The 72,089-nt window shown below is 39.0% G+C and overlaps 2 protein-coding genes across 2 annotated transcripts in view; both read left to right on the forward strand.

The window, feature by feature from the left end:
- The first annotated feature begins 2,819 nt into the window (after positions 1-2,819).
- On the forward strand, positions 2,820-39,925 carry scinlb (scinderin like b). Its single transcript, XM_036555902.1, has 17 exons — positions 2,820-2,926; positions 5,041-5,226; positions 12,336-12,490; positions 18,607-18,768; positions 19,655-19,804; positions 23,231-23,320; positions 25,266-25,398; positions 26,296-26,384; positions 28,936-29,151; positions 30,034-30,167; positions 32,104-32,194; positions 33,598-33,768; positions 34,851-35,025; positions 36,406-36,521; positions 37,204-37,281; positions 37,396-37,456; positions 38,354-39,925. The coding sequence occupies exons 2-17, from the start codon at positions 5,046-5,048 to the stop codon at positions 38,512-38,514; spliced, it is 2,163 nt and encodes a 720-aa protein (XP_036411795.1). The 5' UTR covers positions 2,820-2,926; positions 5,041-5,045; the 3' UTR covers positions 38,515-39,925.
- Positions 39,926-56,241: 16,316 nt separating this feature from the next.
- LOC118797359 overlaps positions 56,242-72,089 on the forward strand; it is a 19,277-nt gene continuing 3,429 nt past the window's right edge. The window contains exons 1-4 of the mRNA XM_036556690.1: positions 56,242-56,437; positions 62,796-63,032; positions 65,738-65,830; positions 67,741-67,752. Coding sequence (XP_036412583.1) covers positions 56,368-56,437; positions 62,796-63,032; positions 65,738-65,830; positions 67,741-67,752 — 412 coding nt within the window. The 5' untranslated portion in view covers positions 56,242-56,367. The remainder of the gene's footprint in view (positions 56,438-62,795; positions 63,033-65,737; positions 65,831-67,740; positions 67,753-72,089) is intronic.

Below are 72,089 nucleotides of genomic sequence, written 5' to 3' on the forward strand. Positions count from 1 at the left end.
AGAATAGTCCACCACTCAAAAATATCCAGCCAACAGCGTCCTGTGGGCAGCGCCCTGTGACCACTGATGAAGGACTAGAGGATGACCAACACAAACTGTGCAGCAGCAGATGAGCTATCGTCTTTGACTTTACATCTACAAGGTGAACTGACAAGGTGGGAGTGTCTAATAGAGTAGACAGTGAGTGGACACAGTGTTTAAAAACTCCAGTAGCACTGCTGTGTCTGATCCACTCGTACCAGCACAACACACACTAACACACCACCACCACGTCAGTGTTACGGCAATGCAGAGAATGATCCACCACCCAAATAGTACCTACTCTGTGATGGTCCATGGGGGTCCTGACCACTGAAGAACAGGGTAAAAGGGGGCTAACAAAGTATGCAGAGAAACAGATGGACTACAGTCTGTAACTGTAGAACTACAAAGTGCACCTATATAGTAAGTGGAGCTGATAAAATGGACAATGAGTGTAGAAACATGGAGGTGGTCATGATGTTGTGCCTGATCGGTGTACGTACGGAATAAACCTAAATCAAGTTCTGCATATTAATTCTGCATAAAAAAACACAAATAAAAAATGTTCTCATGCAAATTGCACCTGGACGTTGCAATTGGTTGGGATGATTTCACACAACAAGTAGTGAACATGGTGAAGGTGAAGGAGCTTCCTAAAGTTCCCATCAACAACATAATTATACAGCACTCGAATAGAAGAAGTTACAGAGCCAGTGCAACTGGTTCAATAATATGCAGTTGGAAAGTTCACGCTACCATAATTAATCATACTTAAACGGGCAAGGTTTCTCTCAGACTTATGATAAGGAATGCAAGAGAGAAGCCAGCAGTCGCTCGAAAAGAGTTGCAGGACAATACAAAGTTACTCAGAGAATAATAAGCACCGCAATCATGTCCGTTACTACACCCCATGCAAAACTCCTCTCCCAAAAACAAAGCACATGCGCGTCTGAAATTTGCACACAGGCATTTAGGCAAATCTGGAACAATGTACTCTAGTCAGACAAAACAAAAATAGACTATAATTCAGCTCGTCGTTTGGAGAAAGGATTACGTGTATGAGCCCAAGAACGCTCACAGTGAAGCATGAAGGTGGCAGCATCATAATATGGAGCTGCTTCCCTGCAAATGGTACTGAAGCATTACATCCCTCTGAAGGAAACATGAATGGAGGGATGTGCCAGGAGATATTAGAGGAGAATTTAATCTCAGTGGGCAAGAAACTGAATCTGAGGAGATGATGGAGGTTTCAGCAAGACAACTCCCCCAAACATACATCCAAAATAACTCAGGACTGGTTTCTAAAGAAGGTGAAGGTGCATGCAGGGCCTAGCTAAGCTCCTGACTTGAGTCCTATTGACAATTTATGGAGGACTTTGAAACTGCGAGTCCATCAGAGGGAGAAATGAGGATTGTTTGTAGAGGAGAATGGCTTTGCAACAAAGTACACTGTTACTGTGGTGTTTGAATAGTTTCCCTGTCAGTTAGGATTTTTTGTTAAACCTGTCTTTGCAGTTATGAATACTTCCCTATTTGTTCATATTTGTAAGGATGAAGCCAAAAGCCATTATGTATGTGCATTTGAACTAAATACATGCACTGGAAGTATATTAAATAGCAAAAACAGAAGTGGCTAAATTTCCTCTCTCTGTATGTTAACGTGAGTGCTAAGTCCAGTTCATATTCTCTGCTCATTGCTACCATTTATTTACAGCAACACCTCTACAGACTGAGACCAGAGAACCAGCACTATTCTTAGTTCTCTTAAAAATCCCCTCTACTGTTACAGGATGTGTTGTTTAACCTGTGAGAACGTAAGAGAGTGAGGAGCCCTGTGTGGTTTGTTTGCCTATGGGTGGGTGAAAGGGTGGGACGACATCATCTGAGTGCCATGCATACTGGAGCAAGATTAACTATCCCTGTGCACCAGCTACCTGCTTGTCAGCTTCAATTAACATAGACTCAGTCTAGCCAGCCGAATATTTGTGTTAGATGTGGCCTAGTATTGCATGTTAGCCTGCTTTTTTTTTATATACGTCCACATTTTGTATGTAATGCGTTGATTTTACTTGATTAAAATGTGCACATCATTTCCACATGAATTAAATAAATAGCATGAATATACCACAGTTATAATTAAGTGGTGGTGATAGGAACCAGACGTCCACCTCTAAAAGCTCCCTCACAGAAAATGTATTATATGAAATGGTCATGAATTCACTGCCTGATGTCTGAGGCATTGTTTTATGACAACTTTGAGAAGGTTTTGGCTTTAATTGTTGTTCAGTTTTCTTAAAGAGTCCATATCGTCCATTTTTCATGTATTGTGTTTTTCCCCTGATGAGCCCTTGTAACATTTGTGTGGGGTTACACATCAAAAATAATTCATTTTTACATGACCGACCTCTTTAAGTCCCTTGGAATTAAACAGTTGCTGTGCCTTTAAGACTGACATATATAAATGACCACTAGTCAGATTGGCTGCCCCTTATTCAAAAAGCAGTCCAGGCTGAAACACTGTTTATAACTTCAGCATGAATGGGCGGGGCTAAACTTCAAGTAAATGACTGTATGGGCCTGTCAGTGGTGATGTCCTCATCTGATAATCCTGTAGTGCATCTAGGCTTAACCACATCAGTGAAACAATGTATGAAGCCTGCAGTGAATCCAAATGAACATCTGATTGTGATCATTTTCAATTGTTTATCCAGTTATGACACTGTAAATGCACCAAAGCTCAGTAGAGGCCTCTACACACACACACCACTGACACAGCCCTGCCAAAGCTAACAGACCCAGCCCCCTCCATCTGTGTCTGTGTGCAGGAGAAACTCCACCAACACTCTGCCAGCAGCTTTGCTTGGAGAACTGCTCTACTACTCTCTGCAACCTTCTCAACATCCAAGTAAGGCTTTGCTTTTGTTTTATTGCGTCATTCTTGTCCAGTATAAACTGGATTTGATTTGGGTTTTGGTTTTGCATTGACTTTGCATTGGTTTTTATGTCGCTGGGCACAAAGAAATGAATGGGAAGACTGTTCCAGCCCGTCTGGAGTAATAATCCAGTTTATGTTTACATGCTATTAAAGGGAAAAGTAGGTTAAATGCACTTTCCTGCCAGGAATGCTGGCATTTGCCAGCTAGGTGCTATTCAAAGTCCAAGTTTCTTGCCGTCCAGATGTGAATGTGAAAGCAGACGTCGTGTTCTGGTCACTAGCTGGGATATAAAAGTGTTTTTCCACACTTTTTTTCGCTGTTAAGAAGCTAAAGTTGCAGCGTCTTGTTCGAATTTTCCGCTCCACCTTAAATGGTGCAGCAGTTCCATTGGGGCGCCTCAGGCGCCCCAATGGAACTGCTGCACCATTTAAGGTGGAACGGAGAATTCGAAAATTTAGCCTCGCTTTGCAGTTTACGCTGGTGGAAATGGTTTAAATCAGCTTCCAAACTAATTTATCTTTGGTTAAAAGCTTAAAATGTTTTATTCGCCCCTGTTTTTGCCATAAAAAAACTCGCATATTACTGATTTATGAGAGCTGTAACTGTAATCCAGCTCCTTTATCCTAATGCTGATGTTTGGTGCATGTAGGGAAACACTGAAGAGGACATTAAACCTTTTCATATGGTGACTGAAACCAAGAAGTGGTTATTAGCAGGAAGCTGACAGTCATGCAATACACGTCAAGCTGAATCTGTAGCATATTTAAACTTATAAATAGAACAAATGTGTACATCAATACAGAGACAACTGAGAAAGCAAGCTGCAGCATCAACAGCCAAGATTATAGCTTCTCATAAGTGCCTCAGACTCTGATCTCATTTAAAAGACTGGTGGTTGATTTAAAGGGCCCGTATGCTACATTTGCCCTGTGTTTTTTGCATTTATGATGTTTGTGTGGGTTCATGTAAGTCATAATTCATATTTATATGAACATTTTCCATCGTTACCTCCCCTTAGGCTGTTTTTGGTACTGTGCCTTTAAGACTAATGCATGTAAACGAGCTCTGTTCTGATTGGCTGCCCCGTATTTTAGAAAGGTTCCTCATTCAAAAGGCAGCAGAAGGAAAGATTGCTTATAACTTCAACGTGAACATGAATGGGAGGGGCTAAGCTGCTGTAGGCCAAATGGGTGGACATCACCAAACAGTTAATTCCAGATGGGATGTTTTTGGAGTTTAGTTTTCTAAATATGAACTGAGAATTGATCAATGTTTGCCGACAATATCAAAGTCTTTTTAAAAAAAACAAACAAACAAAAATCCAGTGTTCCAAGATATGGGCCCTTTAATGAACTTCCTTCACCACTTCCTTCACCACTTCAAAGCAGTTTCTTACAGGTGTGCGATTATATTATATGAGGTTATTAATCAGGTCTTCCTAAATTCTCTGAGCAACATTTCCCTCTGTCCAGAGCATTACATCATCAGATGCATTAAGGCTGCCTGATGGGCATAGCTGGATTGTAAATGCCCCCAAGGCCTTCTTCGCCTTATGCATGAGTCCATGTTAAAGCTGCAGGCTCATTTTCACTAATAGCATGAATACAACCCTGATCAACATGCTGTTATTGCTGTAGTCCTCTATGGATGATATCTCTTACTTTTATTGCACATTGTTTATTACATATTTTCGTGTAAAATGCTCTAGGAGTCCATTTAGTTTATGATGGCTGCTCAGAGGATCATATTCAATATTACAGTACAAGCAGAGACAGAAAAATCCTCCAGAATGCTCTTAAGTCTTCACCAGATGGTTCATTAAGTTTATTGTTACTTTCCTGTAACCTCTTATAATCCCAGGTTTATTACATACTAAAGCTTATTATTCAGTAACTACAGGGACTTCAATGCAAACTGAGCTATTCTTAGGTTATAGAAGTGTGTAATAAAACAAAATATAGCTCAAAAATATAAAAATGCAATATAGCTTCACATGGAAATCATATTGAATCGTGGGGTGCCTGGAAAATTATATTCCTAGTCATGCACTGAAACGTTGAACCCTTTCCTGTCTGTGATCCAGTCATCATGGTGACCCATAAGGAGTTTGAGGCAGCAGGGAAGGAGCCTGGTCTGATGATCTGGCGCATCGAGAACCTGGACCTCAAGCCTGTTCCCAAGAACCTCTACGGCAACTTCTACACCGGAGACGCCTACCTGCTGCTGTACACCACCCGAGCCCCCTCCTACTGCATCCACATGTGGCTGGGTGAGTCACGCAGCTCTGCTCATTGTTTTCAGCTTTGCTTCTAGGTCGTTGGTTTGGCTTGACCAGAGTTAAAGAGTAAATGAACTGCAGCCTTATTATTCAGTTGCTGATATTGCTGTTTATATTAATTACATTTATTATTCAGTAACTACTATTAATTATTTAAAGTATTCTGTGTATTATTCATTAAATCTGAAGAATTATTCAATATCTACTACGAATTATTCAGTAATTATTATTAATTAACTACTTTGAAATATTCAGTATCTACACTGAATTATTTCGAAACTGCTCTGACATTCAGTGTCTGCAGTGAATTGTTCAGTAACTGCAAATAATTATTCAGTAACTGCAAATAATGATTTAGTTAGTACTATAAATGTTCAATAACTGCTATAAATGATCTATTTAGCTATGAATTATTAGCAGTTACTGTTAAACTAATGTGTAAGTGCTTTTGAAGAGGTCTTGAAGTGTAAACAACAACAGTTGGTAAAGGTGCGGCAGTTTCAATGTAATATCGAAAAATCTGAAAGAATAAATTGTAATTCAAATTTAAAACAGTATTGCAGACAAGTCCCTCGCCGTCTTCCAAAGGTCCCACGTTTGCCACCTTTTTTTGAGGACAAATATATCGCTGCTGTCTGAACAAAACCTTGTATCTCCATTTTTGTTGTTTTTCAGTTTTTGACATAATTTGAAAATGGTTGTTGTCCTTTACATTGTGTGTAAATTTCATGATGAAACAACCAAAAGAAACAGCTCAAAAATACTTGAAAAAATGTCTGGTTCCATTGACTTACTTTAAAAGTAAAGTATGTTTTTTGCTTCTCCTGTAAAGTTATTATTTTGGAGATACGAGGTTTTGTTCTGACAGCAGCGATATGTTTGTATTGTTAATAGCTCAATTCCACTGTTTTATAAGATCATTATTTTGGAAGGATGTGCTACTTTGCAGGCAGTTTTAAAATAAATTGTCTTTTTTCACAGGCCAAGCCAATCTGTATAGTACATAATTACGACGGAGACATTTTTAACAAATGAAATGTAAAAGATAGGATTGAATCTTGGCCTCAGAATTGAAAATTGCATTGAACCTAAAAATATGTACAAAAAAAAATAAATATATGCATTTACACCTCTGACAAGTGCCAGGGTAGTTTTCAGTGGTGCAAGCACAACTCCACACCCTCCGTTTTTTAAATACATTAGGTGTTTATAGTGCTTTCAGTAAATTCATAGCTGGTCCTGCTGCAGTTGAGATGCTTGTGTAGTTCCTCTTTAACATTTTAACAGATGATGGACTGTCCTGCCTTTTTTGTGTTACCTCAGTTCGATGAGGAAGGATGTGGTTTTCTCTGTACAGAATGTTCAGATATCAGACATACTCAGTGTTGTCATTCTTCAGCTAAAGACAGCTGATGTGTTCTGAAGTGCTTCAGTGTTAATACTGTGTTTATACTCACAGCTGGAGCTGAGGGATGTATCTTAGTAGGGCTGTCATTATCGACTGTATCATTAATCAATTGATTTATTACTTATTTGGAAGGTTAATTGAGCAGCCAGACTCTGTTAAACAAAATAGAATGTGCAATTTAATAGATTTTCTTTTTAATTGCGTTGACTTCTAAAAATAAACAAGGGCATAGAGCCCCTAAAGTGCCATTGTGTGTGTCTACAAAGTGCCATTGTGTGTTTATATCTATCTATATGTCTATATCTATATCTATCTATCTATCTATCTATATATATATATATGGAGTTCGTCCCCCTTTGCATCCACTCTTCTGAGAAGATTTCTAAAGTATTTTGGAGAGTTTCTGTGGAAATTTTTGCCTGTTTATCCAGAAGAGCATTTGTGAGGTCAGACACTGATGTTGGACGAGAGGGCCTGGCTCACAATCTCCATTCTAGTTCATCCCAAAGGGGTTGAGGTCAGGGCTCTGTGAGGGCCAGTCAAGTTCTTCCACACCAAACTCACCCAGTCAGGCCTTTGTGGAGCTGCTCTGTGCACTGGGGCTCAGTCATGCTGGAACAGGAAAGGTTCTTCCCCAAACTGTTCCCACAAAGTTGGAAGTGTACAATTGTCCAAAATGTCTTGTTCTGCTGAAGCATTAAGATTTCCCTTCACTGGAACTGAGGCTTCTAGACCAACCCCTGAAAAACAGCCCCATATCATCATCCCTCCTCTACCAAACTTTACAGCTGGCCCAGTGCAGTCAGGCAGGTAACGTTCTACTCGCCAAACCCAACATTGCATTGCATGTTTGCATTTCCTTGTAATAGTTTTGTGTTACAAGGGAATGCAAAATAATTGCGAGGCTTTGCAAAATCATTGTGAGGGAGCGTAATTGTATGTACACGCTTTTTTAACCATGGCCCCTTAGGGGATCCGTAAAAGATAGTGATGCTATAGGAGAACCATTTTTGGTTCCCTAAACAACCTTTCTGTGTATGTTTCTTTGCAGAACCATGTTTGTTAATGACGTGCGAGTATGAAGAACATTTTTAAAGTTTAATGAACCTCTAAGTAATACAAATGTTCTGTACCAATAAAAGGTTTTATGTTCTTACAGCCATACATCCAGGCCAGGAACAATTTAGGGTCTTTTATTTTTGAGAAGGTATTCGTGACAGGCCTGTATCTTACGCTGTTTTCTCATGCTTGTTAACATTTATAGCACATAGTTTTGGTCAGCTTATGCTTAAGCAGCGTTTCTCCACTCTGGTCCTGCACTTTCTACTGTTTTCCCTGCTCTCAACACACCTGATTAACGAATCAGCTCATTAACAGCCCATTATAGAGATAAAGAGGCCGTGTTAAAGCAGGAAAAGCACAAAAAAGTATGCTAACCTGCGGGTTTGTGCAACTGCTGCTCAGTGACACACCCTCAGAGCATGACCCTAATCAACTGAAGAGTAATTTTCCTTTTTTTGTCTAGTACCGAACTCCTTCCCATGAGATGAGCTGTCTTTCTTTTGATGCGCTTAACATACCAATCATAACAGCCACCACTAGACCTCATCCAGATGGTCTCGTTCAGCAGCTTAGTCATTACAGCTCTGCAGAGCAGAAAGCAGAATTTCTTCTGGAGTTGTGTTCATGCGGTTTAGTGTTTGATGATGTTCCAAGAGATTCCAAGAGATGAACTTTATGATTTATGGTTTATGATTAATGCTTTATGGTTTATGATTAATGCCCCACCCCCCAAATTAAAGAGGAATTTAATCAGTGTTTTCAAAAAAAATCTCTAAAATGAAATGGTTTTGATGTAAACAGTCATTCAGAGCGGTTTGGTGTGAGCAGTTTGGTGTTTCTAGAGAAACTTACCGAGTCGGAATTGTTCACAGTGGTGGTGAACCAGACGTCCACCTCTGAAAGCTCCCTCACAAAAAAAAATTACATGAAATGGTTATGAATATGCTGCCTGACGTCTGAGACATTGTGAGACATTGAGAGGGCTTGTAAGGCAAAATAGTCCAGAAAAAATCCATAGCTATTTTTGTGTTGTAGACATTGCGACTTCTGGTTCCACCACTGTAAAGGAATCTGAGTCTATAAGTTTCTCTGCACTGAACCGTTTCACATTAAACCACTGAATTCTGCAAAAAGTTTTTTGAAAAATTTCCGATCCCCTTTAACCCCACTGCTTTAACCTATAGGGAGATTACCACGTTAATACAGAGCAATCCTGCAAAAAGGTGGGGAATTTGATGATGCTATTATTATTGTGAGCGATTACATCAAGAGATGCATTTATATAATGAGAGTGTATATTATATGAGTACAACCCCATTTCCAAAAAAGTTGGGACGCTGTGCAAATTGTAAATAAAAACAAAATGCAATGATGTGCAAATCATTTAAACTCTATATTTCATTGAAAATAGTACAAAGACAACATATCAAATGTTAAACTGAGAAATTTTATTGTTTTTTGAAACAATATTTGTCCATTTTGAGTTTGATGCCAACAACGCATTCCAAAACAGTTGGGATGGGGGCAGCAAAAGGCTGGTAAAGTTGTGTAATGCTAAAAAAAAACACCTGGCGGTTAATTGGTAACAGGTCAGTAACATCACTGGGTATAAAAGAGCTTCCCAGAGAGGCTGAGTCTTTCAGAAGTAAAGATGAGGAGGGGTTCACCAAATAGTGCAACAATTAAAGAATAACGTTTCTCAACACAAAATAGCAAAGAACTTTTGCTTTTCATCATCTACAGTACATAATAACATTAAAAGATGCAGAGAATCTGGAGAAATCTCTGTATGTAAGGGACAAGGCTGACAACAAGTACTTGCTGGCCATGATCTTTGGGCCCTCAGATGGCACTGCATTAAAAACAGACATGATTCTGTAGTGTAAATCACTGCATGGGCTCAGGAACACTTCTGAAAAACACTGTCTGTGAACTTAGTTCATCACTGCATCCACAAATGCTAATTAAAACTCTAAAATGCAAAGTAAGAAATCATTTATAAACAGGATCCAGGAATGCTGCCACCTTCTCTGGGCCTGAGTTCATTTAAAATGGACTGAGGGGAAGTGGAAAAGTGTCCTGTGGTCCAACGAATCAACATTTGAAATTCTTTTTGGAAATCATGGACACTGTGTTCTCCGGGCTAAAGACCATTCAGCTTTTTATCAGTGCACAGTTCAAAAGCCAGTATTCATGATGCTATATGGGTGCATTAGTGCACATCGTATAGGTGACTGGCACATCTGTGAAGGCACCATTAATGCTGAATGATATGTACAGGTTTTGCCAACATGTGCCGCCATCCAGACATCTTTTTCAGGAAAGGCCTTGATTATTTCAGCAAGACAATGTCAAACCACATTCCGCATGTTTTACAACAGCATTGCTCCATAGTAAAAGAGTCTGGATGCTAAACTGGCCTGCCTGCAGTCCAGACCTGTCACCACTGATAACATTTGGTGCATTATGAAATGAAAAATACAACAAATGAGCCCCTGAACTGTTGAGCAGCTGAAATCCTGTATCAAACAAGAACAGGAAAACATTTCACTTTCAAAACTACAGCAGTGCCTCCTCAGTTCCCAAACACTTACAGAGTTTGTTAAAAGAAGGGGTGATGAAACACAGAGGTAAACATGCCTCTGTCCCAACGTTTTTGGAATGTGTTGTTGGCATCAAATTCAAAATGGGCATATATTTTTCAAAAAACTATAAAATTTCTCAGTTTCAACATTTTAATATGTTGTCTTTGTAGTATTTTCCTTTAAAAATATGGTTTACATGATTTGCACATCATTGCATTCTATTTTTATTTACATTCTGCACAGCGTCCCAACATTTTTAGAAATGGGGTTGTATATGATTGGTATGATAAGCACTTCCAGAACACTGAACACCTGCATGGATCATAAAAAGACTGATTTAGACCAATTACAGGCAGCATGTAACAACAACAACAACAACAACCAGTGAACAGTAACTGCATCCACTGCATAGTAGCTGATTGGGCAGCAGCCCATTAACCACTGTATTATATCTTTTCTTTAAGTTCTGCTTGATTCCTCCTTTTAAATTACAAGTCGAAAATGGACGTGGCTTAAGCCAGAACTGAGTGTGAGGTGCTGGAAGTTGGTGCATTTACTGACCACAATGGATTGCAGCTCTTTAGGAAGTGCTGACGTCAATAAAGTGCGTACAGAATGTAATCTAGACACGCAATCAGCGCACTTGTTGGCTCACCGAGTGGCTTCTTAGGGACTGAGGTTTCATGAGTTACATGTAATGAGTACTCAGTGGTATTGAAGCAATTATTGGCTACCTTAACAGTTTTCAGTTATTCAGTTAAATCCAGAAAAACATGGGGTTACTAGAGTTCCTGGAGTGGAAAGACTCCTAACTCGCTCTGTGTAGTTTCTCAGGGTTTCCATTTGGTTCTTAAAGCTCTATAAACAGATCCAGGCAGGGGGTCTCGGGGGAGTGTGCTGGCAGGTCTCCTTATGTCTCTGATGCTTTATTGTTGCCAGTAAGTTGGAGGCCAGTTCTGTGCAGTTCTGTGAAACTCCTTCAATGTGCTTCAAAAGTCTACTAAGACATTTTCAACACAGCGTTTTAAGACTTATTATCCATTAAAAACTATGATTTATTCTGTAACTACTATGAATTATTCAGTATCTACTACTAATTACTCAGTAACTAGTGCAAATTATTTCTGTAACTGCAATAAATTACTCAGTAACTACTATGAATTATTCAGTATCTACTATGAATTATTCAGTATCTGCTATAAATTACTCAGTAATTACTATGAATTTTTCAGTATCTACTATAAATTACTCAGTAACTACTGCAAATAATTTCTGTAAATGCAATAAATTATTCAGTAACTACTATAAATTATCCAGTAACTATTATGAATGATTCATAAACTACACATTATTCAGTAACAACTATGAATTATTTAGTATTGAGTATAAATTACTTAGTAACTACAACTATGAATTATTCAGTAACTATTATAAATTACTCAGTAAACACTATAAATTCTTCATTAATCTCTATAAATGATTCAGTAACTGCTATACATTATATAATAACTACTATAAACCATTTTATTAATACTTTGAATTATTCTGTAACTACTGTACAATATTCAGTAATTCTTAAGAATTGTTCTGTATATTTATTATCTGCTATGAAACTGAAGTTCACTAGTTTTGGGCCAAGGCAGGATTATTTATACAGCACCTTTCATACACTCCTGTCATTCAAAGTGCTTTACAAATGAGAAAATAGAGTTTTAAAAAAAAAAATAAAAATGAGAATAGAAATCAAACACATGGTTAAAACAGTGTTAACAGTGTTTTAAACTGAGCCAAAAGCTGCTCAGACAGGAGCGTTTTGTCCAGTGTTGGGGCTCTTCTAATGCTCTCGGTCAGCTGGTTGGGGGTGAGGATTTGAGCAGTGTACCAACAAAGAGAGCTCAGGAGGTTAAATCACAAAAACAGATGTTAAGACTGTTGTTTTCCTTTTTTCTGTAAAGTTACCGTTTCAGAGATGTAAGAGTGCACTAACAAATGTGTGTACTGAATGTAGTAATTCGCCTCTGTTTTCTGCTAATTTTCAATGTTAGGGGAGGAATGTTCTCAGGATGAAAGTGGAGCAGCTGCCATCTTTTCCACCCAGCTGGACGACTACTTCGGTGGGAAACCAGTGCAGTACCGTGAGGTCCAGAATTACGAGTCCCTCACTTTCCAGGGCTACTTTAAATCAGGGATCAAGTATAAGGTGGGAATCAAATGGCTCTTTCACAGAGTATCATTCCGTACAAATTGCAGGACTTAATAGTATATATATATATATATATATATATATATATATATATATATATATATATATATGTACGTACATATATATATATATATATATAACTTTATGCAGTGTCAACCAGTTTCGTTCACTTTTATCTGTATAGCAAATTTTCTCGGAGGACATTGGTGCAAAGCAGACTTCTACAAATCCAAATCCAGTTAGATGGTTGTACTTTATCTAATACTGAACCCAAAGCAATTATGTTCACAGTTTAATAGAATTGGAGCCACTTCCAAACCTCAAAATCCAGCAAAGCCAGATTCATTTCTCTTTACTTTTATGTTCTTTTACATTTTTTTTTTTTTCTGTGGTAAAAACCTCAAGCCTAACTCTATTTACAGTAACGTCTCCTCTCAAAAGTGATATAGTGAAGTTACATATGTGGTCTTGGGTAAAAGTTTGGGTGTCCCTGGTCAAATTGTATTTTTGGTTGGTTTTTTAAATGATAATAAACTAAAACATTCTCTGCAAGGAACACAGTTCTGACATTTTTAGTGCACAATTCCAAAAAAATAAAACACAAAAACATAAAAAAAAATTAATTGTGCCCTAAAATTTGCAAAAATATTGCATATTTAAGTGTGTTCTCAGTAGAGGATGTGTTAACTTATTGTCACTTAGAAAATCAACAACACACATGTACTTTGACCAGGGTGCCAAAACTTTTGCGGACGTCTGTAGTTCTGTAGTAATATAATTGAATTGTGCACAGTTATACAACGGATCATTCCGGTCCTAAAATCTGATTGGCTGAGATGCTTTCAAGCTGTTGTAAAATTCATGATATACCCTTCCTATGACCACCTCACAACAACTACACCATGGCACAAAAAAACCCTTGTGCTGTTAATAAAATCATATTTGACTCTAATGCTGCTCGCATGGAGGACTGAGTGCACTGACGAAGTAAGAACCTGTTTTTTGTTTAAACTTTTGACTTATGTTCTTAACTAGAACTCGGCTGGTCAGATATCTAACAGTCTAAAAGAGCCAACAGCCTAAACACCTTCATCATTAATATTACAGGTTTGAATTAAAGCACTTATAGTATGATTTACTGTAAAACAGCAGTATAAAAGTCTGAAAATGTCACTTGAATGACTTACACACTTCAAATGTCCGTATTTTAGTCAGAAGTAGCGTCAAACCCAGGCTGAATCCCAAACGGCTCTGTACTCCCTAAATAGTGTGCTTGATATGAAAGTTTAGTAATTCTAGCCTCTACAGACAAACAGTGCATCATTTATCGAGTGTGGATGTGTCTGAGTCCCAAATGACTGTTTCTTAGCTGTATTTTGCTCTGTTGGGCTGCAGGATCCAGTAGTTAAACTCCTACGTAGTGCACTATGTAGGGAGCAGGGAGCTGTTTGAGATTCAGCCCCAGCGTGAGAAGAGGGCGCCGCTGGATTGGTGCTAAATGAGACTCGCGGTGGTAATTTGGTGACCAAAAAGTACTTATAAAGCGAAGGTTTTGCATTAAACAATGCTGTGTTATTATATGTTCATGGTTATACAACAAAAAAGTTTTAAAAAATCATGAAATTACTGGAATATACAGCGATGGGCGACTGAACGTTCTCTTCATTCAGCGGTCCATAGTTGCTTGGCAACAATGCCATACTCGAAGGGAGCTACATTTCTTGGCGGAATTCTTGTTGATGTCGATTATTATTAATAATAACTTCAATTATTTTCTAAAAAATTGTGTATTTTACAATATTTTATGTATTATGTAGATTCATCTTGGCGTCGTGCCTAAGAACACCCTTTCCGTGATAAAATCACAGTAATGCGTTATTATAAAGCTGCATTGTGAGGTAACACATTAGTTAGTATACATAGGTAATATAGTAAGTTATATAGTAATATAATAAATTTCTGTATAGTTATACAGTAGAATTCTGAAGTTCTATAACAAGTGCGAGGCAGTAAGGACAGTGAAGGTGGGATTGGATAAGGAAGCTCGCTGTATCGTCATGTAGCCTGGAAAACCTGGAATAATGTAAATCCAGTGTAGAAAATGAAAAGAGGCTGAGGCTAAAACACTTTCTGCTTTTCTGTAAAATGTGCTTCAGCACTGAAGGGAGTGCCAGCTACAACCAGAAAGACAGGTACAGTGCTTGTGTGTTCTCTGCACGTTTTAGTCTTGGTTCCTGTTCCGCAGATCCGGACCAGCCATCAGAGTCTGATTAGCTTGACTTTTACTAGCATGATTAAAACCAGGAAAAGGAACAACTATACACTCTTAAAAAAGTGGTTGTACCAGAGTTTTTAGTACAGAGAATTTTTGTTTAGAACCGTGGGTTCTATATAGGACCACTTGCATGCTTAAATGGTTCTTTGCATGGTGAAATGGTTCTTCGGATTCATGAAGAATGTGTTTTATATAAAAGCTTTTTTCTACTGTTATAAGATTGACATCGTGACAATAGAAAAACCCTTTTTTAGTACAAGATAGAACCATTTTCAAAAAGGTTCTGTATAGAAACATATACAACACATTCTACATCAATCTGAAGAACCATTTCACCATGCAAAGAACCCTTTAAGCATGCAAATGATTCTATATCGAACTCATGGTTTTATATAGAGCCATTCTTTTTAGTGTAAAACCCTGGAAGAGCCGTCTTTTTAAGAGTGTAGGGCATTCATTACTTCAGTTATGCAACATTCTTTCCACCACAAACATGCCGGTCCCGTTACCGCAGCAACTCCAAGACAAAGAAATGCAGAAAGTGGGCCTGTTTTTAATTCACCGCTTTGTACCAGCAGTTTCTTCAGTGCGAAAAAGGCAAGCTGAAACATGGGTTTTAAAAAAGTGCAACATATCATCGCTGTCCAAAGAAAAACAAGTACCTCCAAAATAGTAACTTTACAGAAGAAGGCAAAACCACTCTTACCTTTCAGTGTAAGTCACTGTAAAGAGATTTTATTCCAAGTGATTTTAGAGCATTTCCATTGGTCCATTTATCATGAAATGTTCACACAGCGTAAAGGACAGCTGGTGTGTTGAAATGATGTAGAAAAATAAAAATCGATGAAAATGGAGATACATGGTTTTCTTTGGACACGACGATATAGTTCGGAAATAAAATGAACAAACAGAAATATGTTTGAAAATGTGAATCCATATATTTTTGTTTTTTCATCAATTGCCTTAACAATAGTGCAGTGTAGTTTTACCAACTGGGACGGCTTATAAAACACTAAAACACTATTGTTTTGTAAATGTTATACGTTTAAAATGATAGACAGACCACCAGACTCAATGGAGCATATGGCAAAAACACATGACTAAACAGCTGGACAGCACATATCAACATCAAGCACATCAACTCAGAGATAAACAGCTCAAAACCAGATTCAGCCCGTTCAAAAACACAGCATTCAGCAAATACCACTGAATATTTAAAATCTCCAAAAATAAGATAATAGAAGTCTAGCAAAATGACACACCAGTAGTCACTGGTCAGGCATAACATTATGACCACCTCCTTGTTTCTATGCTCATTGTCCATTTTATCAGCTCCACTTACTATATAGGTGCACTTTGTAGTTCTACAGTTACAGACTGTAGTCCATCTGTTTCTCTGCATACTTTGTTAGCCCCCTTTTACCCTGTTCTTCAGTGGTCAGGACCCCCATGGACCCTCACAGAGCAGGTACTATTTGGGTGGTGGATCATTCTCAGCACTGCAGTAACACTGATGTGGTGGTGCTGTGTTAGTGTGTGTTGTGCTGGTCTGAGTGGATCAGACACAACAGTGCTGCTGGAGTTTTTAAACACCTCAGTGTCGCTGCTGGACCACAGTAATTGTAGAACTACACAGTGCACCTATATAGTAAGTGGAGCTGATAAAATGCACAATCAGCGTAGAAACAAGGAGGTGGTCGTAATGTTATGCCTGATCGGAGTATTCAGACCTGTAGCCTCAGCGCTGAAAGATCATAACAACCAGAATAATCATAATACTATGTGATACAGCAGACTATAAACCATACTGGTAAGTTTAAAATGAGATAGCATACAATTATAAAACCACTTTGGGGATCCTCACCAAAACTTTGTTATATATAAATATAATAATAATAATAATAATAATAATAAATTATGTCTATTTAACATTTCATTTTTCAACATAAGTTCTCTCAAGTGGGTTCAAAGTTAGTGCCTCAGCTGTATTAGCTGGTATGTTACATTAGCCGTGTTTAGTACACCTGATTCAAGAAGCATTAATAAGTATATAATTAAGTTGTCGCCACTTATTTTAAACGATATGTCAATTTTGTCTAGCCGCTAGTGATGGGAGTCGATTCCAAAAGAATCAATTCAGAAGGATTTTTTGAAAACAGTGTTTTGAGCCTTTTTAGTCACTTTTGCTAGACGGTAAACATCATTAACTCTCATTTCTGGTAACTCCTCTGAGCACAGTGTTAAAAAAAAATACATGACTAATCTGTTAATCAGGCTGTTGTTGGCACTACACTAACTAGGCTGTCTAACATTGCTTTCAAAATAAAATTGGACAATCGAAGTGACTAAAAATGGTTTGCACGCTATATTCAAAAAGCAAAAACACTGAAAATATAGAAAAAATGTAAGATAGCAGTGTGGAAAAGGAATATATGTCGTGCTAGATTGTACGGCTTGTCCAGTTGTGGGCGGAGCGACATCAATACACATTTCCATTATGCGAAATAGGCTGATGGTAAGGCATTAATCAGCTATAACCATTTGTTGGGCGACCTGATATTTAAGCAATAGAACACGAGAGGGAGTGTGTTATCACGAAATAACATCACAGCTGTGATTTGGTTGCAGTAGATCATCACAGCCGTGATGTTATTGGCGATAACACACTCCTCGAGTGTTCTATTGCTTTTATACAACAGTTTAAAAAATAAAGTAATAAATTAATAAACTGGGCCGTGAACGCGGCGTTTAATATGCTTTAATGTTCGCAGTTCCTTCACCAAATTATAGTTCCTTAACGAGCAGCTTGTTGCTACGTCAGAGTAACGAACTCCGCCCACTCGCTGCTCAGCAGGCAGTTTATTCTCCAGCTCCTTACACTAAGGGCGTTCAGTCGCCCATCGAGCAGCTTCTCAGTCGGCAGCTGTGACAGAAGAACAGCTAAACAACCTGGAATCAGCCAGAAATGAACCCAACACCATTCGCCAAACTAAACGGGCTGTAAGATGCTTTACAGACTGGCTGGAACAAAACAACAATAATACTGATCTGGCAAAAACTGACAAAACTGAGCTAAACTTGATATTGTGGCAGTTTTATGGATCAGTCCGATTTGGTCAGACTCTGAAGATCAGACTACACGTTTGGCGAATGGTGTTGGGTTCATTTCTGGCTGATTCCAGGTTGTTCTTCTGTCACAGCTGCCGACTGAAAAGCTGCTCAGTGGTGATGACAGTTTGGGAATTTAGTGTCGTCTCATCTTCAGAGTCTGACCAAATCGGCTGTCGGTCAAATGTGATCTTAGAAGTGTCCATTTTCTGCTTGTGGCAAAGTAAGAAGTAAAAACGTTCAAATGGCTTGAGCGTCTCCTACAGCTGTCAAAGTCATTGCTTAGCAACGGCATCTCAGCGGAGTGATGGAGTGTTTGTGAAAAAACTTCTAGAACGCTTCTCAACCAATCAGCTTGCGTGGCCGGAACTAACTGTTGTATAATACTTGGTATAATCTAGGAATTTTCATCACTATAATGTGTAGCTACTTGGAATTTGAGTAAACTCTGTTAAGGACAGTTTATGTTTTCAGCAGGTGCTGCTGTCTGTTTGATACTTAGACTTTGGCCATAGATGTAAAATGAATGTTGCCATTTTTTTACGTTTTGTATTAAAATTGCATTGCACTGTGGTGCAAGAACCACAACAGATATCACGAAATTTCTATATTGTTACATCCCTAGTGTTGCTGTGTTTTTAAGCCTCATACGCCTTTTTTCAAAGAAGTAAAATGTATATTATATAATCACACGCCTTTAATTCACTTTTTCTCCTGTTTCTCATTCCAGAAAGGTGGTGTTGCATCGGGGTTCCATCATGTGGTCACCAATGAGGCGAATGTGAAGCGTTTGTTGCACGTTAAGGGCAGAAGGGTCATCAGAGCCACTGAAGTGGACTTTTCCTGGGCCAGCTTCAACAAGGGAGACTGCTTCATCGTAGATCTGGGCAAGGTACAGTTTTCTGAGTCTAACAGTTGAACATCTATAGCAGAAAATGACCTGCACTTAGCAGGTGGTGTTAGCCTGGTTTCTGTGTACATTGTGATAAGAAACCATTTGAGCTGATGCTTTAAATCGTTATTAGATCTACTGAATGAAAATGTAGTTTTAGTTGCAGTTAAAGGAACTGAAATATAAAATTTAGCACAAAAAAATCTGTCAACATTAAGGCTTCAAGATGGCTGCTGCTACTACAGTTTGTAGCTATGCTAACATATTTTTGCCCATGTTTAAATGTAACAGTGAGTCATACAGTGTCAGAAATCACATAATCAAGTCTATTTGAGATACTGAACAACTTCACATGGTTTGAGGCAAGTGACTGATGATTTAGGCTTGCAGTTAGCACAATGCTAATCAGCCTGCATTACTCGTAGCTCCAGTTCAAAACTGAAGTAGCAAATGCGGCTTGGCTGATCGAAAATATCCAGATTAATATGCAGTTCCAGTGATGACTGTCTAACGTAAATGTCATTTTTATTATTCTGTGTTTTTTGTACTTGGGATAACATAGCAACAACCTAGCAGCAACCTTAGCAACCAACTGGGATACCAGAACAACGGCCTAGCAACAACCTTAGCAACCACCTGGGATAACATAGCACTGGCCTAGCAACACCTTAGCGATAACCTGGGATAACATAGAAACAGCCTAGCAACACATTAGCAATAACCTGGGATAACATAAAACTGGCCTAGCAACACATTTGCAGTGACCTGGGATTCCATAGCGACCGCTTTTTCAAGCCACCTTAAAATACGTTCTCCAACTTTCCCCGTCTGGTTATTATAGTAATCATTGCTAACAACGTGTCGTATGTGGCTTGTATGTTTGCAGGACATCTATCAGTGGAAAGGCAGTGAGTGTAACCGCTTTGAGACGGTGAAGGCCTCTCAGGTGGCCATCGATATCCGTGACAACGAGAGGAACGGCAGAGCCAAGCTGCACATGGTGGAGGAGGAGGCGGAGCCACAGGAGATTATTGCTGTGAGGAAGAATCCTCTTATTTCTGTGATGCACACATTACTATAGGGAGTGAATAGAGCTGCACTACATAAGATGGTTTTGGAAGACAATGTTTTGAGCTCTACTCACTTTTGCTGGAAGACAAACACCATTAACTCTCAGTCACTGCGTCGTCACATCCGGCTGTAAATAGTAGCGTTATTGAACTTCTGCCCGTGCGCCGTTTAACAGAGCGGCAGTAGAGGGTTGCCGATTTTTAGCATCCCTCAAAAAACGTCCTTCGGCCTCAGTGCGGCTAATAGAAGAGCAGTTTGCGTGTCTGGTAGGTCCTCTAACATGAGCAGAAAGGCTAGTCTGACGTGGTCAAAGCACGTCACGCAAAACTTAAAAACATTTGGACTCTGTATGAATCTGCGCGTCTGCCGGTGTGGATCCCGCAATGGAGCCATGGATCCCACGTCTGAAAGCGCATCTCAGTGTCAAAGCAGGTGCATTTAGACGGCGGAACGTATTCCGCAAAAATCCAAGTCGGAACCATGAGGACGGGTTTTGCACAGTGGAGAAGGAGCAGAGCGGATTAATATGTTCAACACCACGTCACACATCCCTAAACAGATCTGCACTCACTGCGCTTTATTCTGGAGAAAAAGTCCACCAGGTTTAGTTTTTCCTACTCAGCCCATGTAAACATTAGCAACATTAGCAAGAGCCCTGAACACTATAACCAGCTCAGAGACACAGAATCGCATTTCTACAGTACAGTTACTGATCACTGAGCTGCAGTGGAGAGGAGTCAGTTTCTCAGGGTTTTAGTCAAACCTCTGTGACGAACATCTCCAGGATTTTAAACACAGCAGTGAATGAATGTTTGTCTTGGAGCATTTTTAATCACAGGTGTGAGTAGATCTGTCCTGTACAGCCCGTTTTCACTCTACAGCTCAGTTTTACTCAGCTACCTCGTTAAATGTGACACATGACGAGCGACGAGTTGAACATTTTTATACTTGATCGAGTGGAAACTCAGGTGAGGCTGTTCAGTTGAATTACTGGTGCATTAGGAATCTCTTCCACATTAACAAACATGGTGTGAAAATAGTCTATAGCTAAACTTGCTCTGTGGCTGTAGGCTTGATAGCATTGAGCTCTTGAGGTGTTTGCTAATGAGAATGTGTCGTCTATGGTCCTAATGAGAGTGTTACGACCCGGTCTAGGTCGGGCCGCAACATAAAAATAAAGAGACCTCCGTGCCCTCCCGGTTCCCCAGTCACACAGACAACCAATTTTTGCGACAATAACAATTTGGCTTTATTTTCAAGAGTTCAAGGCTTTAGACGTTTATGAAACTTTAGGGAAGGGTAAAATAACAATCAGCGGTCTAATTACTGCTAGTTTAAGAGATTTTGGGATGTACCCAAGGCTAAGAGAAGAGTTTATTATTGACAGAATAGGCTTGGTTATTTCTGGCAGAATTTCCTTGAGTAAACCTGTAGGAATCGGATCTAGCATACAGGTAGATGATTTCGCGGAAGAGACTATTTTAAATAGTTCATTTTCTTGGAGTAAGGTAAACGATTCCAGCCTCTCTGCAGGAATTATAATATTTTCAAGGTTGAGGCTGGCATTATGGGAAGCAGGTTTCTAGAGTTTAATTGCGTATTCTGAATTTTCTGCCTAATTTTTTCAATTTTATCACTAAAGAAATTCATAAAATCGTTGCTGCTATAGGCTGATGGCATCTGGGGTTCACTAACTGTTTTGTTCTCTGTTAGTTTAGAGATTGTGCTGAAAAGTAATCTAGGATTATTCTTATTGTTTTCTATGAGAGAGGAGAGATAAGCTGAGCGTGCTGTAGCAAGTGCTTGTCTATAGTCTATAAGGCTCTCCTTCCAGGCGGACTGGAACACTTCTAGCTTAGTCAGGCGCCATTTACGCTCAAGTTGTCTGGCGTTCTGTTTTAAAGCCCGAGTGTGGTCATTATACCAGGGGGTGAGTTTTTTCTGCCTTACTATTTTACTTTTTAATGGGGCCACACTATCTAGAGTAGATCGAAAACTATCCTCTAAGAGCTTGGTCATAGCATCTAGCTCAGTAGGATTAGATGGACAGATGAGAGCGGCTGATAATTTAGGAAGGTTTCTAATAAAGCCACCAGCTGTGGAGGGAGTTATTGTCCGCTTGACACAATAACATGGTGATGAACGCACATTACCACTAAAGTGAGTTTCGTAAGAGATTAAGTAATGGTCAGAGACTGCTGTGCTCTGGGGGAGAATGGCTAAGTTATCTATGTTTACACCAAAAGTCAGTATTAAGTCTAGAGTGTGGTTGTGGTAGTGTGTGGGCCCCTTTATGATTTGGGTAAAACCTATGGAGTCTATGATAGATATAAATGCCTTGCTTAGTGCATCTTGGGGATTGTCTAAATGGATATTAAAATCTCCGACAACTATTATTTTATTTGAAAGCGTTATTAGACTTGATAGAAACTCAGAGAATTCCTGTAAGAACTGAGAATACGGCCCTGGTGGCCTGTAGACTGTAATTAGTGTAAAGGAATTTTTATGTGTTCCTTGATCACTTATATTAAGAAAAAGAACTTCAAAAGAAGAGAATGTATAGCCTACTTTCTGCCTCACGCCTAAAGCTTTAGTATGGATGGTTGCTATACCTCCACCTCGGCCGCTTAAACGAGGGCTATGTGCATAGCTGTAGCCTGGGGGTGTGGCTTCGTTTAGACTAAAGTAGTCATCGGGTCTAATCCACGTTTCTGTGAGGCACAGAGCATCAAAGCTGTGATCGGTAATAATTTCATTAACAACGACAGCTTTAGGAGTAAGGGATCTTATATTAAGCAGTCCTAGTTTTAGACCAAAGGTGCTGTCACTGCAAACTGGTATAACTGGTCTGATATTAATCAAGTTACTGAAGCAAACTACTGAAGTGTTTACAGTATACTTCAGTAAAAGTGTAACGGCATGAGCAAGCTTTTACAAAAACCTCAACGACAAACAGCAAAGCACCAGTAAACCATACACCGGTAGCCAAGCTCTCACACCAACACAGCTCTACAGCAGTAGTGTCGCTCAAGTGACTGCAGGGAACCGGGAACACGACAGAAGCCACGCCAGAAGCAAAAGCACCACACTTCCTCCTGGGCGTCTCTCTTTTATTGGCGGCTCCCCCTGGTGGTGGCTCAGTGTATCTTCCCTCGGCTCTGCAATAAATACAGAAGACACACTACAAAAGAAAAAAAAACACTATGACCCATAGGGTCATAACAGAGAGTCAGAGAGAGAGAGAGTGGAGAACAGAGGTGGGGGTAGTGAGGGGCTTGACTTGCATGGCAATCAGACCGAGTGTTGTTAGGTGTGTTGGTGTGATGCTGTTTGCCATCTGACCTGTGTCAGAGTCCCGGTATGTGAATGAACTCTAATGACTCTTCCTCAGGCTCTGGGCCCCAAACCCACCATCGCCCCAGCCACACCGGACGATGAGAAGGTGGAGACGGGCAACAAGAAGAAGGGGGCGCTGTACATGGTAACACGTTTTGCTCCCTAGCAAAGGCATGAGTGAAGTTTTGTGTCCATCCGTGAAACTACATTTTCATTTAACCTCTTATTGACCAGGGTATGTTTTGGTTTGTCCAACTGAATTTACATGACCAAATCGTAAGGCAAATTATTCAGTAACTGCATGAAATAAATGTAAATTTTGTAAATGTAAATATGTAAATGTAAATAATTTTTTTTTTTCATTTTTTTATTTATTTATTTTTTGTAAAAGTTCCCCTCAAATGAACAGAACATGTGTTTTATGATCATACACATATTGCTATATGCTTACAATTTACTGCTGAAAACCAAAAATCTTAGACGCTCTTTGTATAATTTTATAAAAATAATGTTTACAGAGCAGATCACTGAAGAGACGCCACCTGTTTATAGTTTATAGCCCAGATTTGTGGAAAAATGGGTCGACTTTCAGTAGACAAAAAAATTGTGAGTTCAGCTTCTTTTATTATAAGGGTTTAAAATAACATTACTCATCTGTTTGACTGGAAAGAAGACAGTTACAGCTCTCATACGACCCCCACCTTTAGAATGTAGCTCATGAAATATGAAAGTTATGAAGAATATGACGAAGTGCGTTTTGGAACCACCGGTGGTTCCAAGGAGTTTAAGAGGTTAAACTATATAACAAACATAAAATATATAAAATGGATGAGAGTGCAGACTCAGTTCATGTTTCAGGATGACTGCACCAATGCTACTTGGCTTCCATTACTGGCTAGCTACATTAGCCTTGTAGCCCCAATGTTAAAACTAAAGAAGTAAATGTGGCTTTGCTGACCGAATACATTTTGAGATAGAAGTGAGCGATACGGCAAAAACACAATATCATGATACTCAAAGATGTTTTCACAATATTACGGGTGCAGCAATTCACAAGAATCACAATTCTATACGATACAGCAGTGTTTGGATCAATTTTTCAGTACAGCAGAAATAAGGAGTGGCTGAAATTGTGACTTGTGTTAATATTTTAATGTTTTCATTTTCAGTTTATTAGAACATTCAATAATATGAAAATGTAATATTTGAAACCAAAGTTGTTCGCTATAGTGTCTGGATCTAACACTCTAGTGAAATGCTAATGTTAGCCCTGAGCTAACATATTAGCCACAAGCTAACATGGTAGTCATGATACAATGATACAGTAATTTTATATAATACAATATGTTGTATTGTTACATCCCTACATAAGATATATCACAATATTTTGTTTTTCTCAGGCTCATGCAGTGCCATGTTTAAAAAATGCTATGAAAAACAATGAATACAAGGATTTTTATTCTACAGACAGCATACGTCTGCATATTTCAATGTACAGTCACTGTTTATTTGCTGAATTTCACATATTTGGGTAAAAATAGGACTTACAGTGTGGCCTGTGTAAAAGTTATCGCCCATTTTGTATTTTATGTGTATTAAACTCAGCATATAAATAGAAATTTTGCACTGAAAGTTGCAGAAAAACGCCATATTGAAGTTCCCTGTAGAGGATGTATTTTTTTCACTTAGAAAACCTACAAAACCTGTCATTTGACCAGGAGCATTTAAACTTTTGCATTCAGCTGTATGCTCATAAGACTAACTGTGATGTAATTTATCATAATACTGTAAAATATTGTCATATTGCCCACCCATAATCTGAGATTATCTAAAAATTAATGCAGATTTAGACATATATGTGTCCATAAGCTCCTCTTTCACTTAGCTGCATTAGCCTCGTAGCTCCAGTGCAAAATTACAGAAGCAAACTAAAGACACAAAACATGCCTTGATTGATCAACTACAGTTTTGGCCGAACTACTCATGTAGTAAACCAAGAATAACAGTGTGCAGAGTATTCAGTGTGGGATTGATTAATAGAGTTGGTTTAATAATAATGGATTGATCTTATATTTTCGGTCCTTTTGTAGATATCTGATGCCACCGGCTCCATGAAGACGTCTGTGGTGGCACCATCGAGTCCATTCAAACAGGCCATGCTGTCGCTTGAGGAGTGCTACATCCTGGACAACGGCGTGGATAATAACGTGTTTGTTTGGAAAGGTGTGGTTCAGAGTCGTTTACGATGTTTATGGTGGTGAGCTCTGGTACCTGACAGAACTTTCCACTTTCCCCTCTCACTGGGTGGAGAACACTTTCTTCAGGCGCTCAGCAGCAGGCAAACCTGCTACTTTAGATTCTTAGGATTGTTTTGGTTGTGGTTGCATGAGAGCGTGTCCTCGACGTCCTTCATCTGAGTTCAGAACAAAAGAGTGAAGACTTTCTTTTCTGTTAGCTTATTATAACAGCTTATGACTATAATATTATAAAGAGTGTTTTTAAAGACTTAGTATAACTATAATATGATTATAACAACTTGTTATAAAGGCTTAAAACTATTGTTTTAAAAAAGCTGTTTTTTATATAAAGACTTAATAATAATCTGTTATTGTAGTTTTAGCCATGTTATGACTATAACAACTTGTTATAATCAATTAAGTATAACAACTATAAAATAAGACTTTGTACCTACAACATGCAGACAAACATGCAGACTTATAAATACATATATATATACTATAATACTACACAGACAGTTTGACTATATTATTATTGTAATGAATGTTGTTATAAAGAACCACTATATTTATTATAAAAACTTTTAAAATGAAAAAGGATTAAAATCATTATTTTAATAGTATATTGTTGTATTATATTACGATAATATTATAATGCTATAATTTTTAGGCTATTACAGTTGTTTTATTAACCCTGATGTTATGCAGAGTTATTATAACTACAACGTATTATAACTATATTATAGCTTTTTATAAACGCTGCATGGCCTCATACATTAAAAATCACAGAATTAAAAATTAGTTCATGTTATGTTTATAATGTACACATAATGCAAAAAATATAACAAGGTCCATTCAGCTTTTCCTCTGTTTCTGCTCCAAGGTTCAAATGCTAACGTTGCAGAGCGCAGAGCAGCCATGAAGGTCGCACAGGATTTCATCAAAGAGAAGAATTACTCCAGTAAAACGCAGGTGCACAGCCTCATATCCATCACCTACAGCTGCACACCATGCGTTCAGTAGTGTTTAATCACTATTTGCTTTATAAACCAAGTGTTTTAGTGTGTAACTGGATATATGATGCTTATACAGCATAAGAGATATATGGTGAAGTACTTAAATAGTGAATAAATCTACTCTAAAATACTGAGTACTGAACTAAAGTACTGAGTTCTCAAGAACACATAACTGACAAAAAATTGCTCATAACATGCAGTTGGCAATTGGTCAGTTTAAACTGGAAAACAACAAAAATGGAGATACCATATATACGATATATATATATATATATATATATATATATATATATATTAGAGATGAAACGGTTACCGGTTTCACGGTAAACCGCGGTAAAATTAATGACGGTTAGTAGTACCGTTTGAACTTTAAAGTATCGTTAAAACCGCGGTCGATTACCGCAGTGTGAAAAACTCGGAGATTCAGAGATATTTCAGCCTTCTAAGAAGACCAAATCTGACGTTTGGTCATGTTTTGGGTTTTATAAGGATGCAGAAGGAAAGTTAATTGAAGATGACCACCCTGTCTGCAGAACAGGCCTAAAGAAAACAGCGGCGAAAGGGGGCAACACATCAAACCTTACGAGTCATCTTCACGACCACCACCTGCTACTTGCAAGAATGCAAGGTTAACTTTAACGGAGAAGTCTGTGGACTTCGAAATAGAAGAAATGTCAAGGTCTGTGTGGTTTAACTTATGCTTATGGTTCGTTAATAATATAAAATGAAGCTTTTAGCGTCAAAAAAAAGAAAAACAATCGGTGAATCAACTGTGAATCGAAACTAAAGCTTTTAACACACATTTCTGTGGAGCAGAGTCTCCAAAATGAGCTCTGGAACGAGACACTGCAAAAGTTCAATCTGCACAGCTCCGCTTTCTCGTCTCGCTTGCAGTGTTTACTGTCTGAGAAGAGAATAACACCGTCTCAAATCACTGTGTCCCCTACATAGTGCGCTACTGTTCAAACAAGCACGATCATCATTAACCAGCAGTTGAGTTTTAAATAGGGGATTTGTAGCCTGTTGTTAATGTTGATTATAGATGACTTAGTCGAACGTTTCTTGCACTCTTTGGGTGAAGGATTTGCTATTTCATGATCCACGAAGTGCACTACATAGGGAAGATAGTGTGCTTTGAGACGGGACCTCGTGCGAGTAAACGCTGTGTTTCAGAGATTAAACTTTAGGAGTGTTGCTGTCGCAGCTCAGATGCGCGTTAATTTTAAGTTATGTTTTAGTTTTAAAATGCTTTTAGAGAAGCAGCTCCACAGGTGAAGACACACTGTGTGAGTTCTACACTGTCTGCAGCTCACAGCGCGTCACGCAGTTCCTCTGTGATTTTGTTTTTCCTGGTGCACTGTATTGATTAGGGGTTCAGCGCCACAACGGCACAATATGCTGCAGTTGCAGTGAGGACAGAAATCCCCCGAGTGCAGCACGTCTTAGAAGTAGTAATTTTCCATTAAGACCCACCTCAGAGTTGGTCGCAATTTAATTCTCTATGCAGGGAAATCCCTAGTTATTGTAATTATTAATAATAATAATAATTATTATTATAATTATAACAGTTATAATAATAATAACAGTAATAATAATAATAATAACAGTAATAATAATACATTTGCTATTCTTTTGTTTACAGAGTATTACAAGTATTGTAAGTAATACAAAAGTAATACTAAAAATGTATTGACCTTATTTTTTAATGTTTATGCAAACAAAAAGTGCATATTGCTGCCAATTCTATTTGTGTTAATATAAAAGTTGGTGAAACAAGTTTCAGTTTGTGTATCAGTATTTATTTTTTTATTTATTTTACTTTTCAACACATTTGAACAATATTGCGATAATACCGATAATCGTGATAATTTTGGTCATGATAATCGTGATATGAAATTTTAATATCGTTTCATCTCTAATATATATATATATATATATAAATCCTGTATCTCTATATTTATGTTTTCCAGTTTTTGACATAATTTGAAAATGTTGTCCTTTTTATTGTGTGTAAAATATATGTATATATATATATACATACATATATATTTCATTTAGCATGTATGGTAGTTATAAAGATAAATAAACATATAAATGAAGACTGAAAATCGTCAGCCATTAGCTATTGTAACTTAATCATAACTGGCCATAAAAATCCATGATTGGTACACCTCTACTGTACACATATTTTTACATATTTTTTACTTTGTATAGCCATAATTAAATCATGCTATGTATTCCATCTAAACCTGTACAATATTGCACATTTTTGTACTTTATATTTGTTCATGTATATTAATTACTTTCTTTGTGGTAAATTCGGGCATTAGCCACAACAAATTCTTTGTTTATAAAAACATGCTTACTTAATCAAACAAAAGATTCTAATTCTAGTTCTGGCTGCTCGCACATCTTACTGTGCTATTTCCAGTTTGAGTCTGTTGGCTAAACTCATAAAGGAAGCAAATGTTCTGTATTTACAGAGTAACCTGTCTCTGTCCCTACAGATCCAGGTGCTGCCAGCAGGGGGCGAAACCACTCTATTTAAGCAGTTCTTCTCAGACTGGAAGGATAAGGACCAGACCACGGGCCCAACCAAGGCTTACACCATCGGCCAAATCGCAAAGGTGGAGCAGGTCCCCTTCGACGCCTCCACCCTGCACTCCAACAAGGCCATGGCTGCCCAGCACAACATGGTGGATGATGGATCTGGAAAAGTTCAGGTGAATAGCTAGAAATTCATTCTGACGAGAGAGGATTTTATTAAAAAAGCTTCAGGTAACAGCAGTTAACCCATCGCTTCATGTATTAAAATCACAGTCGTATGCAAAAGATGACACGTCCCCTACAGAGCACACACTTCTGCACACTTTAATGCCAATTACTGTTGCTAAATCTAACTTTTTTGGGGGAAAAATAAAACATAAAATGTGGCCTGTGCAAAAGTTATGGCACATTTTATATGTTATGTTTTTTTCAACATTCTTAAAAAGAAATTTTGAACTAAAATTTGCAGAAAATTGTTCTTTGTAGATCAGCGTTTCCCAGCCCGGTCCTCAGGACCCCCTAGATGGTCTGCAGTTTTCTTTCATCCCTGTGTGTTGGGTTGGAGAAAATGTGGACCATCTGGGGAGACCCTGAGGACCGGTTGGGAAACACTGCTGTAAAAGATGTGTGCAAAGATGTGCAAAGGTGCAATGGGTCTACCTTTAAGTAGCTGAATTTATTCACTGTTTGGATACTTTTATACAGATCTTAATGTCAGTATTAATGCTTTTAATATTTAATCTATTACACAAACTCTAGGGGTCCATATGGGGGTCCACACTCCAGTTCTCCGCTCTCAGAACTCCAGAACTTACACATTAGTTTAATAATAGTTACTGAATATTGAGTCTGCGGTTTAAGACTATGCCTAAGCCTAGACTTAATAGGACTTATTAATCTGAAACACCATTTGTCTTGCAATTTAGTCCAAGACTAAAGTTTAGAGACCAGCCATTATACTATGTAGTCTACAGCCTAATGGACAAATTCATTAGATTATTTAGATCTGCATTCCTGTATTTGTTTAAAACCAGCTGTTGAAATGTTATCTCAACCAGATCTGGCGTGTGGAGGAAGGAGCGCGGGTCCCAGTTGACCCCGCCTCATACGGTCAGTTTTACGGAGGAGACTGTTACATCATTCTGTACAGCTACAAACAGGGCAGCCGAGAGCAGCACATCATCTACACATGGTGAGTCCACTCACGGTCCGTTTCTCTCCCTCATCAGTTCTATTCAGTTCCCACTGTAGTGGATGTCTTTGTCTATGGTAGCTTGTATGGTCTGTGGAGGCAGAAGCTCAAGAAAAGAGATTTTAGAGGGCTAACCATTTTGTAACTACAAAACCTCATAACCTAGAAAAAGGAAGAAGCTCGTATTTTTTTCCTGTATTATGTGATTTTTTCCGTGAGGTCCAGCTCATTTGTGATGTTTTGTTTAGCAAAAACTTTTTCCAACCTTAATGAAACAGACTGAGCTCTGTTCTCTTTAGCTTTGCTCTATTGCATCTTATTTAAAAAGCAGTCTGAACTGAAACAATCCTAGTTGTATATATATACACACCGATCAGGCATAACATTATGACCACCTCCTTGTTTCTACGCTCATTGTCCATTTTATCAGCTCCACTTACTATATAGGTGCACTTTGTAGTTCTACAGTTACAGACTGTAGTCCATCTGTTTCTCTGATACTTTGTTAGCCCCCTTTTACCCTGTTCTTCAGTGGTCAGGACCCCCATGGACCCTCACAGAGCAGGTACTATTTGGGTGGTGGATCATTCTCAGCGCTGCAGTAACACTGATGTGGTGGTGGTGTGTTAGTGAGTGTTGCACTGGTACGAGTGGATCAGACACAGCAGTGCTGCTGGAGATTTTAAACACCTCAGTGTCACTGCTGGACTGAGAATAGTCCACCAACCAAAAATATACAGCCAACAGCGTCCTGTGGGCAGCGTCCTCCGACCACTGATGAAGGACTAGAGGATGACCAACACAAACTGTGCAGCAGCAGATGAGCTATCGTCTCTGACTTTACATCTACAAGGTGGACTGACAAGGTAGGAGTGTCTAACAGAGTGGACAGTGAGTGGACACAGTGTTTGAAAACTCCAGCAGCACTGCTGTGTCTGGTCCACTTGTACCAGTGCAACACACACTAACACACCACCACCACGTCAGTGCTACCGCAGTGCTGAGAATGATCCACCACCCAAATAGTACCTGCTCTGTGAGGGTCCATGGGGGTCCTGACCACTGAAGAACAGGGTAAAAGGGGGCTAACAAAGTATGCAGAGAAACAGATGGACTACAGTCTGTAACTGTAGAACTACAAAGTGCACCTATATAGTAAGTGGAGCTGATAAAATGGACAATGAGCGTAGAAACACGGAGGTGGTCATAATGTTATGCCTGATTGGTGTGTGTGTATATATGTATATACATGAAGAAGTGGGTTTTTTCATGACATCACAAAGACAGTGACTTAAATTGAGTCATTTGTGCAGCTTAGTTAACATGTATGGACCATATAAACCGGCTATTTAACAATGTTTTCAAACTTATCATGATTTGAGCCCTTTAAAGTCAACCTGAAATCAACATTGGCCTTTTTTATCTGTCTATAGTAAGCCTAATTATTTAAATATATTATCTTGTAAAAGTCAAAATTCTTGTTTTCCCATAATTTTCCACAAGAACCTGATGACTTTTGCACCACCTCTAAAACGTTTCCTGACTTTATTGATGTCATAATGCACCAGTGGGCGGGACAAAGTAATACTACCCAATAATATCATGTTTGACCCCTTCCCACCACCACCACCTGTCATGGAGAGAAAACACTCAGCTAACTCAGAGACCCTCCCTGATATCATGATTCACTCATTAACATATTGCAATACAGAAGATGAATGAGTTATGATTTTCATTTCATGCTGACTTTAATGTATGTTAATGTAATGAGATTTGATTCCCAGGTTTTAAATTGGCCAGTTGATCAGTAAAAAAGGTTTCGATATGATAAAGGCGATGTACTTTACAGTGTGAAGTCTTCTGTACGCTATACATAGTTAATTACACAGTAATAGTACTGTCAGTGTGGTAACTGCAGGTGTTTGTGTGTTTACAGGCAGGGCTTGAAGAGCACACAGGACGAGCTCGCTGCCTCTGCCTTCCTCACTGTCCAGCTGGACGACTCCATGGGTGGAGCTCCTGTCCAGGTGAGATTTCAATTTCAGTACCTGAAGGTGGGTCTCCTGAGTGGCGTAACCATTGAAGCGGTGGATACTTTCGTTTAAAGGGTTGCAATTACGATCCACGGTGATGCCACAGCCATCCGTGTCTGGGAGCCTAGACAGAAAGTGTCCTCTCTCTCTCAGGGTGGATAGGATGGTCCTCCTTTTTCCCTCATCACTCAGCATGATGCTGGGCGTCTGTTAGGTGACGTAACCAGAGAACTTATAGAGAGGAGAATTACCACTCTGCTATTTCTTCTGGGTTTCTCAGACGCTAGAGGGCGCTCCCGAGCGAGTCCAAAATGAATGGGTTGATATGGAGCATTTGAGCAAAATCATAGTTTAATGTAAAAGAATACAATCATTTCCACACAGAGCAGCATGAAACTTTTTAACACTGCGGTTATATTTTTAAGAGCTTTTAAACTCGAGTTATAGGAGTTTGAAACGGCGCCTCATGTACGTCCATTACGTCAGTGAGCACGAACAGCCAATAAGCTGCTCCGCTTGCCAACGAATCAGCACTCACTAGCGGTAATGCCCGCCTTCTGCTGCCTGTATGTTTCCTTTTTTCAAAACCCGTTTACTGTAGAAAAAAGGAAGCATATAGGAAACTTTTCTTTGCTTTCTTATTTAGTGAAATACATCTTTCTCTTTCTAAAATTAAAGAAACGTTCTGGGCGAGTGATCAGAAACTATTTTAACTTTTCATTTTTAAGTGTTGAGCTCCATTCACTCCCATTCATTGAGGGCGCCCTCTTCTGTTTAGCAGTCCTGTTTTTGATATAATGGGGGAAATAGGAAGAGGCCAGGCTCCTCATAAACCGGCTCTGACGTAACAGAATTAGCAGTTAGTGTTCTCCTCCAAGCGTGTTGAGCTGTACAGTGATGTTGCGTTAGTAGCAGTTTGTAAAGACATGGTGGAGCCTCCTTCTTGGAGGAAGCACATGCTAGACTTCACCCTTCTAGCTTGGTCACATCATGTGAGAGAGGGAGACCTAGGGAGCGAATGGAATTGATTGATTTGGAGAGTGGAGAAATTGACAACTGATTTGGGGAGAAAAATGGGTAAAAAATAAAAAAAACTAAAGTCATTACAGATCTGACAAAACCTTTAAAGGGCCCCATAGTTTTTATGTCCCCCTTATAATGATCAAAACAGGCTGTTTTTGCCTGGGAGTGAATGGTAGATTTTGAACCTTCAACAAAATGTACACAGACCAAATTCTTTTATTCGAACATGCAAAGAAACAGTGGTTTTCCGATGATACGGGTTCTTTAAAAGGAGATCGGATTGTGTTTTGTATTATACTGTAGATTTACGTTCTGCACATTCTGCGTTTTCCTGCTCTCAGACACACCGACTACATGTGTGTATCAATGTTTAGGTACGTGTGACCCAGAGCCAGGAGCCCCCCCACCTGATGAGCATATTTAAGGGGAAGCCCATGATCATCCACAGTGGAGGCACATCTCGCAAAGGTGGCCAGACCCAGGCAGGCAGCACACGGCTCTTCCACATCCGCACCAGCACCGCCAAGGCCACCAGGGCCGTAGAGGTAAGGAGAGCGTCCAGCAGCTGTTCAGTCTGTAGGTGCTAGTGAATAACAGCTGACCAGTAACTGGACAAAAGGAATGGGCCACTGATTTTCTGTTCAATGTGATGCCAAGTAATACCAGGGCTAGAGAAAACTACTGACTCAGATTTCTTTACAGTGGTGGTGATGGGAACCAGGGGTCGCCATGACTACAACACAAATATAGACATTTTATTTATTATCCAAAACCACCAGTGAACCTACACGAGTCTTCTGAGTTTATATGTAATAAGTATGAATGTTGGGGACTATTTTGCCTGACAGCACCCTGTATGTTTCCCTCCACTGTAAATGGATTCATAAAAAGCCAAAAGCTTTTTGTAAAACTATCATAAAACAATGTCTCAAATATCAGGCAGCGTTCATAACCATTTCAACTTTGTGAAGGAGCTTTTAGAGGCATTCAACTCTTCAGACGTCTGGTTCCCATCACCACCACTGTAAACACAGTTTCTCTAGAATGGGGCATTTTACATCAGACCACTGTAAACGACTTTGTTTACGTTGCAACAATGTAATTATGTAGAAATTTTGAAAATTTAATTTCAGGTTATGTTCTTTAATACTCTTTCCATTGGAAAATGCTTATTATAATATAAAACTAGAAGAATAAACTTGGTATGGATAATTTTATGTAAAAATCAAATCATCATCAAAATCGTACGTATGAATACTTTTGTATCAATCAACCAGTCAGTGCAAGACAGCAGTGGAACCATTTCAGAGTCATAACTTCTTTTCTTTCTTTTCTACTTTATTTCTCTCTTTCTCTTGCCCACCCTGCACCCCCACTTCCCCCCTCATCGCTCTCTCTCTCCTCTCTCTCTTTCTCTCAATCTCTCTCTCCCTCCCCTTTCTCACCCTCGATGTGTCTCTTTCTCTTTCTTTCTCTCTCTCTCTTTCTATCTCTCTTTCTCTCTATCTCTCTCCCCCTTCCCCTTTCTCACCCTCGATGTGTCTCTCTTTCACTCTCTCTTTCTCTCTTCTCTCCCTCCCCCCCTTTCTTTCCCTTGATGTCTCTCTCTCTCTCTCTCTCTCTGTAGGTGCAACCTTGTGCATCCAGCCTGAACTCCAACGATGTGTTTGTGCTGAAGACGCCCGACTCACTGTTCGTGTGGAAGGGTGTGGGGGCCAGTGCAGAGGAAGTGGACGCTGCTAAGCATGTGGTCACCTTCCTGGGAGGGAAGCCCACTGATGTGGCGGAAGGCAAAGAGCCAGGTGAGAAGTTTTCCATTAGCAACTAGCACTGTGCTAATTCCACAGGATTCAGACCACATAGTCCATGTTTGGATTTGGTTGTAGAAAAACAGCATTTTCTCCTCATTTCATGGATCTAAAGTAACTGTTGTGTCAATCCAAGTGTCAATATTAATGTTCATAATATTTAAATTAATATTACATACTTAATTACATACTTAATCCCTTAAAGGAAATTCCACCAATTTTTCATAACAACAAAACTTTCACATTAGTATCATAGTAGATACTGAATAGTAAGTCCACAGTTCAAAGGGCTCAATATAATAATAGAATATATGTCGCTGGTGTCCTAGATCCAGATTAAGCCTAAGCCAGGGGTCGGCAAGTGTCTGAAGCTGCATCTTTTACTGCCCTGTTGCGGCTCCACAGCAGAATTAGATTTATAGGTTAGAATAATCCTCCTTTACAGTAAAATAATTCTGATGGTCATTTTTACAGTTTTAACAATAAATAAATGCTGGAGTTAATGTAGAACTGCTAATTCACCCTTTAAGGTGAGGTTGGTGCGCAGACTGCTGGTCACCATAGCAATGCAGTCAACAATCTCGCCAGCTAGTAGCGAGCGAAAAGGCAAAGAGAGAGATTTAAGACAAACATCGACAATCTGGAGAAGAATAGACTTATTTGCATGTATAATCACTCCAGCTGGATTCCTGATACGTTTAATCAGCAACGAGAAACTGTCAGACACTAAAAAGTGATTAAAAGTCAGCTTCTCATTCACTAGATTCTTGTTAAAATGTTTTCCGTTCCACCTTAAACGGTGCAGAAGTTATGTTCTGGCGCCTCAGGCACCATATAAAGTGGAACGGGAAAATTCGAACAAGAAGCTGGCGAATGAGAAGCGACTTCAGCCTCGTAAAAAGTCAAACATTGAGAGACGTTTTACAAGAAACTATTCTACTTTTGCGGAAAAGTTTCCTGCTGGAGATGCGAGGAAACAGATATAGCTGAGCTAAAGCTTAAAGCAGAGCAAAGTAAGCCTGCATTTTTGTTTATATGATATTCTTTAGCCTCTACTAGTACATTAACGCATACTGAGACATATTTACAGCCAAGATGGTAAAACAGACATAAAATGTTGTGGCTCCCAAGGTGGTTTGATTTTTGTTGAAAGGACAAAATGGCTCTTCTTAACATTCGGTTTGTCGACCCCTGTCCTGAGCTAGGACTTAACAAGACTTTTCAGGGTTGAAACATCATTTGCCTTGATGCAAAGTTTAGCAGTTGCAGTTTAGTCCAAGACTAGGTTTAATTTGTGTTCTGAAACCAGCTGTTAATATTTATATTATATTATGTAATATTAACTCTCTCTTGGGGGCTGATGTTCCTCCGTAGCGGGATTCTGGGCGGCTTTGGGAGGAAAGAAGGAGTATCAGAGCTCCAAAGCTCTGCAGAAAACCATCAAACCACCACGACTGTTCGGCTGCTCCAACAAGACCGGCCGGCTAGTGGTAAAAGACCTTTTTATTCAGATTTGCAGATCTTGCTCAGTTGATTAGTTTACTGATAGATTGATGAGACAGATGAGTCAGACAGATAGACGGAAGGTTTGAACTGTACAGTTTATACCATTTCTGTACACCGTTGTTGTTGTTGTTGTTGTCAGGCTCTCTATAACTAGTCAAAATCTTTGTTTGATCCAGATGTTTTCATACTCAGAAAAGCGTATTGTGGTGTAATTTCTCACAGCATCAGTAACATATATCACCCACACGCCTAGCGTCACTAGCTATGTTTACACGCAAAGATTTTTGCCAAAGATTCGATGGCTCCCACCATCTTGAACGTTATAAACCTTCGCTATGACGTGACGCACATGTGCAGAACATGCTTAAACTTCCTGATTGGGAATGTAATCAGATTCAGGCGTTTACACGGATATTATTCTTCTATTTAATGGATTATTTACTGGATTACCCACCTCGTTCAGTCGGATAGAAACTGTATTCCGAATGGCCTCAATCGGACTAGTCTATTCTGACTGAGGTGTTTACATGGACGTATTCTATTCCGATTGAGGTATTAGTTGGATCATTAACGGATTATTAGGCTTCATGTAAACGTGGCTACTGTACTGATGTGCTTTTGCAGAATATTAGCACTGTCCTGATTTGCACTCTGTTTGTCTCTCAGGTTGAGGAGGTGCCCGGAGACTTTACCCAGTCAGACCTGGCCACTGATGATGTCATGCTGCTGGACACTTCGGATCAGGTAGATGAAGCAGCTCCATTGCAACAAGAGATTTCAGTAACAAAAAAAACCCAATCCATGAATAACTCCATTAGGTCATAATTTACAAGCTAATCATGGTACTCTCATTTGTAGATCTTCCTCTGGGTCGGCAAAGATGCCAATGAGGTAGAAAAGACTGGTGCACCAAAAATAGGTAAGATACCAGGTTTGGTTCCCAAGTTGCAACATCTAATATTGTAGGGACATTTTACAGTAATATGCATTTGAAAGAAATAAATAACTGAAATGTGCAGCAGAAAACTTAATTGCGTTTGAAATTTGTAACAACTGATTTCAAGATCTTCATAAAAATGTTGAGTAAAAAGTTTCAAGTATTCAGTAGTAAGTATTCAATTTCACATGTTGGAGTAATTTAGAAGTCTTTCAAAATAATACATAAAGGGTCCATATCATGGAAACTAAGCTGCAAAAACAGCCCACTTTGAATAAATTGGGTTTGTGATGTCAAAAAACAACACATATACAAACATTCTTCTATTCAGCCTACGGCAGTTGAGCCCCACTCATTCACCCTGAGGTTATAAGCAGTGTTTCAGCCAGGACTGCTTTTTGATTGAAGCACGATACAGGACTGCTAATTGGAACAGAGCTAATTTACATAGTCTGAAAGACATAGTAACATAATTCTAATTAATAATTCTTAATTCTAAGGGATAAAGAGAGGGTGGAAGATGGGTATGAAAAAAATAATTTGCCTGTTTTTGTTGCATAAAATCACAGATGTAAGTGTAAGTGGACCTCAGTAAGGAAAACAAAATACAGGAAAATGTTAGATATGAGCCCTTAATAATGATTAATAATAATAATCCACCCTGCTTGTAACTCTGAACAATTTTTTGGGGGGCTTTTTTCATTTTTTTACCCAATTTGTAATTATTCTATGATGACTGAACTAATAGAAATGGTCACTTGTTTGGAATAAAATCTATTTTTTTGCTTCTGTAGAGTGTAAAATGCTTTTTTATGATGATGACCATATGTTGTAAATAAGCTCTGGCATAAAAAGGCTAACTGTGTTTGTTCTTTACAGCTAAAGAGTATGTGGACTCTGACCCCTCCGGGCGACGTGGTATTCCCATCACTACCATCAAGCAGGGGGCCGAGCCCCCCACCTTTACTGGCTGGTTCCAGGCCTGGGATGCCCAGATGTGGGACACTGACCTTCTGGAGAGGATCCGGGCCCAATTCTAACTCTAAAATCTCTTCTTATGCTCTTTGTTTTTGTTAATTTGCACTTAGCAAGCCTGCTGTGCAAACAGCTACTTTCACAGATTTCCACACAATGCCATGTCACAGATTATCACATCACAGACGGTTCCTTCAGCCAAGGTCATCTGAACTGATCTGCTTTTAACTCAGTAATAATGCCCACATTGTTCATGGCCTGGTTTCCCAAAAGCACTGAAGAACAAAGATTACTGTTGATTTTATCAGTGATAGACTACGGCTGATTAGTTTGACTGTTATTTGAGTAGTTTTTATAAATAGGCCTAACAAAAACACTTACCTGTGGCCAACAATTGCATAAAAGGGGTGTGTTCATCAGGCTCTGTTAAGAGAGAACAGTAAGAGAATTTAAAATATGCATTATCGTGCTAATTGCCAACTAATTGCTGCAGATTCATCAAAACATTTGAATTAATAATTATTTTGAATCAGTGGGTTAATCGATTAATCATGACAGCCAGTAAAGATCATCTTAGCAGTACAGTGCTTTTTAGGAAACTGGCCATACATAAACTGGTCCCACTTCATATTGTCTCTAATAACTGTGTAGTTACATGTGAACAACATATGCAACAATAATGTAATTACTAATGATTTAGTCACTGTTGCAGATGGATTACAGAGGTACACCTTTTGTAATTACACGTGTATCAGCTTCAGTTGTTATATAGGTACAATGCATTTACAGAGTGGTAATTATAGAATGGTAATTTATGTGATGTCATTAGGTTACCTTGTTACAACACAGTTATTCCACAGTAATTATGCAAAACAAATGTAATATTATGTTAAAAAAGACTTCTGATCTGTAGTGTATCAAAAAGAATATAATAATTACATGATGGAAAACTCAAGTTAATACATATGTGTAATTAGGCTGTACTTCTGTAATCCATCTGTAACATTGCTTAAATCATTGGTAGTTACAGTGTTGTTACATATGTTATTGATGTGTAACTACACAGTTATTAGAGACAATATAAAGAGGGACCCATAAACTAGCTTGTCTACTGCTCAGGTGACATCTGGCATCATAACTCACGAACCAAAGCCATAAACAAAGATAAGTAAGCACATAACTGGTCCAGTCAGTGATTAGATTGGTCAGTTACATGTCCAAAAATGTTGAAAGATGCTTAAAGTAGCGTAAATCAGGCTTATTCTTGCCAAATGACCTTTGTGTTTAGCCAAAAGTCCTCTGTTTACTCTTTTAGTCTTACTTAGAGGTGCGTATGGGCCTGCATTCATTGTGCCAGTGTAAGGGATGGGAGCCCTATGAAGCATGGATGATGTATTTTTAGGCAAACGTGCATTGCAGACTTCACCATTGTGTGTTTTTGTTTTGCTTTTAATAAACTTTTGATTTTAAAAAGTATCTTGTAGCCCAGAAGTTTATCTCAACTAATTTATAGCATAATGTGAACAATTTTGACTCGGTAAGTTTCTCTTGAATGGATAATTTCGCACCAGAACCCTCTAAATGACTGTTTACATCCTAACTAATACATTTTGAAAAATAGATGGAGGGGTGACGAGGATGGCTTAACGCTGATAAGATTAGCTGGGTTAATAAAATAGTTGCCTTTCCGCTTTATTCCCTTGTCTGAATGGCGGACAGTTTTGCTCGAACTGTGGAATAAAACAAAAACTCGTATTATATTATTATATTATACTTTATTATTATAATTAATAATGGACCAATCAGCCAATGAAATGTTAACAGATCAGCCAATGAGGGGTGGTGTTAGAAGGACAGTGCTATTAAACACTGAGGGAGAGTCCAACAAGGATCTCCTGATAATCTGACAGGAGAGGATATATAAACACAATGATTTGGCACAGAGAACTTGTAGAGAGGAGAATTACACTCTGTAATGTCTACACAGGCTACTACACAGCCTTCTGAATGGAGGTTCTCCACTGAGAGGAAGAGGTCGTCCACAAACGTCCTGTTTACAGTCCTAAACTAAGATCTGACAGTCAAGATGAGATTTTTCACTAATTCATATTACAGAAGAAAATCTTACCTTAATTTAGGACTTTTATCTTATCTTACAGCATCTTATCTCAAATTAGGGAATCCTAATTCGCTCAGTGGAAGTGGAGAATCCACTGTTATGTCTTACCGAGCAACCGATGATACACACACGGCTGAGCGTAAACATGTAATCAAAACAACGTAAACAAACCGTCAGATGTAGCGCGGAGAGGGACTGTGGGTGAAAAAGTGTGTGTGTGAAATAAAGTGTGATGAACTGAAGGCTTTAGAAAACTGAAGATGAGTTGAGAACAGTGTGAGTGCGCCCCCTGCTGTTCATCATTAACATTACTGCCGCTTCAATCAGAAGATCTTTCAGACTCTGTAATTATAATGTACTGTAATCAAGAAAAGTGTGTCGTTAATTCCAGGTTGTTTGTTCTGCAGCGTTTGTTCACGGTCGTTAGTCTGATAAGGACTCTTCTTCTGAATGCGTCAGAACAGGAAGAACTGAGTCAGTCGGAGCTGAAAAATTCCACTGGAGTGTGTTGGATATGGGAGAGTCAGATCTCGGCTCTGGAACACTTTAGGATGGTGCTAAGAGTGCAGCTGTCTACGTCTGATCATCACTAACCCACCGTCTGAGTTTGGAGAAGATCGGAGAAAGTCAACATTTTCACCCACAAATCCTCTCAGAGGGACCCCTTTGAGTTTTTTTAGAGAAAATTTTTGACTTTGTCCAATCTTCTCCAAACTCACACCCAGAGTTAGGGAGACCCAGACTTAGACAGTAGTCCTCTTAGTTTAGTCTGATCTCACACCAAAGCAGAGATCAGATAATCCGATTTCTGATACATTCCAGTCCAGTAAAGAGAGTTTGGGACAGTAGAATTTTAAAAAGACAGATACGGCTTCAGGAGAGAGACGGGCTGCATGGAAAACTACTGTTATAACATAAAAATCACTCAATTTAAAATGTTTATGAGCAACAAATTTTAAAACACACACAAAGGAACATCAGTTAAGTACTTTATTAAAAGAAGAACATTAATTAACAAGAATAAGTGACCGTAACTATATTATTACTGTGTTAGTGTTTAAACTGCACACAAGGAACACATTTACTGACACAAACATTGGGAGGCCTAAAGACGGACACAGGGTCACCACAATCGTAGTGTGTTGTCGGCCTATTTGGACACAGTGCATATCCAAGTTTGGTGGGGTCAACGGTTAAGGAGATACAGCACTTTGAACTCTTAGGCCTAAGAAACGTTCAAAGGGTCAAGGAGATATGTCCCTTAATGCCTTTGGTTATGTTGGGCTTCATTATAAGTCAATGGCAGGATGACACAAACAACCTACAATCATTATATTTCACGGAAGTTCCCAATATTTCCCTTTTCACGAGTGCACTTGATAAAAGTGACTGGCCGAAGACGGTAAGGGACCGTTTATAAAGTGCGGGTACTGCTTAAAAACGTAAAACATTCAAAGGAGCCTGTTGGTGTTGTTTTTAGAGACTTGAAACCAACTGAAATACAAATATGAAAATCAATAACTGACACTAACAAGTATGTATTTGTATCAGTTTAGTCTAAACGTGCATGTAGTGGACCTGCAGACGGAAGTGTTACAACTCTAACACAGTCTAGTTTTGAAAAATGTTACCAAACACGACTTGGTGGAATTGTATCATGCTTGATGAAGTGGTTATTAAAAAAAAAATAAATACTGCTACTTTCACAAAGTTTTGTGAAAAAAAAAAACAAAAAAACAAACTCAGACAAACCAGACAAACCTACTGCCAAATAAAACCACTTGTACTTAATTAAACAACATCATACAAATAAAATTCAAGCTTTAGTTTGATAAGATCAAATGAGCCTCAAATTAATTTTAATGAAATTAAAGAAAAACAAAAAAACTAAAACTGCGTCTGTGAGACGTACAGATCTAAAATCTCTTGAAGTGTACAGACACTCATCTGACACACACACTACAGCCTTTAGTTTAAAAAGATACGCCTTGAGTTTAAGACAAAAAAGTACTTAGAAGTGCAGGAAAGTGGGTTCAATGGAGAATCCAAGAAGGGAGGAGTGAATTTGGGTAAACAGACTTCTATAGTTCAGGACTGGCCTTAATAACAAGGGAAACATCTCGTGATTACTCATGAAGGTGGAGTCTAACCTACCGTACATGAGAAGAGTTGAGAAACAGTAAGTATTATCATGACTTTCTAAGCTTTTGTTTAAAGTATCCAGAGGACCATCAATACCTTTTCACTTTAGTGTTATGGACCCATAATGCATCAGTGATGGAGTTTATTCTTCAGCAGCAGTTTGTGGACGGCCCCCAACCAAGATAAACAACGTAAACAAAGAAGTTTATATGTTGGCCAAAGGAAAAGGTCTATCTTAACAAAGAACTGCTACATGAAAGGGGTCCATAGTTCAGGTCTGGTGTTTATATTCATGGTAAGATCTCTGAGTCTAACCCACCACAGATGAGAAGACTGGAGAAGCACTTAAGGTGGTTGTAGAAAGCTTTTTTAAATTTTCATCAGAAATTGACATTTCCTGTCCTCTGCTTGCTGAACCCCAAGATCCACTTCATTTTCCTTTAAGCATGAATCACTTTCTGAGGCACTAACTAGTAATAACCCAACCCTGGACTCTACCAAGCTCACCTACACTGAGTGTAGAACAAAGAAAACGGTGAAGGTCCAAGTTTATAACATATGAAAAGTTCTGAACTTAAAGTGATTCAAGACTGCTTTACATATTCGCAGCCTTTAGTGATTCTTTGATCCTTTAGTACGATAATATGCTAATTTCCTTTAATACCATGACTGTTTGACCACATGCGGCCTTAGCACTGTTTAGCAGAAGGTGGCTATTCTTATCTGCATTCAGTACTTTTGTGGTTTCAAACAGAAAGACTGTTATTTCTTTGCCCCATGTTGTAATATAGTGCTGGTTTTTACAGTTATGGTAAGAGCTCCTGAGATACTACGACCATGGCATTTTTAAACGTTAACTAGTTCTGATCAGTGAGTCTCAGCCACAATATCACGTGTAGTTATAATTGTTTGAGAAACAGCTTTGTATGTGAAATTTGACAGCTTACTGTGAAGAAAAACGACACAAAATACACAAAAACTCATTTTTCTGAATCTGTAATGCAGTGATTTATTTCTAACTCTGGAGGGCGATGATGAGCACAGTTGTGGAGTTGTGAAGGCAGCGGTGAGCTTTATTAGGTGTATCACAGGTTTTTTCACCAGCAGTTCAGAAGAAACACAGTGGAATTTGTTGCTCGAACTGTGGAATAAAACAAAAAACTCTGATTATTCTTTCAGTTTCTGTGTAAGACTTTAGTCTTTGGAGCTCCAGGTGGTCTTTTTACAAAAATGAGTTTTTGTAAAACAAGAGCCACTATAAATGAATCTACTCAGATTTTGGCTTCTTGATTGCACTCAATTATGAAAGCTAACGTTTATTTGCACAACATTTTCAATATCTTGTTCATTTTACGTCCCAATGTCTTTAAAACTGGCAAACTGAACTCTTGCTGGGTAGTCCGCTGGAGCCTGAGGTTGTCCAGTTTATTGTTCCAAGAGCAAACATTTGCGAGAAAAATGTCTAGGTTAGCCTTTAGCCTGGTCTAGAAATGCGGCTGGCTTTCCTGCTCTGCAGATGGATGATGTTGGTTTGACCGCTAGATAGTGCCAGAGAATTGTGTTATTGTGTTACGCTCAGTCAGACACTAGAGGGAGCCAGAGGGGTCTAACTTCAAATTCAATGTCAACCACAGGGGCGCTAGATAAAATTTAATTGCAGTTCACTGCAGTTGTGCACAAATTCTCTCTAACCACACAAAGCGATCTGAGCACAGAGCAATTAATCTTTAACAACGTTTATAATGTTGTAATATTACCACACTAACTGTTCTCCCAACAGTTATTTGCATATAAAAATTTCACTGTCCAAATCACAAAGTGTTGGGTCAGAGAAAAAGAAGTTGTACTTTTCTAGGATGACTATCACAGGCCTAAGCAGACTGTTTTAGCTATACTCTGTATATATACAGAGTATATATCTCTATACTCTATAGATAACGTCAGAGGGCAACTTTTATTTGCAATATACGAGTTTGAGGATCATTTTATTTTGTCATACTCTACTTTGAGCACTAGATAAGGTTGTTATTTTGAGTCAGACACTAGAGGTTTCTACCTTGCAATTCACTATGTCGACCACAGGGGCACTAGATACAATTTAACTGCAGTTCACTCAGTGGGCCTCAGGTATGGCCAAGGACTCATTTTCATGTAAACGTCTGCAATTTCGTATTTCGGCCCCCAGATGCAGCCAAAGTTTCACTAGAGGCATCAACAAGAGCACCTGAATTAAACCAAATACTGGGAATCACACAGACCCCAGCAGTTTCACTTTATCCAGTTCAGATCAGTTTAAGAATTAAAAATAGCCAAGTTAGCTACAACAGTTTTTGAAAAATAAAGACAAAAGCAAAGCAGGTAAGCCATTGTTTTAAAAACAATATTTACTCATTTTCTGAAAAGCAACACTACAAATGTCACTGTGAATAAAAGTACCTGTAAGTCTTTACTAGTGGACAATCAGAAGCAGCAGATGGATAGCTGTAGGAAGACAACACATTTAGTAAATAAAAATACTAATTTTAATAATTGAAAAAGACACAGGAATATTAATGTTGACTAAGTGAATTTGTATCAGCATACAGGCCTCTCAATCCAGTAAAGACATTGCTTCCAAACCGGAGAAATACCCACATAGGCAGTCCGGGTTTTATTCTAGCCTCTCCTGGGAGGCCAGGAGGGCGGCGCACAAAGTACACGACGTCTGTGTTTGAGTAAAAGCAGAAGTGCTTTTAATAAAATATCACTTAATGAATATTAAAAGTATTCAATCAACATTTGTACTAGATTTTAAATGACAAGTATCAGAAATAAAAGTACTGTACATCGTTATAACAGCTATTATTACTTATTATTAGAGACAATCATGAGAGGGAAAGAAGGAGATTTCAAAAACAGTGTGATTGACCTCAAATCAGTGTCACAGTGTTTTCTTGAGCTATATTAAATGTCTTTATTCCCCTCACTGTACATAAATATGAATGCTCATAAAGTGGATGCTCAAACTCCAGTTTACACGACAGAGGCTGAATTTCCAAAAGCTGAATATTAATCTAACATTGTTTTAGATATTCTAATTTCAGCATGTAAAACCACAGGGCAGCACCAAATCATATCTTACTGTTTTAACTGCAGCAGCAGTCATTCGACATCTCTCACTCGGATTCCTGTTTTATCCTCTAAACTCGTTTGAAACATCGAATCTGGTCTGTTGTGTGTGAAGCTATTAGCGTGCTAGCCAGCAAGCTAAAAGCTAACAGTCCCACATCACAAACCCCTAATTAGTTTCTGCTTTTGTGTCACTCCAACATGTTAACCTCACTCATTTCAACTGTAGTTGAAGTATATTTAAAAGGAACATTTTTATAGAAGGTCTGTTTTTGCAGGGCAGCACGGTGGCGCAGTGGGTAGCGCTGTTGCCTCACAGCAAGAATGGCCTGGGTTCGATTCCCGGCCGGGCGACCAGGGTCATTTCTGTGTGGAGTCTGCATGTTCTCCCCGTGTCTGTGTGGGTTTCCTCCCACAGTTAAGCTAAATTGCCACCTAGGTGTGTGTATGTCTGTCTGTCAGCCCTGCGATGGACTGGCGACCTGTCCAGGGTGTATCCTGCCTTCCGCCCAATGACAGCTGGGATAGGCTCCAGCACCCCACTGCAACCCAGAAGGATAAGCAGTTTAGATGATGTATGTATGTATGTTTTTGCAGGGGTTAGGAATGTTTAAATTAAGGGGGCCCCCTGGTCTAAAGCCCCATAGGGAGTAGGCCTCTCACTTTCTCCCTTCCTCTCTTAGTTCCAAATAGATGTAGATGAGATTATTTTAAAAAGGACCATATGTTCTGTCTCCTGTTTCAACAACAAGTCCAATATTTAAGCAGCTGGATTATTCTGTTCTAGAGGGGACATTTAGAATTGGCACGGATCCTCTCTCAGGTACTTTATAGTGCTTGATATGATACTGTTTTACTTCGTGATAAACATCTTATGCTGGCAAGGCAGTGTCAACGGAGTTTTCCTTTACCATCTTCACATCATCGCTACTTGATAAAAAACATAGTCATTCTACTTGAAATTCGTCACAGTTTAGCTGGAATCGAACCTGAATTCCAGCAGACCTGCTAGCCAGCCTGCTAGCTAACATTAGATAACTTAGATAGCAACTCACAATTGGTTTCCATCAACAATTCTAAAATGATCTTTTAAAAAAATTCTTTTTAGTGACGTTATAATTTCATACATTGTTTTTTGAGAGCCAACAATAAAAACAGTGACTCGCTAGCTTTGCATAGGAAACACTAGCTAATTAGCTAGCTAGCTGTTAGCAAGTGAAGCATGTATTAGATTTAACATATAAAGAGTCCAACATTAACAAACTGGCTATAATACAATACATATAGCCCTGAAACAGCAGCTACGCAAGACTGGTGTGAGATGAGACAAAACCAACAGCACTGCTGTCTGGGTCGTCTGGTGGAACACCACCAGAACATCATCGGAACACCATTAGAACACCATCAGCACACATTATGAACACTATGAGAGCACATTGAGAGCACTGTTAGAATACCTTTAGAACACCATCAGACAACCATTAAAGCACCATTAGAACATTAGAAAATCACCAGAAAACCATTAGAAAATTATTACAAAAACACCAACAAAACACCTTTAGAGCACCAAAAGCAGACCATTACAAAACCACCAGAACACCTTGAGAACACCATCAGAACCTTTTTAGAACCCTATATGATGATGTCAGTGGCCAGGACGCATCACCAAGACTGTCTAAGACATTACGCTTCGTTAGAGAGACACTGCAAATGATACGTATGTTACACTTACCTTGTTGTAAAGAGAAAAAAGAGTTAATCAAAACTGTAGCTGAATGTAAAACTGAGAAATGGGCATGGAAGTATTGTTAATGTACATACTGCTGTTATTGGAAGAAAACCTTATATCTCTAAAATGATAACTTCACAGGAAAAGGAAAAAACCTACTTTATTTTTAATGTAAGTAATTGTGGGCCGTTTCTTTTGGTCCATTCTTCATGGTCAACGGGTATCTTCAAAAACTGGAAAACTGCAGTGATATGCATATTTTAATGGTTGATAGTGAACCAATGCTGTATTGTTTACCCTTATAATCTGCATTTGTATGTTCCAGCCTCAATTAGGGTGGGGCTTAGACTATGAAGCCTGACTTAGTTAGGTAGGTGGGTAGGTAGGTGGGTAGGTAGGTGGGTGGGTGGGTAGGTAGGTAGGTAGATCACTTTATTAATGGAGTGACCTTAAAAACTAGTTGTTTTTTTAAAAAACCTCAAACACTGCTTTAATTGTGTAATTTTTATTTTCAGGGCGATTGCCCCTTATAAAAATGGTTGAGAGCACTTGAACTGGACGTGTGTGCGACGTTACTTGAAGGGGAACCCAAGGCTTCTTTCCTGCTCGTAGCCTCACACTACTGGTGTCGCCACAACACCCTATTAGATCAACACCAGGATACCATTATGACAATATTTGGAGCAACTTCAGAACACTATGAGAACCTCATTAGGACTAATTTAGAAGACTACCAGAACACAATGAGAAAATCATTAAAACACCATTAGAAAACCTTTAGAGGACCATTTTAACACCAACAGAACAACATCAAAACACAGTCAAAACACTTTCAGAACATGACTGGTACACGTTCAGAACACCATTAGAACTACATAAGAATACCATTAGAAAACCACCAGAACATCTGTAGAAAATCATGGGAAAACCATTAGAATATCAGCAACGTACAATTAGCATGCATAACAGAACAACATCCTTTTACAAGAACCTTTTAAAAGCCCATTAGAAAACTAATAGAACACTAGAACACTGTTAGAATGCCAGCTGAAACAAATCAGACAACATTAAGAACACCATCCAAGCACCATTAGAACATCAACACATCAGCATAACATAATAAGGACACCAATAGAACACAATCAGAAAACCATTTGAACACCAAAAGAACATTATTAGAATACCTTTAGAACACCACCACAGCAGAATTGGGACATACATAAAACAACATAAAAACGCTGCAAGAACATAGTCAGAACTTCAGAAGAAAACCATTAAAAATGATAAGAACACAGTCAGAACTTCAGAAGAAAACCATTAAAAAATGATCAGAGCACCGTTATCACACAATGGGAACAACTTTACATTACCACTACAACACTATTGGAACCCAATCAGAAACCATTATAAGACCATCAGAGCACCATAAGAACACCCTTAGAACACCATCAGAAAGCCATTAAAACGACACAAAAACACTATTTGTACACCTTTAGAACCCCAAAACATTACCATCAGAATATTATTAAAAAACATCAGAAAACCTTAAGACTGCCATTAGATCAAGAACACTTTCAGATAATGGTTAGAATACTATATGAATGTCATCACAACACCATTAGAAAACCATTTAAAAACAACAGAACACCCTTAACAGACCATTAGAACACTTTTACATCACCATGAAAAAACCTTTAGCAGACTATTGGAAAACCATCAGAATGCTACGACAGACTGTGACTGAGAGTCAAGAAAATAGTAGAGATGAAAAGTGCACCTGCGGCTACGCAACGCATAGAAACACGCTCTTTGTCATTGCAAGGCGATAGATTGTGGTGTAAAACGTTCAACATGAAATAAGACATAATGAAAGACGTCACTGCGAGGAACAAGAAGAGTAAAGAGATGAAAATTGCACCTGTCTACCTGCATGGAACCAGTTTTGTAGTCATTGCGAAGCGTTCAGTTGTAGAGGAAAGAAGGTCGACCTGAAATAAAGTCTAATTCAAGACCTTAAAGAAGGAAGAAAAGTAAGGAGACAGAAATTGCACCTGCGGAAACACTCAGCATGAAAACACGTTGTTTGTCATTGTAAAGCGTTCGATCGTCAAACTAAAGACGTTTCCACCAGAGCCAAGAAACGGACAGAAATGAAATCGCACGTGCGGCTGCGCACGATATCCAAGCACATTCTGTGTCGTTATGATGCGTTCGATTGAGGTGGGAAACAGTTCGACCTGAAATAAAGCCAAATTAAAGATGTTGCGGTGAGAACCACAAAATGTAGAGATACAAAGCGCTCGTGTGGCTCTTTTCATCTCTTGATTCTCGCGGCAACGTCTTTAATTTGGCTTTATTTCAGGTCAGTAGTATATATCATACACGTTCTGTCAAACGAATGATTTATGACCCCCTGTTATTGACAGGTCAGTTTTGATTGACAGGTCAGTTTTGATTGACATGGGGTGGGTCTTGAGAAAATGGTGTATTTAGTTGGTTCTGAAGCGCCATGCATTCACCTATTCAGCCTTCAATTTGGAAGCAACATGGCCAGCATTGTTGGTAAGTGTGTGTTCTACAGACTTTACCCGAATTTCTGTTGTAAGTAATTCAGTAGCGTTTCAACTTCTTTGCTTAACAGGTTTTTCTCAGTCTAGGTGCATCTGAGTTTGAAATGATCCTTGCTATTAGAAGCATTGAAGGGTTGTCTCAACATGGTAAGTTTTTGTCATGGCTTTTATTATTTATTTCATTATTTGTAGTTGCTGATGTTCATCAAAAATAGTTTCTACATTTCTGTTGTTACAGAATCTGCAAATACATCGGATTATGAGAATCTGCTTGGTGAGTCAACAGTTGTGTTATAGTTTTGTCTGTTGGTTGTTGGTGTGTAAAACTAATTCATATATTTTCTGTAGTAGGTCTGATCCGTTCGGTTGAAAGAACGGGTCTCTTGACTTGGCCAGGATTTGACACTGTACCCAGTACCTCCGTGGCTGAACCCCGTGGTGCCGCGGACAACAGCAGGTCCAGATTGCCAACGTTTAGGCCCTGTTTGACAAGCACTCCTGGGGAACCGCTGCAGGGCCGATGCAGACCAAGTGTTGACGATAAGCCTGTTTCACGCGGAAACGTCAGGTTAGATGCTCGAGTGCAAATGACAAGACGGTTTCACATGGAAGACGCCTTAGGTTTGATGATAGCTCCAAATCTGTAGGTAAGAAAAATAAGTGGCTTCTATTCACAATATTGTATTGACATTAGCGGTTGTGTGTAGATGTTTTTCTTAAACTGTTTACAGATTTGTACACCAGTGACCGTTCAGAGTGTGGTGATGTGGGGGGATCTGGAGCGGCGCCGAAGGCCAGTGATGTTGTCTGGACTGAGGAGTTGTTGAACACGTGGAATGAGAACGGAAAAGGCTTTACAGAAAAGGTGGATGAAACAGCGGATACTGGACCAATTAATGCTGGACTATATTGAAAGAACTGAGAGACTTTGATGGGGATGGCTTAAGACCGAATCAGGAGTACGAACGTCGGGTAAGCAGCACTTACTATTCTAATATGGATATCGATGAGCTTAGAACATTGGTGAGGCAACAGTCTCAAGAGATCACTAAAATTACCATTGAACTGCACAGACAAGCTGCTATCGGGCATAGATGTAATATTGCTATTCAGAAACTAACCGCAAAAAATCAGAAAATAGTACAAGAAAATCGTACACTGTACGAACAAATATCAAAGCACACGCAGATGATACAGGCTACGCGTGAAGATGCGCATTTTAAATCAAGATGCACATTTTAAATCATTAACAGATGCAATGTTTAAACTGAACAGGGTTTTACACTTAAAACTTTCACCAAATTTGCCTGTTGCAGGACCATCCACAAAGTAATTTTATGACGTTTTGTTATACTTTTGTTTTTTACATATATTCATGTTGTTTATATATTAAATGAACCACCTCATCAGTACAACTTAAATTACTGTTTTAAATAATTAGTAGTAAAAAACATTTTTTTTGTTGTATCTAGGGGGTCTAAAAGGTTAGCAACGCAAATGATGCGTGGGAACATATGTCTATAAGCAATCAATTGCAATGTTTAAATGACAAGTATGATGCGGTTATTAATACCGGAAGTAATAATCTGCAAGACACAGATACTCAACACAACGCAAATATTAGTGGTTATATTGCAACTGGCAGTTTACAAAGCTCTTTGGATAAATGGTTGTCAAATAGAAATGGCGCAATACAGAAGCCACCAGCAACACGTCGTAGATGAGATGATAATTACAGGTGGTCGACAGATTTAATGTGTAATAATGCCGTAAGCGATGCTTGGGAGCAGTCTTCTATTAGCGAATAACTGCAATGCTTAAATGACGTGTATGAATCAGCTCTTACTTTCTTAGAAAACCCAGGACAAAATAACACACAACACACAACACAGAACAGACAGGCACATAGATTGCCAACACTTGATCCAAAAGCTCCTAACTTTGGTTTATCTGACGGTGACATAGCAGTGTTGATGAGAAATGGTGGTGTTGTAGATGGTTATACCGTAGTAGGCTTAACAGTGTTATGCTACACAGGACATTTCATTTACGCAATGCCCTATCCACAGACATGGCCTCTTACACAGACTATGTACACAATATGCTATCAGGTTATGCAGAGTAACAAGCACATTAAAACAGACAACAGTTTGGTGTTGACTGTCTCAGTAGCTATGGGTAAAAATGGTGGTGTTCGGCGTAAGGTACGCGACCTTGCACACAACCAGGTAATCGATAGGAACAGACTGAATCTTTTCTGCCCAACAAACATCTCAAATAACCTGTGTTTTGCAATCTGCCTTGCTAATTTTCTGAACCCACACGTTCCACATAACAGATTAGAAACTATAGCTGAACAGATACAGACATACGCTGGCTACACACGTGATCATAGAGTCGGGTTTAGTAACATTGGTCGTTTTGAATATAAGTTTGGTGTTAAAATAGTTGTGTTCCTCAAGAGCAGTTCGGGTAGTTTAGAGAAGTACCAAACGAAAGACAAACTACATGCCAAGACCGTGTTTCTGTATCTCCATGACGGCCATTATTATATGACGCATGAATGTTACATACAGCCGATCAAATTAAAAGAACTCAGCAATTCTTACATCTTTTATGACTCTGAGACTCGATTTGAAAACGTCAAGCACGAAGCAAATTTTGTCTGCGCAATTACATTTGATGGTAGAGAGTTCACAGCAGAAGGGACTGACTGTGTAGAACAACTCATCAAAGAGTTTAGATGCCCCAAATATTTGGGTTACACATGGTTAACACACAACGCAGCAGGTTTTGTCAATTTCCTACTACTGGAATATTTTTCTGAAGTGGGCATTGCTGTCAAAGTCACTATGATTTTTATGATGATATTAGCGTTCGGCTAATACAGTGTCAGCCTTAAATCCAACATGCTCAGAGAAAGGGCATTTTCCGCACATATTTAATTTGAAGCAAAATGAGAACTATGTGGGTCCATACCCCGACAAGAGTTTTGGCGGCTATGACACAATGAACGACAAAGACAGAAAACAGTTTGACGAGTGGTACAGTACGGTCTGTGGTGGTGTGTTCGACTTCAAAAAGGAGTTGTATGTTTCTAGCAGGAACAATGTCGTTTTATTACGTGAAGCATGTATTGAGTATCGCGATGAGTTCATTCAGTGTACAAAGCTAGACCCGTTTAATTATGCAACATTAGCATCATGTTGCATGGCTGTGCACACTAGCACTGACACACAACAACACATACATTAACCAACACAAGACGTTCTCTAATGCTTCTATTGAATGGCTTGAGTATGTTAAGCGTACAAGAGATGTTGGTGTGCACCACACCCTAACTCATGGAGAAATGAAGTTTGGTGTGTATTATGTGGACGGGTATTATGAAAAAGATGGTGTGCGAAAAGCCTTAGAATTTAACGGCTGCGTACATCATGACCATGAATGTCATTACAGACCGAACCAGCCCCATCCGATGTCAAAGGTATTGTATGGCGAATTGCGAAAACAGTTCGACACCAAGGTAGAGATACTTGTTCAAACATATGGTCTAGATGTGGATGTAATGTGGGAATGTGAGTGGGCAATGCTAAGAGGTGAAAAGAAAGCCAGATTGGAATTCGGGTTGATGTGGTTTAGTTGGATATTGTTGTCCATCTACATAGACAGCAAGAAACTCTAAATCCTAATGTTTGAATGCAAAAGGATTTTTATTGTATGCACCCGTGAAAGCATCGTTCTCAACCATTGCTATTATCTTTGACTTTGGTAGAGTCCCCAAGAACAAATTTTCTTGGTTAGAAACACGTGTTCCAGCAGGTATCGAAAAATAGTGAGAAGAATGCTTAAATACTATATATGTAAACCACAAACCCTGTTCCCATTGTCACACTATAAACGTCGAGGAGTAGGTGGGGGTAGGTGGGGTTGTGTGGGTGTCGTAAAAACCCTGCGGACTTGTCAATCAAAACTGACCTGTCAATCACAGGGGGTCATAAATCAAACTGACCTGTCACTCAAGGGGGTCATAAATCAATCGTTTGACAGAAGGTGTATGATATATACTACTATTCTGGTCTGTGTTGTTGGTGTTTGTGCTCCTGCAGGGCTGTGTCTGCAGTAACAGTGATGAGACGAGCTCCATCAGAGCACAGAGTTACAGCTCACCTACCAACATGGAGGCATGGTCTTCATAATGACGCAATACAGTACTATGAATAGCCAGACTGTGTTTATTGTTTTTGTGCTGTTCCTACTGGAAGTTTTCCCTGATGAAGGGTGTGGTTTGGTTTGTTGTTTTGTTTCTTATTGTGGCTGCTCTCTATAGCCAGACTGTGTTCACTGAGTCTGTACTGTGATTGATGAAGAGGGAGAGAAGCTGAATGTGTGAGAGAGATAGAGAGCGAGGTTGATAAATATCCTCTGTGCAGTTTTAACTGGAAGAAAGATTTCGGTACAGAATGTTCGTGATACTGAGATAAACTCACTAATAGAGGTTTCCTGTTTACAGACATTACTTGGTGCCGCAGCCAGCAGGGAAAACCGCTTGGCTAACTCAGGGTGCTTTACACCTACCCTGTTTGGTCTGGACCTTTCGACTTTTCAGTTTGGTCCAAATCAAAATAGCAGGTGCGAAAGGTGCCTTGGACCACTTTCCAGACTAAAGGACCCAATTTTGGTCTGACTAAGAGGTGGTCTTGGACTGGATCAAACTGAACCACGGTTTGATTTGTTTGGTTTAGACTTTCAGACCAATTACAGGAAGTTGAGGCAGAATATTAAACAATAGTAGAAGAAAAAGAACCGGGAGAGAAGTTAAAATGAGCCACGGTAGCTCAGGAGGAGGAGACTGAATATTAAATTGCAGTTTGGTCCAACAAAAAGCACCACCCCTACTGACAACTACCGTCCATATGCCCCACTCATCCCCACCCTACTGGCTCCAATCCTCCATACCACCCACCCTAATGACCCCCCCCTCCATACTCCCACCATACTGGCTCCCACACTCCAGGCTCCCACTCTCCATACCCCCACCCTAATGACCCCCTCCCTCCATACTCCCACCATACTGATCCCCACCCCTGTACCCCCACTTTACTGACCCCCACCCTCAATATCCCCACCCTACTGATCCCCACACTCTATACTCCCACCCTTCTGACCCCAACCCTCCATACCCGCACCCTCCATACTCCTACTGTACTGATCCCCACCCCATACCCCCTTTTCTGACTCCCACCCTCCTCACCTCCACCTTACTGGCCCCCACCCTCTGTACCCCCACCCTGATGACCCCAATCCTCCATACCCCCACCCTACCAACCCCCACCCCCTATACCCCCAACCTACTGGCCCCCACCCTCTATACCCCAACCCTAATGACCCTAACCCCATCCGAATGAACCTAACCCTCCATATCCCCACCCTACTGACCCTCTGTACCCTCACCCTGATGACCCCAACCTCCACACCCCCCACCCCCTATACCCCAACCTACTGGGCCCCACCCTACTGGCCCCCAACACCACACAACTTCTTTATGTTAAAAAATACAAATACATCATTAGTTTATTTATTAATATAATCATAATGACACTTATAGTAATAATACTGTTATATTCTAATTATAATAATATGGTTATAATTCATCTTATTTTGCTTTCATTATTGTTTTCATTGTTCATTGCTACTGTTGCTTTAGCAGTGCTGTACTTCACAGTCATGATGATAAAGCTATTCTGAATTGAAACTGAAAAACAGAAAAAAGAAAAGAGAAAGAAAGAAAGAAAGAAAGAAAGAAAAAGAAAAAGGGAAGACAAAAAAGAAAAGAAAGAGAAAGGAGAGAGAAGACGGTGGCAGAAAAGAGAGAAAATGGCGACAGAAAGAAAAAAGGGACAACAGACAGAAAGAGAGAGAAAATAGAAAATATACTGTACAGTAAAGCAGTGAAAGCTAATGTTGGAGCTGAGTGTGTCGAGCTGATAACAGATAGCAGTGTTACAATGAGTGACATAATGTGGACTCTGTGTCCTGTGTGTGTGTGTGTGTGTGTGTGTGCGTATGTGTGTGTGTGTGTGTGTGTGTGTGTTCCTGTTGAAGGAGTGTTTAAAGGGTTTAAAGTGCCGAACAAAAGGCTGCAGCTCACTCCCTCTCGCTGTGTGTCTGAGCTGCACGCAGAGCTGCGCACTGTAAGAGAAAGGAAAGTGAAAGGGACTCAGTGTGGAGACAGAGTGCAGGAGGGGAGATGACTCTGCTGCTGCTGCGCTGTTTAACGCTCCTCTTTCTGTGGAGTCTCTGCGCTGCTCGTCCTACAGGTGAGTCTTCAAACCCTTTAAACTACAGCCTTCCATCAGGCACCAAAAACACCTGTACTTCATTACTAACCTTAAAGGGGAATTCCACCATATTTTGAAAAATTCTGCATAACTCCGCAGTAGATATGTAAACAAAGTCATTCCAGAGTGATATGCAAAACAATGTCTCAGGCATCAGGCAAAACATTCATAACCATTTCCCATAATAGTTTCATATGAGAGAGCATTTTTCTTGCGTTTATTTTTCTGTTTTGTGTACCAAAAACACAGTAATTTCTATGTTACTATTTTTAATCCTCTCTTTAGCCTATATAATTAAGCAGGCTGTTTTTGTTACTGTACCTTTAAGTAAATTAGCCCCTGCTCTGATTGGCTGGTCCTGCATGGACTGGGGAGTGAACAATAGGCTTTGAAGTGTCTGCACACAACATCAAACTCTTTGTTTAAAAAAAAAAAGCGAAAGTTTGGTTTTCCATGATTATAAATGCATTTAACCACTCTGAATGAGTTCGTCTACAACTTAACCAAGTATTTAGGCAGAACGTTTAAAAAAATCAGTTGAATTTCTGAAGAGTTTAAAGCCTCTAAATGCTGTTATAACATGAAATGGTTCTGAATTCACTGCCTGATGTCTGAGACACTGTTTTTATGATAGTTTTGAGAAGACTTTGGCCCTAACACATCATTTTTAATGTGTTCATGATGGAGAGATACATGCAGGGTGTTGTGAGGCAAAATAGTCCCCCAAAAATATGTATTTTTTTCAGATTTTCCGCTAATTTTCCATCATCATCATTCCATATGAAACTCAGAAGACACGTGTAGGTTCACTGGTGGTTTTGGATAGTAAATGAAGTGTCTATATTTGTGTTGTAGTCATGATGTAGTCACTCTGAATCACTCCGTTTACCTCTCACACACCCAATTATGCAGAAATTTTGGAAATTTGATGGAACTCCCCTTTAAGTATTATTTTGCAAGATGTATACTATACTGGAGTATTATTGAAATTCAATGTAGTGAATCTGCCGCAAGTAGTGCTTTTTTATGACACACCAGCAGGAAAAAGTGTATAACAATAAAGCACGAGTAGCGGGGAGGTCATCGCACAGTAACACGTGTAACACGTACACGCATTTTAAACTAACAGAACACAGCATAAACAACAATCAGCAGTGCCTTTCCTGGAGGCACACGCCTTAAATGGACATCCTCGCATGGCCCTTCTCACAGCATGGCCAGCAGCGGGACACTACAGTACTTCTACTCAATTTTCCAACAGAAAATCATAATTTTTACTCCTAACTTCTTCATTTAGGCCAGTCACAAGTGACTTATTAACTTTTGGAGTGATACTTCTGTCAGAAAGGAGTTTACAAAAATCAAAAGCACTCTAGTATGCAGAGAAGTCTGCTTTCATTAGCCTTATATTGTTTAGAGGATCAGGACTGAGTCTAAAGCCTACAGCTCACAGTTAAGCAGTTAAGCTTCAGTGATCTGTATAGATGGAAATAAAGCAGCTGAACTGTTCCTGCACTGCAGGGGAGGTAAATGTATGACTATAAGCATTATAAGCATAACATTTAGGCCCAATCCCATTTCACCCCTCGCCCCTACCACTCAGCCCTACCCCTCTGTTTTGCGTATTCATGTAATTCATGTGTAGGGGGTAGGGTGTCTCGATTCATGTTGAGATAGAGGTGGGGCGAAGTGTTGGGGCTACATGACCCTCCAAACAGAGGTTTTTCAGAGACTCCAAACAGAGAGTTATGAGAAAAAATGAAAAAACGGTGAGATGGCTGAACAAGAGACCAAAGAAACACACAGATGTGAGAATTTTCTCTGTTAAAAAATTACGATAATCACTGCAGTATCTTAGTTTAATGTCGTTTCAGTGTATTATGGTCCTTTTTCTTCATAACAAACATAAAAAACTCTCTAGTAATGCTGATGTCTTGGTAGCTAACTAGCTAAATTTCCTGTTCCACCTTAAATAGTGCAGCAGTTACATTCTGGCGACTCAGGCATCAGAACTGTGGCTCCATTTAAGGTGGAACGGGAAAATCAGAACAAGAAGCTGGTGAATATCTGATTTCAGCTTCATATCACTGAAAATTAGGGGTGGGTGATAATAAATAATTGCCCCCCTCTTTGAAGGCATATGATGCCCTAAATGTAACTAAAGCCCAGCAGTGAGGAGCTGAACTTTACCCTCCTCTGCTGTCACTGCAGACTGGCAGGGTCACCTACAGAGCAGCGCTGGTAGCTGTTAATGAAGTAATGCTCTTTTTATTTGAGGGTCCCATTTCAGAGTGGAAGATTTCAAACACTACCCCCTGTAACTGAATTCCAAGGGGCAACACTCAAAAACAAGGGGTAGGGGTAAAAGTAAGAAATGGGATTAGGCCCTAGTATGTATGCCTGCTAATAAGCTGTACATTGTGTTGTTATTGTTATGTGTGTCATGTGGTTCAATGCTAACGTAAGGACGCCTCTGCATGAACATAGCCAAGTTAAAGACTAATTTAATAGTTAAGATTTAAACAAAATGTTTTTTTTTGTGGACTATTTTGCATTTCAACGTGCACGAAACTCTCTGCCATGAACAGAGTTTAAAAAGTTTTTGGCCAAAAGTTTATCTCAAAACTATCATACCAACAATGCCTCAGGCACCAGGCCGCTTACAATCGCTGTGGGAACGAAACCACACATTTCCATGAAGGAAGAAACATTCTAATAGTGGAAATGAAAGTTAACGGGAAAATATTTTTTGTTTCAAAGTCATTGTTGGGCTGTTTCTATTGGTCTGTTCATCATGAAATTTTCACATGGGCTAAAGATGAGTTTGTGAGTTGGTTTCTTTCAGCTCAAACAAATAAAAAAAAACAAAAACATGGAGGGTTTTTCTCAGACAGCGACAGTACTCATAACCATTTCATGTGAGAACTGTCTGTGGGGAAGCTTTCAGCGACAGGTGCCTTCCAATCACCCTATTACTTCCCTGTAAAAAGTATATTGATTTTTAAGGGAGATTCCAAACCACAGTGAAAACACTGAGTTCACTAGGGAGCAGTGACACCTGTGGCATTCCGAATGAAGAAGTTTAATCAGCTAAGGTTCCCTTAAAGCTGGAGTAGATGATTTTGTAGAAACCAGGAAGTGGAAGCTAGTTTTTTGAAAAATCCCACCCCCTACTTTCAGCCCTCCTTCCAAAGCCAAAGGAAAACAAATGAATGCGCACGACCTGTAAACATAAACACACAGATTACATACAAGATAAACATAGCTAGCTATCTTACACCTGCAGCTTAGCTAACATTAGCGTTGGCCTAATACATAATGTTGCTACATACGACGACATAGCTATGTTGGCTACATAATTCAGGAAAATAACAAATTCCCACATAAACAAAACAAACCAGATAATGGGCCATTCTCACACTTCAATAAATAAAGAAATAAAAAGTAGTGTTAAATGGCTTCTGGCCGATTGAATACAATCAGATTACAGATTCAGACTGAGGTGTTTACTCTATTCAACAATTTGATGGAAAATCTTCGTTTACATGCACACTACAAGTAATCTGATGCAAAATGACACACATGCGTGGAGTAGCGCTTAGAGTAAATGTTACCATGACAGCGAGCATCACGTTTTAATTAGTTTTAATTACTTTAAAATGATGTCAGACTCAGGAAAACGTCCTTCACATGTCCTTATTAAAGAAGGCCGAGAGGAAGACGTCGTGTTCTGAGACACATAAGCTGGACGTCCGTCCCACCGCCGTCTTTTAAAGATCAGAGCATAAACTTCGTCTCCTCTGCAGACCAGTTTCTGCTCCGCCATGTTGAACGGTATAAACTTTCACTATGACGTGACGAACATGATCAGAACGGACTTAAACTTTCCGATAGGGAATGTAATCAGATACAGACGTTTACACAGATATTATTCTTCTATTTAATGGATTATTTAGAGGTTTACCCACCTCGTTCAATTGGATGGAAATTGTATTCCGAATGGCCTCAATCGGACTAGTCTATCCCGATTGAGGTGTTTACATGGACGTATTCTATTCCGATTGAGCTATTAGTCGGATTATTAACAGATTATCAGGCTGCATGTAAACGTGGCTACTGTTACATTCCTAATTTCACCAATAATTCAACTAAACAGCCTCACCTGAGTTTCCACTCAAAGTTTAAAACTGTTCAACTTGCCAGAGGAAAGAAATATTCTAAATGAGATCTTATATTGATCTCAGGTTCTTCTCCTAGACCTGGTTAACACTTAGAACCCTAGATTTTTGGGAATTTTTTGGGAATATTTTTGGGTCAATTACAATTACAATTATAAAATATTTACATGAGACAGTCACACATGTCGTATGTTGTTATTTTCAGGAGATCCTGGCCTGCATAGATATGCTATTATTTGACATGTAAATATTAACAGAAATTTGATATCTTTATGAATTTAGGTCATTTTTGATCAAAAATTTACCCAGCGCCTGCTAAATGTTGCATTTTTTTGCATATAGAGATCTTGAAAACACGTTGCACCTCAGATACCTTTGCAGTAATTGTTAGTCTGGAGTGTCTGTGAGCCAAAATTGGTTATTATGAGTAAAAATAAACAATTAGCATAAGGCAGACATGTTTTCTTTTATTGATTTTCTGTCCTCTTGGATTCAGGCTGAGTGCTAAAACTCTGATACACAGCAAGACAGGCTTTATTTTTAATTACAAATTGAGTTGCATATTTAATATCAGATATTTTAATACTCAAAGTCAATGTAAACTGAAAGACAGAGCTAAATATTATTAATTTTATAATAGTATTTGTCATATTTATTGATATTTATCTGTTAAGATGTGTTTTAGGGCCTGTTTGTGTGATTTTGAGGGGAAGAGGGAAGTGCACTCATTGTGTTGAATGGGACGCTGCAGTTTTATCACCTTTTTCCGATGTGTGTCGCCATTTTAACCCTTTGTTGGAATATGAAGGGCAAAAAGCAGAGCAATATCAGGATTTTAGGTGATTTTCCGAGCCGAATTACTCACTGATGCTGATGTCACAGCTCGATGACGTCTCAATGATGACACACTAGCTAGTTAGGGGCGGGTCTGCTGAATGTCCTGATATGTGGATCATGTCTGTAGCTTAAACTGTTCCGAAGTTTCTGAAATTCGGTTCCTGAAAAATAAAACTCTTTTTTCTCTCTTTGATCAAAATACTGTCACATGTGCGGATCAACTCTTTAGTGTCTGACTCGTCTCAGCCTGGTCTGAGCTAAATAAAATCTCCACAAGAAAAGTGTGAGATCTCATTGTTTTCTTATACAGCTCTGTTCTAGAGAACTTCTCACGGTTCAAAATGCTGTTGTTGATCTCTTTTCTCCTGAGGAGGTTCAGGAGAAACAGTTCAGAGATCAGTGATCCTTCATTAATATAATATTGAGATCAGCTTTATTTCTCTGAGACAAACTTAAGAAAGATTTTTTTCCCTCTCGGTTCAGCTGAAAGGCTCCACTCATCATGTGTCACGTTTTAACCTAACTGATCAAAAAAGAGGGTAAAACTGAACTGGAGAGTGAACGCTGGGCTTGACCTTTGTTTTACTGTGCAGATTCTATTATTCATTATGAGAGTGTGTGATGGTCAAGAAAGAGGAGGGAGTTGTAAAGGTGTCAGGGTGTAGCAAATACAACACGGCTCACACTGCAACACCCACTGACACATTCAGGATAAAAATACTTCTCTTATCTCGAGAATATTAAATATATCCAACCCCTTAAACTACAGCATTATTATTCACCTATTAATCTTAAGATTCCCTGTGACTACTATGAGCTGTTCAGTAACTATAATGAATTATTCAGTATCTGCTATAAATTATTCAGTATCTACTCTGAATTATTCAGCATCTACTATGAATCATTCAGTATCTACTATGAATTATTCAGCATCTACTATGAATCATTCAGTATCTACTATGAATTATTCAGCATCTACTATGAACCATTCAGCATCTACTATGAATTATTCAGCATTTACTATGAATCATTCAGTATCTACTATGAATTATTCAGTATCTACTATGAATTATTCAGCATCTACTATGAACCATTCAGCATCTACTATGAATTATTCAGCATTTACTATGAATCATTCAGTATCTACTATGAATTATTTAGTATCTACTATGAATTATTCAGTATCTACTATGAATCATTCAGCATCTACTATGAATTATTCAGCATCTACTATGAATTATTTAGCGTCTACTAGGAATTATTCAGTGTCTATATAAATTATTTGGTAAAAACTACCTGCATTGTTTTGTTTATCTTGCCAGAAAATCCCACTTATATGCGTGAGTGTGTCTATGAAGGACATTGGGTGGTGCTGCTGTCTGACCGGCTTCAGGTTGATGGTAAAGACGTCTTGGTTTTGGATAAAGTGAACCATAAATGGACAGTGTTTTCGGCAGATGGTCATCAGGACCCTGAACTGACCAACCTGGACACACTGCAGATCCTGGAGGGATGTGAGGAGCTCAAGAAAGAGCTCAGTCACATGGAGAATTCAGCAGGTACATCTACAGCACTTCATTTGGCGAATTTGCCTGTTAAATATACAGTCACTGAGTGTAATTTCACTGTAATTTTACAGCACTGAAGTCTCATGAGGGTCAACAGTGCACTGTAAACTGTAGACACACTGAGTTTACTGACAACGTTTAGGAAACTGACTGTCCCACTTTACTAACAAATTAACTTGTAACTTATGTGGACTCTGTGCACCTGTATACCTGCAGCAGTACTGGGCGTGTCATGTGCTGCGTTCACATGTTTGCAGTAGACAGACGACGGCAAACGGATATTCCATTGTTTTCAATGGCGCCGTGACAGAAAGTTCTGCCACTGCCAGCAGCAGCGCTCTGCAGACTGCAGCGGGAGCGGAACGATCCACCAAAAGTTCAGTTTTCTCAACTTTTACCATCCACTGCACCAGATGTTGAATTTCTGGGGAGCCTTGGACGCCAAATGACTTTTTGGCTTGGTGTACACAGCAGGTAAAAGTGGCCCAAATCTGATTTTCTCACCAAATCCGATTTTTTTTTGGCTGTTCACATTGTCTTTAAATGAGATCTGTATGCGACATCAGTCTGAACAGATCAGCTCCTGAACTGACCCGCATGTGCAAAAGAACAGTGCTTCACGTGGCTCATCCAAGGGTAAACAGTCAGGACGGCCAGTGAACGCCAGTCGCTCCCGCAGCTTCAGTTTCGTCTTTGCCAGCATCACAAGAGCGAGTATAAAGTTCCAGTTGTTGACAGCTGGACTCATCACCCACAGTGTGTTCGAGTTCGCAGTAAAAAGGGCGTTTTATTCGACCTCGGCCGCTTCTTTGGTTCGAGTCCTCGGATTCTTTAAACTGTACTGTGACGCTGCAGCCTCGGGCTCCTCCGGCCGCGCTCGGCCGTTCCATCCGAAACCCCTTCAGACACGGAGCGGCTTGATGAGTCTCTTCTAATGTTTTGGTACAGAAACATCAGACTAAATGGTACTGAGTCTCAGCAGCGCGGAATTATGGCTGTTCAGACTGAGTCGCAATGCCGCAGATCGGATACGTATCGGATTTCAGCACCACATATGAAAGCGCCTCAAATCGGAATTGAAAATGTCAGATTCAGTGCGTATTTTGCTGTTCACACTGACACACAGACACACATCTGTGTCACATTTGAGGGAAAAGATCGGATTTGAGCCACTTTTACCTGCTGTGTAAACGTAGCCTTTGTTGCATTCTAGATGTGTTCAGTGTTACACAACAAAAATAAATATAAAACTAAAAAGAGTGCATAGCGTCCTCCTGCCTGACCCCGCCCTAAAAAAACAATCTACACTGGTAAAGGTCTTATCTGATAATCATCCTTTTTCGCTGGCACCGCGGTCATGTGATGTGCAGAATGATGTTTGTTTCAACACAAGCATGTAAACGCAGCACTGCAGCTAAAGAATACAGTAAGAGTACCGTACATTTACACTGATTCTACTGTACACTATTAAAAAGGAAGGTTTTCAAGGGTTCTTTAGTTAAGGAAGAACCATGAACACTCAAAGAACCCTTTACATGATTAAAGGGTTCTACGCATCGTGAAAGTGTTCTTCAGATTGATGAAGAATGTGATATACATGGTTCTATATAGATCCTTTTTGAAAAGGGTTCTACATATATAGCACCAAAAGGGTTCCACTATTGTTACAAGCCAAAGAAGTACTATATAGAACCCTTTTTGCTTAGAGTGTAAGGTGATCATATGTCTGAAATGAAAACGGGGGACATTTCCAGTTTGGTGGTCAATATATCATTAAAATATCCGACGTTTTCATATATGAAATAAAAAGGGGGTCAGTTCCTGTTTCCTGTATTTTGACCATGATAACTGCTGTACTGTAATAAACTATGGGGAAGGCTGAGTAACTTTGTGAACCATGTCAGAAAATCATACAGTAGCTACCAGGGAGACGATAGCCCAATAGCCAGACCCTAAACCAGGGGTCAGCAACATGCAGGTCTTATATTTTTTAGGTAAAAATAAAATAATCCTCCTTTGCAGTAAAATAAAGCTCTGCTGATCGTTCAACACAGTTTTAACTATAAATGGTCTTAAACGATGGAGTTAATGTAGAACTGCTAATTCACCCTTTAACCCTGAAGATCAGCGCAGACTGCTGGTCACCATAGCAATGCAGACAACAATCTGGCCTAGCTAGTAGCTAACGAAAAGACAAAGAGAAAGATTTAAGACGAACATCGATAATTTGGAGCCGAATGGATTTATTTGCATTTATAATCACTCCAGCTGGTTTCCTGTTATGTTTAATCTGCAACAAGAAACTGACAAACACTAAATTCTGTAAAGCACCAAAAAGAGTTCTTGTATTGTTACAATATCAAGCTTGTAACAGAAGAACCCTTTTGGATGCAATACAGAACCCTATATAACACATTCTCAATCAATCTGAAGAACCATTTCATGCAAAGGGTTCTGTGAGTGTTCACGGTCCTTCACAGAACCTTTTTCTTTACTAAATAACCCTTGAAGAACCATCTTTTTTAATAGTGTAGCTCCAGTATAAAACTAAAGAAGCAAACTTCAGACACTGAACCTGGCTCGGCTGATTGACTACATTTGGATGATTTAGGCGTGCGGTTAGCCTGATGCCAAATGTGGGGTATAATCTCCTATATGGATTATTGTGGTTTCAGTTCTTTAATGTCTTTTTTCAGGTGTGTCTTGGTCCAGAGTGGTGTCTATAGTGTTGGCCACGTTATTCTTCATCAGTTTGGTTGTTCTGAGCTTTAAGATGTCCAAAAGATACGGTGAGTACGTGAGACTGCACAGCAGTCACAAACACAAACACAAGCCCTTTAACAATAAACACTCATTATAACAACAAACAGTCATTATTAGAACAAAGGGTCATTATTCGAACAAAGAGTCATTATTAGAACAAAGGGTCATTATAAGGGTCATTTACAAAACAGTGCTGAAAGTCTTTCAACCAGGCAGGTAACTTTCAGTTCATTTGAAGAATAACAAAACAAAAAAACTGAAAGTAAAACTCCACAATTAGACTTAAATATAAAATAAGGTCATTTTAAAGAGCACTTTCAGTATTAAAATCAGCGCTACTGAAAACACTCTGCTGACAAGAACTACTGCTTTATTCGTTATTTAGTTTTTATTGTTCAGCACATCTCTGCTTTAGCCGTTCATTGTTGCTGCTTTGAGTACCGAAAGTAAAAGTAATGGTTTGTTAGATGGGTAAATATTTGGCATCTGATAAAGAACCTGAGAAACATGTGCTGTTGTTTAAAACCGGCAAACACACCACAAACGCCCAGCTCACAGTTAGACACATGACACATCAACACACCCTGCACACATGATAAGAAATTCCAGAAATATAGACAAGAATTTTGTTTAGGGATTAGAAATACCAGAGACCACTTTGACATTCTGGGATTTTTATTATTATAATAACCTAGAAATTAACAGAAAGTTTTAGAATTTCCTTAAACAAAGAAAAGCCATGACGAGGAAAATGAAGAATGCTTTGCACTTCTGTCGCTATTTAAAGTTTGTGACGCTGACCACGTTACATTTTTTTTACTTAACTCAGTGTGTGAGGTGTAAACAGAGCGATTCAGAGTGGTTTGGTGTGAAATGGTTCAGATGTCTTTACAGTGGTGGTGATAGGAACCAGGGGTCACCATGACTACAACACAGATATAGACATTTTATTTACTGTCCAAAACCACCAGTGAACCTACACGAGTCTTCTGAGTTTATATGGAATGTTGATGATGGGAAAATAGTGGAAAATCTGAAATAATAAGTTTTCTTTGGGGACTATTTTGCCTCATAACACCCTGCATGTATCCCTCCACCATGAATGGAGTTTAAGGCCAAAACCTCAAAACTATCATAAACAGTGTCTCAGACATCAGGCAGTGAATTCATAACCATTTCATGTAGTAACTTTCTGTGAGGGCTTTTAGAGGTGGACGTCTGGTTCCTATCACCACCACTGTGAACAACTCTGACTCAGTTAGTTTCTCTAGAACAGAGTGTTTCACATCAAACCACTCTGAATGACTTTGTTTACATCTTAGCCATTTAATTATGTAGACTTTTTACCTTTAAGGTTGACAAAAAGGCCAGATTTGTTTTTGAGTTTCTTATATTGACGTTTGTGGTCAAACTCTCAGGTGGATCTGATCTGCTGATCAGACTTTTACACAAACTTGTGGAGACGGGGACACACCACCAAATACTAAGAAGTCATGAAATTCATATTAAAATTTCAAAAAATAATTTATGTATTAGTAGTGCTTTCAGCTCTAATTTCCATTAACCATTTATTATGCAGGGAGCTAACTGATCTTGTGCTTGATTTAAATACCTAAATACCTGCCATAAAAATTAATAGTACTACACTGAATTTACCTGACTTGAATATGTGCATCATTTCTACATTTTTTAGCTTATTTTAGCTTTTTATTTATGTTTTGCTGTTTATGTTATTTCTGAAAATCCAGCACCTTTTGTGCATAAATTCTGCATTTTCTGCAATGTTAAACATGCAGATGTTAGTTATAATGATATGTTCTAATTGATTAATCACTGAAAATATAATTGATTCATTATCTCTCTCTCTCTCTCTCTCTCTCTCTCTCTCTCTCTCTTTCTTTTTTGTGTCATTCACTCATTTCTCTGGAAACAACAGGAGCAGCTGGAGGTGAGTGAGGTTTTCAGTGACTTTCTCATCCTTTAACTTTAGTGTGGTATAAAAATTGACAAAGGATTATAGATTAACTGGTCAATCGGTCATCCAGTCAGTGTTAACTGCTCTAACACTTCACGCGGCTGGGCTCATGCGTGTTAGGGTGGTTGAGTAGAACAGTGAGCAGAACAATGCAGCTGTGTCTGTTTTGTTTCAGCATATCAGCATATCAACTCAGCGAGACCTTCAGAGTCTGAATGGGGCATTTAAAACTGCATTTAATACTGCACTACAATTAATACTGCATTTAGAACTGCACTCCATTTAATACTGCATTTAGCACTGCACTACATTTAATACTGCACTACAATTAATACTGCATTTAGAACTGCACTCCATTTAATACTGCATTTAACACTGCACTACATTTAATACTGCATTTAGCACTGCACTACATTTAATACTGCACTCCATTTAATACTGCATTTAACACTGCACTACATTTAATACTGCATTTAGCACTGCACTACATTTAATACTGCACTACATTTAATACTGCATTTAACACTGCACTACATTTAATACTGCATTTAGCACTGCACTGCATTTAATACTGCACTACATTTAATACTGCACTACATTTAATACTGCATTTAACACTGCACTACATTTAATACTGCACTACATTTAATACTGCATTTAACACTGCACTACATTTAATACTGCATTTAGCACTGCACTGCATTTAATACTGCACTTAATACTGCACTACATTTAACACTGCATTATTACCGCACTACATTTAATACTGCATTTAGCACTGCACTTCATTTAATACTGCATGTAACACTGCACTACATTTAATACTGCACTACATTTAATACTGCATTTAATACTGCACTACATTTAATACAGCATGTAATACTGCACTACATTTAACACTGCATTATTACCGCACTACATTTAATACTGCATTTAGCACTGCACTTCATTTAATACTGCATTTAACACTGCACTACATTTAATACTGCATTTAATACTGCACTACATTTAATACTGCATTTATTACTGCACTACATTTAATACTGCACTTGATACTGCCCTACATTTAATACTGCATGTAATACTGCACTACATTTAATACTGCATTTAACACTGCACTACATTTAATACTGCATTTAGCACTGCACAACATTTAATACTGCACTACAATTAATACTGCATTTAGAACTGCACTCCATTTAATACTGCATTATTACCGCACTTCATTTAATACTGCATTTAGCACTGCACTACATTTAATACTGCATTTAGCACTGCACTACATTTAATACTGCATTAAATACTGCACTACATTTAATACTGCACTTAATACTGCACTACATTTAATACTGCATTAAGCACTGCACTGCTTTAATACTGCATATAATATTGCACTACATTTAATACTATATTCACCACTGCACTACATTTAACACTGCATTTAGCACTGCACTACATTTAATACTGCACTACATTTAATACTGCATTTAGCACTGCACTGCATTTAATACTGCACTTAATACTGCACTACATTTAATACTGCATTATTACCGCACTTCATTTAATACTGCATTTAGCACTGCACTACATTTAATACTGCATTTAGCACTGCACTACATTTAATACTGCATTAAATACTGCACTACATTTAATACTGCACTTAATACTGCACTACATTTAATACTGCATTAAGCACTGCACTGCTTTAATACTGCATATAATATTGCACTACATTTAATACTATATTCAGCACTGCACTACATTTAACACTGCATTTAGCACTGCACTACATTTAATACTGCATTTAGAACTGTACTACTTTAATACTGCATTACATTTAATACTGCACTGTGTTTCTTACAACATTTAATACTCTACTGCATTTAATACTGAAATTAAAACTACACAGCATACTGCATGCATTCAGCACTGAATTTAATAATGTTTTAATACTGCACTTAATACTGCACTGCATTTATTACATTTAATACTGTGCTGCATTTTATGTTACATTTAATACAGTGCTTCATTTAATTAAACACACTGTGTTAACACTAATGTCTTTAATACTGCATTTAATGCTGCAATGCATTTAATATTGCATTTAAATCAACATTTAACACAACTGGCATTGATACTGCGCTGCATTTAATACAACATTTAAAACTATGTTAAATGCTGCAATGCATGCAATGCATCATTTAATACTGCTCTGCATTTAGTGCTGCATTTAATATTTCAAGCTTTTATTACTGCAGTGCATTTAACACAGTGTTTAATACTGTATTTGATACTGCACTGCAGTTAATACCACTTTTAATGCCGCAGTGCTACAGAGTTAAACTCCAATCAAGAGCAAGGCATCTGTTGGCATCTAAACTAAAAGGCTGTTTTTGTTGTTACATTGTTTACTTCCATTTTCAGATATAGCACATCACACACAAACAACACAGCCTTTATTTATGACAAAGCATTTCAACTTGGGTAGATATTAAACTTCGATTTAGGTAAAACTATGTCATTTCATAAGAGGTTTTGTAGGTTTATATTAATCCTTTCGTAATGCTGGAGAAGCAGACTTTGTTGAAGCACTTTGTAAAGACTTTATTGTTTTAAAATCCTCCATAAATCCATAACAGGAGCAATAAAGGTGGGACATGTTGAGCAGGAAAACAGAAGTAGGGATATGTCTGAAAAACAGAAGGAGGCTGGGCAAAGATAATACAATGCATGATGTTAAGAGAGTCTAGATTAGTCCAGGTGGATATTGGAGAGGGTCTAGATTAGTCCAGGTGGATGTTGGAGAGGGTCTAAATTAGTACAGGTGGATGTTGAAGAGGGTCTAGATTAGTCCAGGTGGATATTGGAGAGGGTCTAGATTAGTCCAGGTGGATATTGGAGAGGGTCTAGATTAGTCCAGGTGGATGTTGGAGAGGGTCTAAATTAGTACAGGTGGATGTTGGAAAGGATGTAGATTAGTCCAGGTGGATATTGGAGAGGGTCTAGATTAGTCCAGGTGGATGTTGGAAAGGGTGTAGATTAGTCAAGGTGGATATTGGAGAGAATCTAGATTAGTCCAGGTGGATGTTGGAAAGGGTGTAGATTAGTCCAGGTGGATGTTGAAGAGGGTCTAGATTAGTCCAGGTGGATGTTGAAAAGGGTGTAGATTAGTCCAGGTGGATATTGGAGAGGGTCTAGATTAGTCCAGGTGGATGTAGGAGAGGGTCTAGATTAGTCCAGGTGGATGTTGGAGAGGGTCTAATTAGTCCAGGTGGATATTGGAGAGGGTCTAGATTAGTCCAGGTGAATGTAGGAGAGGGTCTAATTAGTCCAGGTGGACGTTGGAGAGGGTCTAGATTAGTTCAGGTGGATGTAGGAGAGGGTCAAGATTAGTCCAGGTGGATGTAGGAGAGGGTTTAGATTAGTCCAGGTGGGTGTTAGAGAGGGTCTAATTCGTCCAGTGGAATAGTTTGGGGCCATCAGTGTTCAGTTATCTGAGTGCCTCGGGGAAGAAGCTGTTGCGGATATTGGAGAGGGTCTAGATTAGTCCAGGTGGATGTTAGAGAGGGTCTAGATTAGTCCATGTTGATGTTGGAGAGGGTCTAATTAGTCCAGGTGGATATTGGAGAGGGTCTTATTAGTCCAGGTAGATGTTTGAGAATGTCTTATTAGTCCAGGTGGATATTGGAGAGGGTCTAGATTAGTCCAGGTGAATGTAGGAGAGGGTCTTATTAGTCCAGGTGGACATTGGAGAGGGTCTAGATTAGTTCAGGTGGATGTTGGAGAGGGTCAAGATTAGTCCAGGTGGATATTGGAGAGGGTCTAGATTAGTCCAGGTGGATATTGGAGAGGGTCTAGATTAGTCCAGGTGGATGTTGGAGAGGGTCTAAATTAGTACAGGTGGATGTTGGAAAGGGTGTAGATTAGTCCAGGTGGATATTGGAGAGGGTCTAGATTAGTCCAGGTGGATGTTGGAAAGGGTGTAGATTAGTCAAGGTGGATATTGGAGAGAATCTAGATTAGTCCAGGTGGATGTTGGAGAGGGTCTAAATTAGTACAGGTGGATGTTGGAAAGGGTGTAGATTAGTCCAGGTGGATGTTGAAGAGGGTCTAGATTAGTCCAGGTAGATGTTGAAAAGGGTGTAGATTAGTCCAGGTGGATATTGGAGAGGGTCTAGATTAGTCCAGGTGGATGTAGGAGAGGGTCTAATTAGTCCAGGTGGACGTTGGAGAGGGTCTAGATTAGTTCAGGTGGATGTTGGAGAGGGTCAAGATTAGTCCAGGTGGATGTTGGAGAGGGTCTAGATTAG

The sequence above is a fragment of the Colossoma macropomum genome, unplaced genomic scaffold, assembly GCF_904425465.1.
Source record: "Colossoma macropomum unplaced genomic scaffold, Colossoma_macropomum, whole genome shotgun sequence".
Lineage (NCBI taxonomy): Eukaryota > Metazoa > Chordata > Actinopteri > Characiformes > Serrasalmidae > Colossoma > Colossoma macropomum.

Coding starts and splice junctions, on each gene's coding strand:
- scinlb (XM_036555902.1), top strand. CDS start 5,046: ATGGTGACCCATAAGGAGTTTGAGGCAGCAGGGAAGGAGCCTGGTCTG. Junction 19,805..23,230: donor AGCCACAGGAGATTATTGCT/GTGAGGAAGAAT, acceptor ACTCTTCCTCAG/GCTCTGGGCCCCAAACCCAC. Junction 26,385..28,935: donor ATTACTCCAGTAAAACGCAG/GTGCACAGCCTC, acceptor CTGTCCCTACAG/ATCCAGGTGCTGCCAGCAGG.